General features: G+C 32.6%; 4 protein-coding genes across 18 annotated transcripts; all 4 read left to right on the top strand.

Annotated features, from left to right (window-relative positions):
* The first annotated feature begins 11,624 nt into the window (after positions 1-11,624).
* On the top strand, positions 11,625-19,419 carry LOC140879113 (glyoxysomal fatty acid beta-oxidation multifunctional protein MFP-a-like). Of its 11 annotated transcripts, none has more exons than XM_073282762.1 (20): positions 11,655-11,794; positions 11,896-12,363; positions 12,446-12,573; positions 12,700-12,771; positions 12,850-12,915; positions 12,991-13,044; positions 13,126-13,193; positions 13,722-13,803; positions 14,657-14,712; positions 14,786-15,088; positions 15,168-15,254; positions 15,871-16,045; positions 16,111-16,232; positions 16,543-16,703; positions 16,794-17,048; positions 17,365-17,486; positions 17,609-17,730; positions 18,406-18,554; positions 18,628-18,766; positions 19,020-19,419. In XM_073282762.1, the coding sequence occupies exons 4-20, from the start codon at positions 12,702-12,704 to the stop codon at positions 19,053-19,055; spliced, it is 2,067 nt and encodes a 688-aa protein (XP_073138863.1). In that variant the 5' UTR covers positions 11,655-11,794; positions 11,896-12,363; positions 12,446-12,573; positions 12,700-12,701; the 3' UTR covers positions 19,056-19,419. The 11 variants fall into 11 exon arrangements, with proteins under 11 accessions (XP_073138866.1, XP_073138867.1, XP_073138860.1 ...); XM_073282761.1 differs by having other exon boundaries at positions 12,435-12,573; XM_073282760.1 differs by having other exon boundaries at positions 11,679-11,794; positions 11,907-12,573.
* A 5,231-nt stretch (positions 19,420-24,650) lies between these two features.
* Positions 24,651-29,865, top strand: LOC140880114 (exocyst complex component SEC15B). 4 transcript variants are annotated; one of them, XM_073284235.1, is made up of 2 exons: positions 24,651-27,145; positions 29,697-29,865. In XM_073284235.1, the coding sequence occupies exon 1, from the start codon at positions 24,730-24,732 to the stop codon at positions 27,130-27,132; it is 2,403 nt and encodes an 800-aa protein (XP_073140336.1). In that variant the 5' UTR covers positions 24,651-24,729; the 3' UTR covers positions 27,133-27,145; positions 29,697-29,865. The 4 variants fall into 4 exon arrangements, with proteins under 4 accessions (XP_073140336.1, XP_073140335.1, XP_073140333.1 ...); XM_073284234.1 differs by having other exon boundaries at positions 29,466-29,865; XM_073284232.1 differs by having other exon boundaries at positions 29,460-29,865.
* Positions 29,866-45,895: 16,030 nt separating this feature from the next.
* LOC140885306 (uncharacterized protein At5g01610-like) lies at positions 45,896-46,576 on the top strand. Its single transcript, XM_073292271.1, has one exon. It carries the CDS (start codon positions 45,957-45,959, stop codon positions 46,440-46,442), a length of 486 nt encoding a protein of 161 aa, XP_073148372.1. The 5' UTR covers positions 45,896-45,956; the 3' UTR covers positions 46,443-46,576.
* A 2,018-nt stretch (positions 46,577-48,594) lies between these two features.
* LOC140884796 (uncharacterized protein At5g01610-like) lies at positions 48,595-50,005 on the top strand. 2 transcript variants are annotated; one of them, XM_073291654.1, is made up of 2 exons: positions 48,595-49,314; positions 49,665-50,005. In XM_073291654.1, exons 1-2 carry the CDS (start codon positions 48,831-48,833, stop codon positions 49,691-49,693), a joined length of 513 nt encoding a protein of 170 aa, XP_073147755.1. In that variant the 5' UTR covers positions 48,595-48,830; the 3' UTR covers positions 49,694-50,005. The 2 variants fall into 2 exon arrangements, with proteins under 2 accessions (XP_073147755.1, XP_073147756.1); XM_073291655.1 differs by having other exon boundaries at positions 49,651-49,679.
* The last annotated feature ends 11,195 nt before the right edge of the window (positions 50,006-61,200 follow it).

Here is a 61,200-nt window from a genome sequence, read left to right as displayed (position 1 = left end):
ATGTGGTTACCTTGATTTGTTGTCTAATATGATACAATAAATACTACAATAATTATATACTATAAATATATGTATCAATTTATAATAAATACATATATTTTATTTAGACGATAGCGTGGCTCTGTCGGTTGTTCCAAATAATATATTGTGATTTGAACTAACATTTACTTTTTCGCAACTAACATTTACTTTTTTTGCAACTAACATTTACTTTCTGCAACTAACATTTACTTTCTCCCATCTAACATAAAAAAAGTCATATATTTTATTTAGACGATAGCGTGGTTCTGTCGGTTGTTCTAAATGAAATATTTTGATTTGATCTAACATTTAATTTTATGTCAATTTATATTTATTCATTTATATATATATATTATGGGTACCATGTATTAAATATCGGTTAATCTGATATTTATATAATGAGAACTACATTATATGATATATTTGTTTAAATATTTAATTGTTCTTTTATGTTATATTAGTTTTTTTTATTTATTTTTGCTAAGCAATCTTAAATAAACCAACAATGAACTTTTGAAGTCTTGACAATTTTATAATTTGTGTACTTTAAATTTTATAATAATATTCCTGTCTATAATCTATAATTGTTAAATTTAAACTTAAAACATCCTCTCTGTGGATCAATCTCGTACTTACGAATATATTATTTGTAGACAACCTACATTTTGGTGAATTACAATTTAAGTAGTAGCACCAAGATGTTTTTCACACCTTTCTCCGTACAAAACTCTGATATCTCCTCTAATTTTTGCGTGTTTTTGATTAATTATAGGCTAGACTCCTTCTCATCCTTCTTTCCTTTTCAAAATATTTTTTTCCTTATCGCAGGCGCGCTCGAGCAGGTAAAAGTGGCCGCCCGAGCGCGCAAAATTCTGCCCACGGATTTCTTCTCGCACAACAGCAACGCAGAAGCACTATCCCACAGTGCAGAAGCGCTATCCTCTTTCTCCAAGGCGCAACAATGCTATTCTTCAAGCACAAAAGCGCAACTCTGTTTATCTTCATGGCGCAGAAGCACTCTCCTCCTCCTTTGATTCGCGCTCGAGCGAGTAGAATTGCATGCTCGAGCGCGACTAACTCTGCCCAAATCCAAAATTTCTCTCTTTGGTGCGTCGAGCAGGTAGATTTGCATGCTCGAGCGTGAAACTTTCTGTTTTTTTCTCTTTTTCTTCTCAATTTCTTCTCTTTTTTTCCTCAATTCTTCCTCTCTTCCTATATCAAACCAAAAACAATGATTAGGAACTATTAAATAAATTTAATCAATGCAAATTCTTCTAATCATACAAATTAACTCTAATAAATATAAGAAAATATCACCACATCAATAGCATCGGCTAAGACTAAATCTTTCATGTCGAATTTTGAGTTCAACTATTTTTGGTGGATTTAATCATCTTATCATCGCTTTCAATGATAAGAATGTCATCTACGTAAAGACATAAAATGACATAGTCACTTTTAGTGTTCTTAACATATACACATTTGTTACACTCATTGACTTTAAATCCAATTTCTAACATGGATTTATCAAATTTTTTGTGTCATTGTTTTGGTGCTTGCTTTAAGCCATATACAGACTTCACCAATTTACCAACCTTATTTTTTTGCCCGGGTGCAGAAAATCTCTCAGGTTGTTCCATGTAAATTTTTTATTCTAAATCTTCATTTATAAAGGCAGTATTTACATCTATTTGATGTACTTCAAGGTTTCTCAAGGCAACAATTGCAAGTATAACTCAGATTGAAGTTATTCTCGTTACTGAAGAATATGTGTCAAAGTAATCAAGCCCTTCACGTTAACGGTAATCCTTGATTAACAATCTGGCTTTATACTTATCTATTGTTCCATCTGATTTCATTTTTTGTATAAAATTCCATTTATAACCTAGTGGTTTGCTTCCGAGAGGAAGGTCCACTAGTTCCCATGTATGATTTTGCAAAATGGATTATATTTCTGAATTTATAACATTTTTCCATTGAGGTCCTTCAGATGAATTCACATCATTCTTGAATCTTTGAGGTTCACTTTCCATCATGAAAGTGATGAAATTCGGACCAAATGATTTCTCAGTCCTAGCTCTCTTGCTACGTCTAGGTTCAACCTCGTGAGTAACCTCTTGTTCCATTGTCTTGTGTGATCTTTTGGATGAACTTGGTTCTTTCTTAGATTTGCAAGGGAACACATGTTCAAAGAACGAGGTATTTCTCGATTTCATTATCGTATTCTTATGAATATCAGGTATTTGAGATTCATATACAAGAAAACGATTAGCGCTACTGTTGTGTGCATATCCAATGAAAATGCAATCAATAGTTTTAGGTCCAATCTTTATTTTTTTCGGAGTAAGTACGACTACTTTGGCAAGATACCCCCACACTCGCAAATATTGGTAGGAACTTGTTCTTTCTTTTTCATATAGACTTTTCTCTTGCTTTTTTCGGGGTACTTTATTTAATAGATAATTAACTGTTAGAACATCTTTCCCGCACATGTTCTGTGGTAAACCAGAACTCAATAACAATGCATTCATCATTTCTTTCAAAGTGCGATTTTTCCTCTCTGCAACGCCATTTTGCTGAGGAGGATAAGGTGCAGTTTTTTCATGTATGATACCATGTTGAGCACAAAACTCATCAAATGGTGATTCATACTGTAGCGACCCAATCCGGATCCACGACTAATCAAAACTAATTAAGCATGAAAATTACTTAAGCAAAACAAATTTAGAGTTTAACAACGAAAATTAATAAAATTCCAAATACAACACCGTCGGCGGAATACAACCGACACTAAACCATAAAATAATAATCATTATACAACCAAATTGAACGAGTATCAAGTCCTAAAAACTAAAGGAAACTCACTGGAACCCTGAACCCTGGTCTCCGCCCTGCCGTGAAATCCCGACGTTGCCCAATCTGAAACCTACCCCGTCGAATGGGTGTCTAGAAAATACAAAAGTACTGGACGTGAGCGATTACGCTCAATACGAAAGTATAGATATATAAACAAAAATGATGCATACAAATACTGGTTTGAAACAGTCTTCTCAGGGGTGCCAATCGAATATGCAGTATCATCGGGGAAGCCACTCCATAGGTTATATCCACATAATCGCCCTATCTCCGTAGCGTCAGTTTCCGTCATCGCGGCGTCTCATGGTGATAGACAAAACACAATAAATGTAGGACTACGCCTCTCTACCAATATGATTCATCTCCAACGAGATAAGAGTTCAACTCCCAGACTCTTCCTAGGTGGTTAAAACACCTAAAACTATTAGAGAAGTGGAGAGAAAGAAGTTGGAATGAGAAAAAAGTGAGGCCCTCGGCCCCATATTTATAGAGCTTGATCAGAAGCTTCGTTCCTTTGTTCAAAACTCGAACTGCCCGATCGGATGCTCCGATCGCCTGATCAGACATTCCGATCTTGTATGCGCGCCAAGTGTAATGGTTTCTCGACAGGTGTCCTTGCCAGTCCTTTGGAAGCTCCGATCACTCTTTGGAAGATCCGATCTCGCCACTCCAGACGTCACCCATGACATCATCAAGCTGACCTCATCTTGGACTGCTGGACTGTGGAGTTCGAATGCTCCGAATGCAGTTCGGACGTTCCGATCTTTCCTGGTTCCGAACACTAACTATGCTTCCGAACTTCATGCAGTTTGGATCTTCCGATCCGGGTTTCGATGGTCCGATCTACCCGATCACTTGGAACCCTCCGAACCATTTTCGAGTGTTCTGGTCCAATTTCAAACTCCTTAGATCCATATAAAAATCCTATAATCAAGTTTTACCCATTTTAATCTTGATTACCAAGTTAATTACTTATCTTAGAATGAGGCATTTCTCGATTCCATTATCGTATTCTTATCAATATCAAGTATTTGAGATTCATATACAAGGAAACGATAAGCGTTACTTTTGTGTGCAATTCCAATGAAAATGCAATAAATAGTTTTAGGTCCAATCTTTAACTTTTTTGGAGTAGGCACGACTACTTTGGCAAGACAACCCCACACTCGCAAATATTGGTAAGAAGGTGTTCTTCGTTTCCATAATTCATATGGACTCTTATCTTGCTTCTTTCGAGGTATCTTATTTAAAAGATAATTAGCTATCAGAACAGCTTCTTCCCCCCCCCCCCCCCCCCCACATGTTCTGTGGTAAACCAGAACTCAATAACAGTGCATTCATAATTTTTTTCAAAGTGCGATTTTTTCTCTCTGCAACGCCATTTTGCTGAGAAGAATAAGGTGCAGTTCTTTCGTGTCTGATATCATGTTGAGCACAAAACTCAGTAAATGGTGATTCATACTCACCTTTACGATCATTTCTTAGCACCTTAATTTTCTTGTTAAGTTGGTTCTCAACTTCACTTTTGTAGTGGACAAACTTTTCAATAGCTTCATCTTTACTTTAAAAAGATACACATAGCAATATTTTGTTCTGTCGGCAACAAAGTAATAAAACATTTGTTTTCACCATGTGTTTGTACTCATTTTATATCACATATATCAAAGTGAATTATATCAAGAGATTCACAATTTCTTTCAATTGTTTGAAGAGGTAATCTCATTAGTTTTGCCTCAACATTATTTTCACATTTGTGTTGTTCATTGATTTGGAACGTATGAATTCTTTTTAAGTTAATTAATCTACGAATAGTATCATAATTAACATGTCATAGTTTATCATGCCACAAATTGAAAGACTCATGCAAGTAAGTAGAAAACTTCATTTTATTAATAACGAGCTTAATAGCCAGTACATTAAACTTGAACAGACCATTGCTTACATAACCTTTACCAATAAACATTCCATTCTTTGAAGAAAAATAACTTTATCTAACTCGAAGACAATGCGGAAACAATTCTTGTTTAAAAGCGAACCCGACACCAGATTCTTTCGAACATTCGACACATACATCACATTGTTGAGAGTCAGCTCTTTCCCAGAAGTCATCTTCAAGATCAATTTCCCCTGTCCCTGATATCTAAGGTAGTAGAATTCCCCATGAATAGTTTTTCACCATGCTCTGATTCATCCAGAGTTGCAAACATTTCCTTGTCATAGCAAACATGACGGGTGGCACCAGTATCGATCCACCACTATCTTGGATTTTATCTAACCAGATTCACTTCAGAAATGACAGCATGAAAGTTCATGCTTGAAACCTCATGGGATATGTTCTCCACCATGTTCCCTCTCGGTTTTTCTTTGGATTCTTGCACTCAAAGGTATTATGACCAGTACCATCACAGTTATAGCATTTTCCGGAGAACTTTTTCTTCGAAATGTCTCCTTTCGGTCCCATTTTCATCCTTTTGTTGGAAAGATTGAAGTTTTTTTTTTCGAGCTTTGGTCATGCTCCACAACATTTGCTTTAGCAGCAATTGGAGAAAACAGTAATCTTTCTGAACTCTTGTGGTTTTCCTCGATACGAAGTCGAACAATGAGCTCTTCAACATTCATCTCCTTGCGCTTGTGTTTCAAGTAGTTTTTGAAATCCTTCCATGCTGACGGTAGCTTCTCAACTATGACAACCACTTGGAAGGATTCGCTCAACGTCATCCCCTCAGTGTGAATCTCGTGAAGAATCACTTGGAGCTCTTGAACTTGGCTGATAACATGTTTGGAATCTACCATCTTAAAATCCATAAAGCGGCCTACAAGAAACTTCTTGGCCCTCGCATCCTCGGTTTTGTACTTTTTGTCAAAGGATTCCCAAAGCTCTTTGGTTGTTTTCTTTTCGCAGTACACATTGTAGAGCAAATCGATTAATCCGTTCAATACGTAATTCGGCATAGGAAATCAAAATGATTCAATGCCTCCAAAGAACTAACGGATTCAATATCTTTCTTAGCCTCCTTGAGCTTAGGAGCGTCCTCCGAGAGAAATCTAGTCAAGTTCAATGTCATCAAGTAGAAGAACATTTTATGCTGCCACCTCTTGAAGTCCACACCAGTGAACTTCTATGGCTTTTCTCCATGACTATTAGGCATATGAATTGTAGCACCAGATGGGGCAAGATGAGGAACAATACGAGGTGGAACATTGACATGAGGGGCAACGAGAGTAATTTCATTTGAAGCAAAAGCCATTTCTGAAACAATTTACGAAATGAGAACAAAGGTTATGTTTTAAGATTGTTATCAAATATGTTAAACTCAAAAACGTGATATAACAAAACTAGTACAATAAGAGTAAAAAATAAAGCGGACAAGAAATAATAAAAAAACTGTAAAGCAAACCGAAGTCTGTAGCTAAGTATTATTTCCTTAAAACAGATTCGTCGCCTCCACAAGGTACTTGTGGGTCGACACGTACGAATGTCTGTTTCTCAGGATATAACGGTTGAACTAGTAGCAAACTATTCACAAATTCACTAATCTGCCGAACTCAAATCTTACATTCACTTTATCACCAAAACTCAACAGAGGCCAATTGAGAAGCTAACAATATTAAACAAGAGAATACTTGAGTGAGATTGAATATTTTTGTGTGTGTGTGAATTGAGGAAATGAACACACTATTTATAAGCTCTAAAAGACACACCAAGAGTCATGAAAGATTAATTGACTCAATTAATCTTGAAATTAACTCAAGAATGTGAATAACCAAAAGTCTCAAATTAACTCAAGAATGTGGAGAGCCAAAGGACACTCTCACATTCATGAACTATAATTTTCATTCAAAACTTTAATTTAAAACAAATTTCCAACATATATATATAATATATATAAGTAGACACGAACCTAATTTAAATCTAAAAAATTATACCCAATATTATGAAAATAATATCAATATTTTGTTTTCACGTTACTCAGAAAATAAATGTTCAACTAATTATAAAATTTTTACACAACTGCTTTTCAAAACAAAATTTAATTTATAATATAATATAATGTTTTTGTTTAAATTTAAAGAATATTCATATCATCAGTGATGATTTAAATTTTCTCTCATTATTAATAATGTTGGCACTCAGAAGAAGTCTTATTAATTTGTATATGAATTTGAGGGTATTTTAGTTACAAAACTCGTAAAAAAACCATGGAAATTCGTAATATTAGACGCATGATGTCACGTCCCATGACTCGAGCTCGTTGACATCCGACATTGTTCAATGCTTCACATTCAAATAACAAACCTTGTAATACAATAATTGCCCAAACAATTCTAGTTCATAATGAAAAATCAATGTTTTTACGAGGAAAAAATGTTACAATAGTGCGGAAACGTAGCTGAACATAAACTTTAATAAAACCTAGATTGTTTTTGACTGATATTGATTTAAACAAACTTATAAAGTCTCAAGCTAGGCTATTCAACATCCCCCAGAACATCTCTTGTTCGTCTTCCTCCAACTGATCTTTGCTCCTATCCGAAAGAGAGAAGTAAGGGGTTGAGTGTCTTGAAAAACACAAAGACAAATACGATATCATATTTCAAATAAGCATGTGCATGCTTGAACAATGTGTCAACATAAACAATAATTAACAATAATTGCTGTAAGTTCATCTCAATTTTCATGGTGCTTAACTCATCAATTTTCAATATGTTGCTCCTCTATGGGGCGAGACCAAAGTAACGTTTATTATTATCCCATCGTACAATGGTTACGTTCATGGTTCGGAATCATCCTTAACCATTTTTCAATCAAATCTTTACAACAAAAAAATATCTCAATCATGCTTTTAATATTCAATAAGTCATAGCATAGACTTTCAAAAGAACGTGCATTCGATCGATATTTTCACCAAAACAAAATAGTAGCGTATCAAGATTTTAAAACATAGCTAAGCCCACTTACTAAAATATAAGCGTGCTACTTTATATTAAAGAATATATGTACAATTGCCCACTTACAAAAGAAACTTGAGTGTGCATATTTATCCAAGAACATACATATCAAATAATCCCACTTACTTGTTTTGAAACTGAATTTCAAATTTTAAGTGATGGTTGGGAGCTTCTTAAGCGATCAACAAGCTGCTTCGATTGCCCAGAAAACTTCAACTCGAGCTGCTTGGATTTTCCTCTTCCTCCATGCCTAGTTAGTGGGTTTGAGGTCCTTGAATTTAGGGTAGTAGCTTGTGGGTTCATGGGCCCTGTAATCTTGGGTAGTGGTTTGGAGTCATGTAATTCATGGGTTAGCGGATTGGACTCATTCTATAACTGATTTGAGTGCTTGATTCTCACACATGAAGTATAAAAAATAATGGCATGAGTGCGTGAGTTTGAAATTTTAAAAAATAAGGAGTTTTTAGCTAATACTTTTTTCATGGAGATTTGAGCAAAACCGAGATATCACAGAAATAGCGTATGGAATTTTTCCTAAATTTTTATTTAATTTCATACATAAATTAAATCATATTTGAGGAAAATTTAGTAAAAATATTAATTATTTTGACCATGTGTTTGGTCCTAACGCATGTGTGCTACTTCCATATATATGAAAAAAGATAAAAACAAAAAAGTTAGGATGTCTATTTAGTACGTACCCCAAGGCCGGAAATAATACAATTCATTAGGACCGGCAAAATTCATAAAATTTCCGACCCTTCCCGATGTCAAATCCGTTCTCGTTTCGAATTTTTTTCGTTCCTAAATTTTCCCGAAAATCCCGACGGATCAATTTCGGGATCGGGATCGGTACAGGCAACTCTACCCGACATTCCCGATCCGACCCGAATACATTAATAATTTTTTTAATAATGTTTTTAATTAAAAAATAGATTTTTTTATAATTTTCTGTTTTAATATTAATGTTTTTTAATTTATCTACCATATAATTATTTTTTTATATATTTATATTTATCTTTTTTAATATTAACATTTAGTTATAAATTTTTATTTTGTTTTTTTATTATTATGAATAATTATATGTTTTTTTTTTGTAATAATCAAGTAGTTGTTTTAGTTTATTGTAATGTACTAAGAAGATGTTTTAGTTTTTAATGGTTATATACAAAGAAATTTTAATTTATTTGTAATGTACTAAGAAATTGTTTGAGTTTCTTCATATTTTCATAGAATTTTTTTTAAAAAAATATTGTTCGGGATTACCCTCTCCCGATCTGACTGGATCCCGAATGTTCGGGATCCCGAATATTCGGGTCTCGACACTTCTCGGGTGCGAGATCGAGAGAAAAAAATATTTCAATTCTTATCGAAACGGGAATCGGGTAAGGGGATTACGGAACGGGTCCCGACCCGATCTCACCCCTACAATTCATGTATGTCTTTCGAACTCTCACGTGTTTGCGTGTATTTGAATATTAACTCATAGGATGATAGTTGCAGTTATCTGAGTTCAGACCTTCTGAACTCTCACGTGTTTGTGTGTAGTTGACACCTCAAAATCTGCATTGCCTAACATAGATCAGATGTTTCGATACTAGTTCGGATCTTAAGAACCCTACATTTGATTCTGATCTTGATTCTGATAAGTTCAGTGCTTCCGAGCTACCATCGGATCTTCCTAACTCTTTGGAGGATCCGAAGACTGGAATGTTATTCTGAACTTGATTAAGCCATAAATTGTTATATTTAATAATCCTTAATGTTGGAGTTATTTGCATCAAATACCCCTGTGAAATATTGAAAATGCATTTTTCCCCTGTGAAATTTTAATACGCATCTTCAACCCTGAACTTTTACAAATTTAGCACACGTGTCCCTTTATATGAGCGATTTTGCACACGCGTTCCTCATGCGACTGGACAAACATTTTGATTTTTTTTGGCATCAAATACCCCTGTGAAATATTAAAATTTCATATTTGACGCATTGAGAGTATAATTTTTAAATATTTTCAATCCATACAATCCAATTATAAAATATTTATCAAACATTTACATTTTATGAATTTTTAATTTTAATTTAATTTTAATTTTAAATTTTTTATTATTAATTAATTTGTTTCTAAAAAAATATTATTACTTTATCTTGATATACTTATTTTATTAAACTTACTTCGTGCTTCCAATTTTTTTATTAAATATGCATTCATAAACAAGGATTTAAATACGTAAAAGTACCAAAATATTAAACTAATGAAAATGATAAGTTCAAGCATATTACTTTTTCGATTTAGGACTATATAGTATTGAACTAAAATCTAAATTTTTGAAAAGATGCATTCAACAATTTGCAATAAATAATAAATAAAATAAAATGATTATATAATGATAAAATTTGTTATTAATTCTATATTTAATTGAATAAAATAATATTTTTAATTAAATAACTATGAAAAATATTAGTTATTTTATCTTAAAATTAGTTATACAAAAAATATATTTTAATAGTAAATTTTATAATTATATAACCAATTTATTTTTATTATTTATTGCAAATTGTGCAATACATATTCTCAAAAATTTTAGATTTTGGTTCAAGCATATATAGTCTTAAATTGAAAAAATAATATGCATGAACTTATCATGTTTGTTCAATACTTTGGTACGTTTAGATATTTAAATCCTTGCTTATGAATGCATGTTTAATGAAAAAATTGGAAACAAAAAGTAATTTAATAAAATAATGATATCAAGATAAAATAATAATTTTTTTAGAAACAAATTAATTAATAATAATAAATTTAAAATAAAAAATTTTCATAAAATGTAAATGTTTGATAAATATTTTATAATTGGATATTATGGGTTGAATAGATTTAAAAATTATACTCTCAAGGAGTCAAATATGTAATTTTAATATTTCGCAGGGGTATTTGGTGCAAAAAAATCAAATATTGACTCAGTCGCATGAGGGGCGCGTGCGCAATAATTGCTTATATGAAGGGGCGCGTGTGCTAATTTTATATAAGGTCAGTGTTGAAAATGCCTATTAAAATTTCACAAAAGAGAAATGTACATTTTCAATATTTCACAGGGATATTTAATGCAAATAACTCTCCTAAATGTTGTTTAAATTTTAATCACCTTGAAAATGATAACTGGGTTACTAAAAAATTTTTTTACAAACAATTACACTTCATCAAAATTTTACTATAATCGTTTATTGGAAGGAAGTAAAGACAAGACTACTTTCAAAAAACAGAAAGGAAGTAAAGACAGTTAAGATTAAAAAATAACTAGCAACGGTACACACGCATTTACGTGTGTAAAATAATAATTATATTGTATATGAATTTTGATGCTTAACAGGTTAGGTTAATTAAAAAATATAAAAAAGAACTGAAATTGACAAAGAGTGTTATTGGAGATGTTGGGATAGTAAGTAAAAAACATGCCGAAAACAAACAATTGAAATGAAGTATATTTTGAATATATTGAAAAATAAATCATGACACCAAATTAGTTATTCTAACATGCCACTGTAAATAGTACAAGATAATGAGCCCGTTTGGATTTTGTAGAGATTTTTTAAAATAAGTGCTTTTAAAAGCTATAATTTTTGGCTTTTAAAAAAGCTCTAATTTTGATTTTAAAAAGTGCTTAAATAAGCACTTTTTTGGTCAACCAAATACTTTGTTAACTGAAAAGCACTTAAAAAAATATTTTTTGGCCTGACTTTTGAAACAAAAAAGTAACGTGTGTCTACTTGCTACGCCAAACGGGAATCTTTTGGACCCAAATTTATTCTATCTACCATTGGCATCTCTCACAAAGCACTGCCACTAGAAAGTAGAAACCATAGCGAAGCCGCGCGATGGTCGGGAAAACAGAGGTGGATGTCGGAGTCGATGGGGTGGCCGTTGTCGCGATCAACAACCCACCTCTCAATCTGCTCTCAGCTGCCGGTATATTTAAACCCGCCTTTTTTTTTTTGGTTTTGGTTTTGGTTTCGATTTCTTATTCTGTTCTCCGGTGGTGATGATGATCGATGATGGGAACTGGAAAGAACTTGTCAAGATTTTCTTAGTCTACTAGAATGATGCTTTGGTACTGTGTTCACCTTGTCGGAGCCTCAACGGAGATTGATATATGAATATGTCGAGTGTCAGCATCTATCAGTATTCACTTCTATATGCCGGGTGAAGTCAATGGAGTACTAGAAATAATACAGTGGGATGAAGCCTGCATTTCCTTGTTCTCTTGTAGACTTGTACCATCACAACTTCACAAGAGTATTCTCTAGGCACACATAGCCAAAATTATCTGATAGCATATTTTGCTTTATACTGGAGCTTTAATTCATGTAGATTTCATCTATTCCTTTTCCGTTTGCTCGAATTTGAATATGGCAAGTATTGTCTTCTTTTTACTCTGGTTTATCGATATGGCCTTGACGGAGGCTTTAGTTCGCACTTGCTTTGATTTGGATACGATGCAAAGGGGTGTACAAATCGTGTATTCGGTAAAACAAAAGGTAAGTCACACATAACATTTATCTAAGAATGGAGAGGATGGAAATGGATTATCCTTTTCTTTTGGTGCAAGGATGGTGCCAGAAACTTCATCAAATAGTTTTAAAAAATTTGGCATACAGCTCGAAGCTATGCTGTCCGAATAACTCATATTTATCTGAACAAATCCTACTAAACTGTTTGAAGAAGCGTAGTTCCAATCAGCTGGCCAGGTCCTATCCGCTATTTCATGTCTATAAGTTGCAAGAGGAAAATTTTAACGCTCTTTTGAGCTCATTGTATAGGGTTTTCTCCTGGATCAATTTCTATATTCTTGTAAGCGGTTTGCCGTTTTGTAGTGATGCTCGACTTGAAAAGGACTATTGAAGGAGCTCTATTAAGACACGACGTTAAAGCAATTGTAGTTACTGGTAAGATTGAAGATGACCTAGTTTTTCATGCTGGTAGATGATCTTATTGTGAGTTTAATTCCCTGGTTAGCTGAACAGGCTTGAAAGGAAAGTTCTCTGCTGGTTTTGACGTGACAGCTTTTGGTGGAATGCAAGGGAAAAAGAGTAAGAATGGATTATTGTCCCTTGAAATACCTTGAAGAGGTTTCGGTTGTTCTGAGAGGTGAAATTATGTAACAGCAAAAAAGGAGCTTGGATTTATGTCAATTGAAATTGTCACCGATACTTTGGAAGGTATTACATTACCAGCCGCAGCTCCTGTGGTTTTAAGGAGATTTATTGTTTTCATGTTTCGCCAGTAACTATTTATCATAGGTGCAAGAAAGCCTTTGGTAGCTGCTATTGAAGGTCCTGCTTTTGGTGGTGGACTGGAAATTGCTCTTGTATGTATGGTCTTTTTCATTTGCTTTCTTCTTTCTGTGATTATTATGTTTGGTACCATGAATTGTCTCTCTGTTGGGCAATAAAGTCCATGCAACTTATAAGTCATACCTCTACACCATCTCTTGATATTTCAGTTTTGATATTGAAGTTTCCGTTAAATACCAAAAGAAATTGAGATGGGAATTACACATTTTCTTAGACCACTTAAACCTACTTTCCTGTTTTGGAAATAGTTGAATAAGTTTTATCCAAATACTGGTACTAGAACAACATTTTAACTTGCCTTACATCTATGCTACTGTTACTTTCCTTTATCACACTCATTCAAGGTTAACTCTTCATAAACACATGGTAACTACACTGGTTTTGTTTTTTTTCCTAAATGTGATTTCTGAAGTAATGTACCAGCCTCAATAGTATATTGTATTTATAGATGCATCAATAAGTTCAGGAAACCTTTGGAGATGGAGGTATGATTTTTGGGCATAACACATATAAAATACTTATTTTTGTTTTGCCTTTTTCAGGCCTGTCATGCTCGCATATCAACTTCCACCGCACAATTGGGCCTTACTGAACTTCAGTATGGGATTCTTCCTGGACTTGGTGGTACTGATGTCCTTTCATGCGTGGAAAATGTTTCGGTTCCCTGATGATCTCCTACTGTGAAATATTTCAATGATCTCTTTTTCAAATTAAAATTTTGTATCTTCCTTTTAAGAAATTGTCGGACATATGGTGAGCTTGTTCCCATAGTATTCTTGTCCATCACTAACTTATTCCCATAAGCTATTTTTTTCCCTTTTTTCCTCTTCTATATTTAAACATAGACTGTACCATCATTATTTCTTCAAATAACAGGAGCGAGTAATATCAATTTAAAATTCCTTTTTGCCTCATTGGGTGGTTGATTGCCGAAAGTGATGAATCACGCAGAACATCTATTTCAATTCTATGTGATCCAATAATCATTTGTTGATTAGGTGGAGAGAAATTTTTTTGCTGAATGTTGACAGGAACTATTTTCTTTTGTCAGAATGATGTTTTATGCTGGTCGATTTTTCTCACGAAATATTCCATTTTCCATGACCACAAAATCGTTCATGCCTTTTTGTCTAGTTTAATTGCTAGAGCTATTTGAACAGGTTTCTTTTATATGATCTTTTAATATAGGATATTACGAGCCTTCGAATATGATTATAAAATGCATCCATAGATTGGATCTGCATGTTTTGGAATGTGGAGCGTAGATAACCTCGTCATATTTTTATGTTAAAATTATTGAAGAGCAAAAATGTGGTTTTTTTTCCAGACTACTATCATGATACTGCCTTCACTAGATTGGATCAAATATGTGTTTGCCGAAACTCAATGTGTTGATAGATAATAGGAATTTTTTTTTTTTGCCCTCCATATCATATGTTGTAGAAATTAGTTATAGAACTAATTTGATTTGCTCCAGGGACGCAGCGGCTTCCCAGGCTCGTGGGCCTTACCAAGGCTCTTGAAATGATTTTGGTACGAAGTTGGTACTTTTCATGTTTAAGTTTTTCCCCTTCCATATTTGGAACCTTCTTTTTTGTCTAACCAGATGTCAAAGCGAGTAAGTGGAGAGGAAGCTCGAATTTTGAACCTTGTGGATGCAATAGCTCCAGCAGATAAGCTGCTTGGAGTAGCTCGTCAATGGGCGTTGGATATATCAGAGTGTAGAAGACCATGGATCATTAGTCTTTATAAAATTGACAAACTAGAACCATTTGCTGAAGCTAGGGCGATACTGAAATCAGCTCGGTTTGAAGTCCAGAAACAAAATCCAAACCTAGTGCATCAATTGGTATGCATCGATGTTATTGAACATGGAATAGTTTCAGGCCCTCGTAATGCCCTGTGGAAGGTATTTCAGGTGTAACTTTTTTTATGCTATTAGATATTAAGATACACAAAGTTTATGATAATTTTCCTTCACGTGGCAGGAAGCAGAAGCTCTGCAAGAACTTCGACAATCTAGCACTTGCAAGAGCCTCATCCATGTATTTTTCGCCCAACGTTTAGTTTTTAAGGTTAGTCCTAAGCCTCGTATCTTACTTATATTAGCACTTGGAGTAAAAACGAATAATTGTTTGTGATGATCATGAATAGGATTCAAATAAATCGAATCAAGCCGAATGTTAAGAAAATATTAATACTTGAAATCGAACTCTAGCTCGAATTCGACTTGAATTAGAGCTCGAGTTTGGCTCGTAATATTCGAATATGTTTTGTGAGCTATTCAAACTATTGTTCAATAAGAAAGACTCAAAATATAATCATTTGACATATAATTACATTATATTAGTAAAATATTAAAGCTCGCGAACTATTGAACGAAATAATTTGGGTTCGAGTTTGGTTCGAAAAATATCAAACGCATTCATATTCAGTAATTTCGAAGATGGATCAATTAATTTTCGAGCTAATTTGAAAAGCTTGCGAAGCGGTCCAATTCTGTTGCACCCTCTAATCACCCAATGAGAAGTATTGTTGCTAATGTAGTGGCTGGCCTTGGCGTGCATCAGTTGGCCCTTCATTTTTTTGGGGGGGTCAAATCTCTTCCCTCTCTCTTTCTCTCTCCGTTTCATGCTATTTAAATGCCGATGTTCAAAAGGACTAATCCCTATAATAATATACTGGCATCAGATTCCTGGTGTTACTAAGAGCAAGTTGCTGCCAAGAAAATTTAATAAGGTTGCTCTTATTGGTGGGGGAGCAATGAGCTCTGAAGTGGCAAAATTGTTGGTACTTAGTAACTACCAAGTCATTCTGAAAGAGAAGGATGAAAAGAGTTTATTGTTGCAGATCGACAGAGTCAAGGGTGAGCATCCTTCACCAAGAAATGTGAAAATATATAATTCTGAAACTAATGTCATTTTGTGACAGGAAAACTGCAAAATCATGTCAAGAATGGAAAGGAAGATCAGTATAGGCCTGAAAAGGTTTTCAGTTTATTAAAGGGTGTTCTTGACTACGATGACTTCAAAGATGTTGAGTTAGTCATAGAGGTTGGTTTTAAAATTAACTAGATGCGTCCATTTTCTCTATTCTGATGTTTATTCTCATTCAAGTGCATGGACGCGTAGAACTGGTGCTAAAGCCCTTGGATCAGAGAAGCTGTTTAGGATTTTTTTTTTCCGGTTAACTCTCTCTTGAAAATTGGTCTCCTTAAAGTGTCTGCTTTGATATTTTTCCATGTGACATTATGCTCTCTCACTTAAGATTTGATCTCAAAAGCACGAGTTTCCTAATAATTCGAGTACTTGTGTGGGAATACTTGGGTCAAAGGATTGATTTCTTGCATCTAAAATTTGGCAGGCTGAAGCAGGAACTTTGTCCTTGCAGCAAGAGATTTTTGCAGATCTTGAGAAAATCTGCCCCCCGCATTGTATTTTTACCAGTAGCTTAACATTCAGTTTGAAATCGATTGGGGAAAAGACAAAATGTCATGATAGGATGGCCGGGATTCACTTTTTCTGGTAATTATAATGATTCATCGATACTTATTTTATTTTAACTGATCTGATGTACGCATTTGTTTGAAATTCTATCTCACAATTTGGTTGCAGCCCATCTCCTGACATGCCACTTATAGAAATTGTTCGTATGGATAGTACATCTCCACAAGTAATTGTTGATTTAATGGATCTTGGGAAGAAAATGAGGAAAACCCCAATCATAGTTGGGGATTTAGAAGGTCATTCAATCAACAGATTGCTTATCAAATATTTGCATGCAGCAATATTTCTAGCTGAAAGAGGAGTAGATCTATACCTGATTGATCAGGCTTTTACAAGCTTTGGGATGCTATTAGGCCCATTTAGGTATGCTGGAAATTCTAAATCTGATTTGAGTTTATGCAATAATATAAATTGACAGGGTTTGAGTTCACGAATAGTGAAACAGTACCATCTCCAAAATATTTGAGAAAATGGAATCAAATTTTGTACCTCCATTTTCGCATGAACGATGAATGCAAAGTCCGATGTTTTTATTTTTAAATACTGACAGAAAAAAATTTCTCTATCTTGCTATTCAAAGCATCAGACCATTTTGATTACAATTCTTATTGCGATTTTTCAGGTTTTTCTTCTTGTAGAATTATTTCATCCATCTATTTTGGTGTTGAAATTGATGCAGGATGATAGATATGCTTGGACTTCAAGTTTTTGAAGCGATTGGCAGGATATATGTTGAGAATCTCCCTGATAGTTCTTATCATATTAAACTGATTTCATTCTTGCGACAACATGATTATGAAGGTAACTTATCCATGTTTTCTGGCTTTTTGGGCTTTCATGTGTATGAATGTTTTGGTTATATATTTTTAAGGACACTTGTGGGCTTGCAATGAAATTATTATACTTTATGACATTTATTTCAGGTGAATCCAGTGGCAAGGGTTTCTACAAATATGACAACTGTGGCATGGCTACCCCAAATGCCAAGATAAAAAAATATCTACAAAAGTCTGGGAATACATCATATATGACCATAGAATCCAAGGTCCTTCTCTCCATCTCCTCACCAACCCCCAACCCCACAACCCCCCACCAAAAAAAAAAAGAAAAAGGAAAGGAGAGAAAAGAAAAGAAAAATGGTTTGAAGCAGACCAAGCTGAACACATGTAAAGTGTACTTTTCATTGCTTCAAGGGCAAAACGATCATATAAGTAATGTAAATCACTTCTATGAATAGCTTGGTCTGTCAAATAGGTCCAGGTTTGATGTAGATTTTTTTGTATACATGGAATTTTGTATTTTTGCCTGTTATGCAACAAATTCTACAAGAATTGATCATCTACACCTCCATGCTTCACATTTCTCTTTTGATTTTGATTTTGATTTTGATTTTGATTTTGATCCTGCATCATGTACCATGTCTGATCGACAAGTAAAACCTCCTTTTCATTAATTATGTATGAGGGAACTCAAGTTCGCACTTTACGATATGTCCATGCTTCTTTAATGCATTCATCTTGGAGCCTATTTCATTCATAATTTTTTTAAATGACCTTGTACAATCTACTGCACGATAGGTTATTTTTGGGGGATCTCTTATGATTGATGAATATTTTCTTTATGTTCTCTCCAGTTGATGGTTAAGAAATATTCCAAATATTTGATTTAATTTTGGATTTCTAGCCAAGCAACATCATGTACACTCTTATCCGTGGTACAGTTGACAAAATTGTCCAATGACGAGATGGTTGAGATGATCCTTTTTCCTGCTTTGAATGAGGCATGCCAACTCATTTCAAAGGGAATTGTAACTAGGCCATCTGATCTTGATGTTGCTTCTGTTTTGGGAATGGGATTCCCAGCATATAGGTTTGCATTTCCTTCCTCCTTTATCTGTTTCCTTAACTAATATAAGATACTGATTTTGTGTAAACCAAACCAGGGGAGGAATCATTTACTGGTCTGATACCTTTAGCTCTGCTTATATTCATTCGAATTTGGAAAATTGGTCGAAGGTACATGGAGAATTTTTCAAGCCCTGTGCCTACATAACAGAATGTGCAGCAAAGGGAGTATCGTTAGTGAGTTCGTCTATACTTTTTTTCTTTGAAACTTATTCTGAAAATGTGACTTTGCTTATTTTGGGGCATGTGGATATCTACGGCCACAACTGATTTTACGTTATTATGTATTAACGTGATAAAGTAGCTTTTGCTCTGAACCTTGCTTGAAGTTTAACTTCAAACGAACTATATCAGTTGGACTAAAACCTGGTTGAAGATAATAAAATTTTTGCATGTGTTTCTGAGAGTTTTACTTGTGTTAACAATGCAGGTAAATGAAACAAATCATGGTAAATCCAGATTGTGAAGCTGATGCACCTTAGGAATTCATTGTCCTGGATGCTTCCAGTTAAGAAGGTGGCAGCTTGGCTTATTGGTTATGGCAAATTTTCGGATGATGCGAGGAGCTGAACCTAAATTGGCTTTGGTTTAGAGGTTGTGTAAGCAAGATTGTACTAATCTATTTTCTACCAACAATTCCTCCTGTGTTCTTCATCCTTATTTTTCATGCATCTATTCTCCTCTCCGTCCCTCGCCTTTTTCTATGGTTTTGCCAGCTTCATGGCTGTCGATCGTAGTTGTGATTAGGATTGGTGGAAGATAAACTTTTGTAAAGTATATGTTTTTCTGTGTGCTTCTGTTATTGTCTTATCTAATATGATATTCCAACATTACATGTATATGCTCTTTCTGCTCGATCCACATCCTTACCATTAAGATGTGGTATCAATCTAATATTTTCTTTACTTTTTTTAAAGCTCACATTTTTTTTCTCAGTTACAGTTTTTTTTTTTTTTTTCCCGTTTTTTTCTTCAAAAAATTAAATTGTCGACCACATAAAAATGGATAAAAACGGATAAATGATGAAATCTGAAAAAGAAGACAAAGAGAAAAGAAGATAACGATGTTAGCAAGAAATATGCTTCAAACGAGGATCGAATCCGCAATGCTGGAGAATTTTTTTTCACGTCATCTCAGATTTTACCAACTCGCCTATGCCCCTGTGGGCAATTACAAACCTTAGAAAAATCTAAATATGGTGGAGGTTATAAAATGGGAGAGTCGTAGATTGTTAGGAATATTCTGTTTTTTTTATTTGCTTGAGTGTTAACTAGCTTGTGCTAGGGGCTAGCTTGGCTAGGGTACAGAGATTATCTCTGCCGTCTGGGTTATCTTCTTTATTATCACCTTGTTCATCTTTTATTATCATATAAAAAATGTGGTTGTAACAATAAATTTAGTCATTTGAGATATAATTAAATTAACTAAGATATGCGTTAAATTTAAGGGTAAAATGAGAAGAAATTTTGAGATGATTTGGCACACAAAAAATGCTTAATATTAAAGGTAGAACTGATGTGATGATATTTTTCTATATTTATTTGTGTTAATTTGTATGATTAAGAGAATTTGCATTGATTAAATTTATTTTATAGTTCCTAATCATTATTTGTGTTTTGATATTGGAAAATAGAAAAATGGAGCAAAAGAATTGAAGAGAAGAATCAAAGAAAGAAGATGAAAAAAAGTAGAGTTGTTGTTTAACAGCTTTAACGAACAACTCCTTTGAACAGCTCTACTATAGAGCCCTTTAGAAGCGCTATTGCACTTGGAGAGATTGAGGAAGCGATATTGCGCTTGTGAGAGACGCTAGTTTAAGCGCTAACGCGCTAATGAAAAGTGTTGTTGTGTATGCGGACGAAGTTTCGGGCAGAGAAGCTTTCGATCGATAACTTTTTACCGATCGAGCGGGAGAAGAGAAAGGAAAATGATGCGGACCAGAGGATGTCTCGCTCGATCTGCACATTTTTACCAATCGAGCGAGACGAGATTTTCGGGAAATTTTATCTGAAAAAGGAAATTAGTTTTTGGAGGATTCTAGTCTTTATTTAATATTTCCATATCGAAAAATACCTATCTTGTAACCAGATTTGGGGGGTTGAACACCAAGAACTCTTTGACGGCTAGGTTTTCTTCTTAATTTTTTTAGACTTTTTCTTTTCTTTTGGATCTTGCTTAGGAATTTCATGAATATGTTTGGCTAAGTTTAATTCTTGGTTAAGGAAGACAAGCCCTTGAATTTATTTATTTTGTGAGATTCGAATTTTCAGTGTTTGATTTTAATTGGATATCAAAAGTTGTTTGAGATTTATTTTATGCTTGTATGTGAGATTAGTGGCTTGATCACCCTATGATTTTATCATGCAATCTACCACTAAATTAGATATCAAATCCGTAATTGTTTGATCCCTCTAATTTGTGAAGCAACTATGAATAATAACTTCCGCTTGTGAATTTGTTAATTCGTAGGAACAACAATTGAATAGATTAAATACAACCACTTGTGTTTGTATTGTCTAGGTTCATCAATTTCACTAGTTTGTATGTTATCTTGAATATAAACCTTAATCGCTTGTATTTGAGTTAATTCATTGATAAGAGATAATTTAAAACGCTTGTGTCTAATTAACTAAAATTAAGGTGAGATAGAAATTAAATTTTCAATGATGAATATTCAATGAGAATTAATTATTTTTAGAGAATCGATGATCAAATGAATAATTTCAAGGGTGTAGTCGATCGATACCAAGACTCGTTAATTAATTGTTTTTTCATAATTTTAATTCTTGCATGCTAGTTAATAAAATTTCAGTTTAATTGCTTTTACTTTTTAATAGTTAATTTTAAAATCCAAAATCCTCTTTATTTAATTTCAGTATTTTTTAGAACACAAATAAATTCACTTTCCTCGTGGGAACGATCCCTACTCTCACTATTATATTTTAATTATCTGAGTTGAGTTGGATAATTTGAGCGCGATACGACTAAGCGCTACCAAAAACTATTATATAATAGTATATATATATATATATATATATATATATATATATATATATATATATATATATATATATATATATATATATATATATAATTTTCAGCTGCCCAACCATTCCTGCCCACCTCGTCCCCGATCATTTTAGTTGTTTTTTTTAATTTTTCGTATCACTAAAACACGGTACCGAGTTTTAGTTGTCGGAGACGAGTTGGGCAGTATTGGTTGGGTAGGTGAAAATTTCTAATATATATATATATATATATAGAGTTCTTTTATGGTGCCCAACTCTATATGCCCAACTCCATGCCCACCATGTACAATATGTGATAAGTCAACTCACATATTGTACATGGTGGACATGAAGTTGAGCATATGAGTTGGGCACCATAAAAGAACTCTATATATATATATATTAGAATTCTATCTATCTTGATCAACAACAAGATACTAAAATCTTTATATTCCTAGTTGTCCAAATATGATAGACTGCGGCAGAAAACAACATAAGACGAGCTAGCATATTTCCGAGAAATACCATGATAAGCTTTCTCGAACCATTTCAAAACAATAAAAGGGTGATCAAGAATTTTGAGAATTTTACATTTTTGGATTGATTTGTATTCCCTTGCTCAGCCTTCGGTTGCTGTCATATCGTTGTTTCTTTTATACAATGAAGAAGAAGATTTGTTATATTTAACTTGACTAGTTAAATATCTTTATTTTTCGAATGTTAAGGAATGTCATATTGACGTTTCTTTTATACAATGAAGGAGAATATTTGTTATATTCAACGTGACTAGTTAAATATTTTTTTTTTTCCGAATGTCAAGGAATGCAAAGCTCTCGCCTTACTCAAAGTTATTATCTGGATCATGGAATTGAATTTGTAAATGTGATCTTTGAGTTGGATCAAAAAATCGTTGTTGATGCTATAAGAAAATCTTTAGCCGACGACGATACTGAATTTGGATCTATTGTGCACCAATGCATTTATCTTTTGCGACGAGGAACCTCACTTTCGGTTAATTTTATTTATAGACAAGCAAATATAGCAGTTCATTCTCTTATTCAAGCTGCTCGTTTATATGTTAGTCTTTCTATTTATTTTGAGATTTTGTAACATTTAATTGAACATTTAGATGATATTTGTATTCTTTTATTCTTTGCATTAGTAATGAAATTTCTCAACCAAAAAAAAAAACTCAACCAATACTTTATTATATATTTAATCCCATGTTCAATGAATCAGAATAATTCAGCGGCTTCAACAAACAACTGGCTTTACGTTTGTTTTCGAAACAATCAAACAAATGTGTGTGTACATTTTTTTACTGACGTCTACTTTTCATATTCCCTGCCAAATGAAAACTACATCCCAACCACTGTTGAAAAGTTGAAAGAAAGAAAACATGGAGTGATTTGATCTTTGACAAGTCTGACTGGATTTTTGAACCCTCGAAATCATCGGACAAAAACAATATAGTGCAGATATTTGTACATATATAAAATGAAAAGTGCTTATCTAAAGTAAAACAATATTATCTTTCAATTATCATTAATGGTAAAAATGGTCCACCTTTATCTAGCATTTGAAAAAAAATTGATTCTTCAACGGCACGTTAATTGCTCCTGGTTGAAATTTGAAAACATCCATTCATTTCGCCAATCCTATAAGCTAACCATACTTGGTTAAAATAGAAGCTAATTTTTTTTAGGTTTGCTTTAGTTCGTGAGATGAGATAAATGAATCGTGTGTAACAAGAGTGATAAGAAAATGAAAGATAAAAATAAATAATTTAATGTGATAAATTATATAATATTTGATATGATTTTAAAATGGTGAATTAATTTTGTAAATTTTATTGTAATGATACTGATAGTTCATGACTTAGCTATCAAGGATATGAATTAATTGTATGTTATTCTCGCTATGATTTTAAAATGATGATGAACTAATTTTGTAAATTTTATTATAATGACCAAAATACATTTCGTTCACGACTTGACTATCAAGAATATGAATTGATTGTATATTTTTCTCCTTACGAGAATGCTTACATGGCTTTAATTTGTTGGTAATTAATATTACATTCATCCAAACAAACCTCCATGGACCTTTGAAGACCCTCGTCGGAGCTCTAGATACTTGTGATCTCAAATATGGTCCGACAAGCTTCCATAGGCTTTACAGTGAATCTCCGAGATTTTTTTAAAAATTTTAAAATCATTTCATGCATCGGTTTTTCACGTTAATTTTTTTTTATTTATCTATATATAATAATTTACTCGTGTTATTGATTATGTCCATCTAAAATTATTTTGTAAACAAGCTTCATTTTATTTTATTTAACATGAAAATATGACACCAAATTCACATTTGATATGCTTCATATTATAAAGTTGCCTCCGGTGGATGGTGTATTGAGTTGTTGGAATATATAATCTCTTGACAAATGGTCAAGAGTTATATGTTCTCTACAAAAATTAAGTATTGTTTGCAGACTATTGAATTGAGATTTTACCAAATATTAATTGAATAATGGATGTTGCAAGTTCTATTATCAGATCAAAAGAAGAAAAAGTACATAAATTCACATTTTTATTGAATGTTATTGAAATTTTACCATGGTTAATGATTTAAAAAATTAAATTTAAGAGCATAATGAATTGAAAACAAATTAATAACAATACTATGAAAGCCATTAATTAAATGAAAAAACCATTTTGGTTATTCAATTTATCTACATATTTGAAGGAAATACATCATAATTAAAAAAATAATACATTATAATTTAGTTATACAAGATAAAATAAAAGATTATCAAATGTTTGAACAAATCGATTATATATGCCATCTTTTATTTTTTTATCAGTCTCAAATATATTAGCTTAAACTATATTTAGTAATATTTTTTACGCTCTTTACTAATATATCTTATTAGTTATATTTTGAAAATTATATAATTATTTTTTTAATACATCAAATTAAATAAAAATAAAATAAAAAATTTGTATATAATTTACATTTCCGATTTATAACAACGCCTTCCTAAATCCTCCTCCTCCGCCGTCCCCTTTGGCTTTGCTTGCGGTTACTGTCAGAAAAGAAACACCCAAATAAGAAAATCAAGGAGACGAGACGATGAGCTCCACCAAAACTCGCCGGAAAATCGTGCCCGCGGCGGCTGAGAATGGTGACACCGCCGACAAGCAAGACCAGCTCCTCCTTTCCGCCTCCATCTGCAACGGCGAAGACCTCGGCCCTTTCGTCAGAAAAGCCTTCGCCTCCGGCAAACCGGAAACACTACTCCACCTTCTCAAAAACTTCGCCAAGTCCAAAGAATCTGAGATCGAAGACGTGTGCCGCTCTCACTACCAAGACTTCATAATGGCAGTTGATGATCTCCGATCCCTCCTATCCGATGTCGATTCGCTCAAGTCCTCGCTTTCAGATTCCAACTCCAGGCTTCAGAATGTCGCTGTTCCCCTCCTCGACTCCCTCGATTCTTTTGTTGAGGCCAAAAACAAGTGCTCCAACATCTCCCTTGCGATAAATTCCCTCAGCACTTGCGTTAATGTCACGGAGCTTTGCTCGCGAGCTAATTTCCATCTCTCCAAAAATAACTTCTACATGGCGTTGAAATGCTTAGACTCCATAGAGAATAATTTTCAGGACAAAACGCCGTCGTCAACTCTGAAAAGAATGTTGGAGAAGCAGATCCCGGCGATTAGAGTTCACATAGAGAGGAAAGTCAGTAAGGAGTTTGGGGATTGGCTGGTGGAGATACGAGTAGTCAGCAGAAATTTAGGTCAACTCGCCATTGGACAAGCGTCCGCTGCGCGCCAGAGAGAAGAAGAGTTGAGGATTAAACAGCGTCAAGCTGAGGAACAAAGCCGACTTAGCTTAAGGGATTGCGTCTATGCGTTGGAAGAAGAAGACGGAGATGAAATTGATGGGATAGTTGATGGGAGTAATGGTGGTAATGGGATATCAGGGTTTGATTTGACGCCATTATACAGAGCTTATCACGTACATCAGACACTAGGTCTGGAAGATAAGTTCAGGCAGTATTATTTTGAGAATAGGAAGTTGCAGTTGACTTCTGATTTCCAGGTGTCTTCAATGACGCCTTTCCTCGAGTCTCATCAGACATTCTTTGCTCAAATCGCTGGTTTTTTCATTGTGGAGGATCGTGTTTTGAGGACAGGAGGAGGGTTGATAACGAAGATGGAGGTGGAGAACTTATGGGATACTGCTGTTAGCAAGATGTGCTCTGTGTTGGAGGATCAGTTTTCTAGAATGCAAACTGCTAATCATTTGTTGTTGATTAAGGATTATGTGAGTTTGCTGGGTGTCACATTACGGAGATTCGGGTATCCTATTGATGCCTTGCTTGATGTGTTGAGCAAGCATAGGGATAAGTATCACGAATTGTTGTTGTCTGATTGTCGTAAGCAGATTGCTGATGCGCTGTCCGCTGATAAGTTTGAGCAGATGTATATGAAGAAAGAGTATGAATACTCTATGAATGTGCTTTCATTTCAGCTACAAACTTCGAATATCATGCCTGCATTCCCTTATATTGCACCATTTTCGTCTATGGTTCCTGATTGCTGTAGAATAGTGCGTTCATTTGTAGAGGATTCTGTGAGTTTCATGTCATATGGTGGTCAGCTTGAATTTTATGATGTGGTTAAAAAGTACTTGGACAGGCTATTGACCGAGGTCTTGGATGCGGCTTTGTTGAAACTCATTAATGGTTCTATCAGTGCGGTTACCCAGGCTATGCAGATGGCAGCGAACATGGCTGTGTTTGAGCGAGCTTGTGATTTCTTATTTCGTCATGCAGCACTACTCTCTGGGATTCCTTTAAGGATAGCGGAGAGAGGTAGGAGGCAGTTTCCGCTGACCAAAGCCCGTGATGCGGCAGAAGACACCCTCTCTGGGTTGCTGAAACAAAAGGTTGATGGATTTATGTCTTTGATAGAAAATGTGAATTGGATGGCTGACGATCCTCCACAAGGAGAGAATGAGTACGTGAATGAAGTGATTATATTCTTGGAAACATTGGTCTCAACTGCTCAGCAGATTTTACCTGCTCAAGTTCTGAAGCGGGTTTTGGAAGATGTTCTTTCTCATATATCTGAGATGATAGTCGGGGCTTTACTTGGGGAATCTGTTAAAAAATTCAGCATCAATGCAATCATAGGCATTGATGTGGATATTAAGTTGTTGGAATCATTTGCAGAAAACCAAACTCCTCTTTTGTCTGAAGCAGATGCGAACCAGTTGAAATCAGCACTTATCGAGTCCCGGCAGATGGTCAATTTGCTGACGAGCAATCATCCTGAAAATTTTTTGAATCCTGTTATTAGGGAGAGAAATTACAATGCATTGGATTACCGGAAAGTCGTCTCCATTTCAGAGAAATTGAGGGATCAATCCGAGCGATTATTCAGTTCCTTTGGAACGAGAGGAGCCAAGCAAAATCCCAAAAAAAAATCTCTGGACATGTTGATAAAAAGGCTCAAGGAAGTGAACTAAAGTTACAAAAACTGTATGTTCCATTGTATTGTGTTAATTTTTTTTGCTTGCTTATAGTCTCTATTGTGCACAGTTTTTCCTAAAAATCCTTCATAGACATTCTTGTATGCTTTAATGCCATTTTGTGCATATGTATGTTTTATTCAATGCTTCAGAAATTTTTAGGTGAATATTCTTTGTATTGTCTTTCTTAACATTATTCTGAAGCTTCGATAGGGAATTTGAGATGGGCACTCTGAAAAAAGTTGGTCTCGTGTTGATTCTGGTGATCGAATAGATAACATTTCTGTTGGCTTAAAACATTAATATCTTGGTTAATGTATTTAAATCTCTGTTTATTCAATTTCCCTTCTATTATTCTTTACGTTCGCACCTCTTCCAAGCAGATGATAATGATCTCTTATCACCAAGGAGAATTCAGGGAGTACATATCATGTAATAATGTGGTTTAGAAAACAGCAATATTTGTTCTAAAAAAACCAATGTCAATAGAGTGATGGTATACTGTATACCACTTGAGTGAATACCTAGAAACCTTGTACGAGAAAGCTGAGTTACCTGCTACTAAAGTTAATCTTAGCATGATTTGACGTGTGAATAGTTATGTAAATTATGCATGAGGAAAATCATGGAGTTTATTTTATTTGACTGGTGTTAATGCTCTATGTGGCACTTTCCCTAGGAAGTAGGAAGATACTTTTAATCTTTAGGACCGACTGGGACTGCTGGACAAGTTGGATTACCATTTTTATGCTATCAGAGATTTTATTTGCCGCTTTCATCATCTCTGTTTTGATTCTTTAAATTGACCTAGAGAACACATCTTTTAACTAGAAGGGATGATAGTTTATTTTAAATTCTCTTCAAGTGTAAGGGTGATATATGAGGCCAAAGCTTCAAGATCAGAACTTCATGAGCATCAAAATTGGTGCTTCATCATGTTATGGACTAGAGTTTCATGGGCTTTCTTATGAGTTTTGATAGATTGGATTGAGGCCCAAGAGTTTCAAGCCCATAGAAGAATCTAGATGCGTGAATGAAGAGGAATAAAACGTGGGAGTTGTAGCTTTTTAGGGATATTCAGTTATCATTCTAGATTTTGTAACTAGCTTTTGCTAGGGAATTACTAGCAATTTTGCTAGGGTTTACAGAGATTGCTCTGGGTTATATATATTCTATATTGAATTTCTTCATTATAAATCGGGTTCATAACACATCATCCTGGAGTTCAGGCGGAATGGGAATATTGTTGAATTTTCCTTTTCTGTTTCTGGGTTATGGTTGGATTGTGTGATGGGAAAGAAGTGCAAAATAGCTGTGCGACGCTCGGTTTCGATTTAGAAATGTGTTTTTATTCTCATGAAATAAAAATGCATTTGTTTCTTCATTTCCAGGTCATTTCTGAGAATTGATGGGGAGAAGGGTTTTCCCCTTTCCCAGTGAGGCTGACATTATCTGGTTCAACTTTTTCCACATCCTTCAATTCAGATCCCTCTCTCTGTAAACAACATGCATTTTCTCCCCTTCAACCAGGATTCAGGAAGATACCTTCCCTTCCCATTCACCCACAGACAATACTTTACCTTTTTTATGCTTCATGTCTCTATGGTTCGAGAATTGTACAGGATTCTCTGCAAATCGGATAAAAGTTACCCCACCTCCTTCTCAATTCATCTTATATGTGTGACTTCTTATATATAGTATTATCCGGCCTCTTGTGAATAAGATGTTAAATGCGCCTTTTTCAGTTTTTTGCATGTTCCACTCTGAGTGATATGAATCTTAGTGGCAGTAGATGCATGTGCTGTGCTCTATGCACATACATTCTCAGGGTTAAAATAATCCCTAGATGCGTGGTAAATATGACAGGGTAATGGTAATAAAAGTAAGTCGTGAGGCTTGGGTTCTGTTCGAGGCAGTTTGCCACAGTGACTCTATTGAAACCTGTAAGCTCAGAATTAGCATGGTAAGGACGTTGTAAACTAAGAATAGCAGTACTGTAGAGGACAAATGTTAGACCCGGGCTGGTACCAACATAGCATCAAGCACGTGAAATACTTATATGCATTATTACTTGATACTTGTATATGTATATCCGAGCTACAAATCTGTTAACTCTTTTGTACAATGATTTGTTGCTTGATTTTAAGAACGTAACTGATATTCGGCTTTCTGCTTGCATCAATTATGGCATGGTGTAATGAATCTATACCTAACTTCCAGAACCTTGAATCCACGAGTCGCTAGTCTCTCAACGATTCATGTAATATGACTTTGGTACTTGTAGGGGATCATTCAGGTCTGTCTTGCTTTTGTTTTTGTTCCAGGAGTAGATGTGGTAAGCCGCCAATTGATTCCACAAGCTAATAGGGTAGAGTATTACACATCTCTCGAGTGACAACTCAGCTTGCGATGCAAATGCAGTGATGCTCGTATTAGACGTTGTACCTTGAACTATGATCTTGATCTTTGACGACCATGACATTTTAGCTTCATTTGCATACGTTCTAAATTAAGCATTGTTGTGTATCCATACACTTCTGTTGATGTTTGTATATGTACAGGTCTAATTTATTTTCAATTTGAGGAGCAGAACAGGACGAATAATATGAGAAATCGAGAACATAGGAATTGATTAGTTGAGGTTCATTGGTTAATATTTGGCACAAATTGTTTTAGTATGACCGTTTGTAAATATTTTGAAATGTTGTGATCTTTGTACCCTGATGAGTGATGGTGCTGTTGTGTTATTTCTGGTTAATACACTATTTAAGTTTCAGTTTCCAAAGAAATGTAACAGCAATCGATAGATTTGAAATTTATTATATATAATCATCACATAAAGTTAAAAATGTAATTAAATATTACGTTTTTAATGTTTTTTGAAAATAATTAATAATAACTTTATCGACAAACTATGAAATATATCTTTTTCAAATGAAGTAATTAAACTATCTTCAAATATTTATCTCTTATTTAATTATGGAATTTTTTATAATCTCCATGGCAGAAAAAAATATCTCAGAAAATAATATCTCGACCGATAAATCGAAAAGTTAAAAGTCACAAGTTTGTAAGCCAATAAATATAGGGAATATATCACATCTGTTCTTGTTTGAACATTTGTTTTTAGGCTTTAAAAATGGCAAAGCTTGTAAGTCAATGAAAATATGAAAGATAAATATGAACAACATTATTTTTGAAGTGTTAAAATATTTTTATAATTGTTCAAACACGTATTTATTTTTAAAATATTTTATAAAAATTTATTAAAAAATATTTTTATAAAAACGTTTTATAAATACATGTCCAAATGATGAAAACTTATTTGTTTTTAAATTTAAAAATTTAGTGCTTGGACCTCAATTTTTTTTAAAAAAAACATGGGCCACAAGTTTTCAGCCTAATTTGGAGATATTATAAATAATGAAACACTAAAACGGATGTTGTTTCTTGCTACAATGATGAATGATACTACACTGTAGCAATGCTATCTTAGTTATTATTAGTTTTTTCTTTGTTTTTATTTAAATATATTGTGCGTAATTAATAAAGCAAGCACTACTATTACTCTATTAGTTAACCACTGTTTTTGTGAAGCTATTTCTATAACTCCAACATTACACACTAAATTTTCATGGAAAATTTGAAAATAATGAAAACTAATTTAAAAATCGTAATTAAAAACGATCGAAATTTAAATTCATTATTTTTTTTATTTAAAAACTAAATATAATATAAATTATGATTTTATAATGAAAAAATATCATGAAGATTTATATAGAATTACGGTTATTATGTATATGCAATAAGGATCAGTTTGACTATAGAAGCTGAAAATTAAAAAAAAAACGTTTAAATACGTTAAGCTTTTTTAAGTGTTTTTTTTTTAAAAAAAAAGCAGAAGCGATTGTGAAGTTTGGATAATTTTTTTTAAAAAATGATTTTATTTAAAATTTTAAATATAGTTAAAATAGAAGCAAAAGCCTATCTGAAAATTCTTGCTTTAAAAAAAAAATACTTTAAAAAAGTGTTTTTTTTTAAAAAAAACGGCTTTTGTAATTAAACGCAACAATTTTGAGAAATTTTTTTTAAAAAAACTATCCTCCAAACTTCTCAAACCAAACGAGTTCTAAATATACTCCGATAATTATTTATATATTAAAGTTGAGTAGAAGATACTATACTAATTAACTTCTCATTAAATTGATAAAATATTATTTAATATTACAATAATAATATCATTATATCATTTTATAGATGATTTTTTAAATTTCCTAAAATATCATCAATAAAGTGATATAATGATATTATTATTGTAATATTAAATAAGATTTTATTTAATCAATGAGAAGTTAATTAGTATAATATCCTCTACTCAACTTCAAATATCTAACTAAAATATAATTATTTAACAAACTTATTTATATTTTATTTTTTTATCCAAATCCTATTTTATCTATCTTTTTAAATTTTTATATTAAAAAAATAATTAATTTAAAAATAACAAAAATATCGTTTTAGATCCTTATTTCAAATGATAAGAGTGTGTGCAAATACACTACTTATTATAATTGTAACGTATTTTCAGTTTAAGTATCAATAAATATCATTTACATTGATTATTCTATAAATTGTGACTTTTTATTTTATAAAAATTATTACGTCAATTGTTGGGGATCGGGTGTGTATAGAGAGGGGGAAGGGGGAGGGGTGAATACACACTTTTAAAATATTTTTCAATAAACACAAAAAAGTTGAGTGAATGTGATAAGTGCAATTTATGCACTTAATTTATATATGATTTGTCTTGACTTTTTTGATATATCGAGTGGATATTATGTGTATTAGTTGTTGTTTTTGTGAGTTGCAATGATTAGTGCAAAAGTAGCAAGAAGAAGCGGAATGATGCATTATAGAGTATCAACTTCAGAAAATTATTGGAAATTATTGAGGCATCAAAATCCAATCTCACCGTCCAGAATAAAGTTTAGGATGTTTTGAAGCTACTGTCAAAATTTCAGCTAAATCCGACGGTTAGATTATGAGATATGATTATTTTAAAAATTGTCGTGCGATGCAGATTTTCTAACCCGAGAGTCATGCGCGGGCGCGCGTCAGGGCAAATTTGAGCATCCGGGAGACAGAGAGGCATGCGCGGGTGCCCCTCTATTCAGGCGCGGGGGCGCCATCGCAAAAGTCAGTTTTTTGGGTTTTTCGGGAAGGAAACCTTTGGACTTTCGTGGGCTTTTATTTATTGGATTTGAAACATATATAAAAGGGATTCTTTTGCACACAATTGAAGGGGAAGCCGCCCCATAGAGAGAAACACATCAAGGATCGATCGAGAGAAGATTTTGGAGACTTTGGAAGAGAAAATTCTGCACAAGTTGGAAGAACATCAAAGAACAAAGACGAAGATAGATCGTCCGGACATGGAAGATCGAATATTTGGATTTGTTTTCTTTCTCTTGAATTTATATTATTGATTTGATGTCTAGTTTCATGAATATGAATTGATTTCAACTATTTTTGATTATGAACTAAACTTTTTAAGTCTAGAAGTTGATGTAGTCTGGTCAAGACATGTTTATGAATTGTTGATTTTATTGAATTGAGTTCTTCTAAATTAATTGTGATTCTAGTTTTGAAAGTCTTTTCAATTTACTGGCCATAAATTGATTTGCCATATTTATTTAGAATCCGGCACTCGGGAGAGGGGATTTTGAATAGGATCAATAGAATTCACACTATTAATTGTTTACATGACTCGGGAGAGCTTATAACTTTAATAGAGCCTAGAAAGAACATTGTTTTATACATATCATTACAAATAGATTTTTAATAGGGATATTGAAATCGATCTGTGATTGATACATTCTCATCCATATGCACTATGCCTTGATTGTCTAGACCCTAGTGATTAGAGAAACTTTGTGATATTGTGAGTGAATTGGATGATTTGATTCTTAACTTTGGTGATTTATACTTGAAACCGAGGTAGACTTCTACAAGCTTAGAAATGATTTAGGCAAAATTTTTATTGAATGATGAAAAGTTGCCAAAGCAACATAGAAATTTTTTTTAAAACAAACTCCATCCGGGCCTGGAAAGGGATTGAAATTCTAATCACCAATCCATGGCTAAGTTTGCGGACAAAATGGGGTTGATGCTCCATCCGAGCTATAGACGAGGGAATTGAAATCCGAATCCTATCTTTAGTTATAGCTAAGTTTGCGGGTAATTTATGTGGCTAAAATAAAATTGGGTGCAAAATCCAGCGATGTTATGAAAAATCTTTGATATAACTTGAAAAATCCTTTTGATCTTGGTGAGTAGAAGTTGAACATGGTGGAGACTGTTTTGAAACTAGAGAGCGGAGTTGATGATTCTATGAAACAAACTTGTTGCACTAGTGTATCGAAAGCGAGGAGGATAGACAAGATTGGTGAATCACACACACACGAGAACTCTTGAGAAAATTAGCGGACATGTGTATTGAATCTTGAAATGTAAAATCTTGGAGGTAGATTATATTACTCATTATTGTTTTGCTCGGGACTAGCAAAAGTCTATGTTTGGGGAATTTGATAAGTGCAATTTATGCACTTAATTTATATATGATTTGTCTTGACTTTTGTGATGTATCGAGTGAATATTATGTGTATTAGTTGTTATTTTTGTGAGTTGCAAGGATTGGTGCAAAAGTAGCAAGAAGAAGCGGAAGGATTCATTATAGAGTATCAACTTCAGAAAATTACTGGGAATTATTGAGGCATCAAAATCCAATCTTCACCGTCCAGAATAAATTTCAGGATGTTTAAAGCTACTGTCAAAATTTTAGCTCAATCCGACAGTTAGATTGTGAGATATGATTTTTTGAAAATTGTCGCGCGATGCAGATTTTCTAACCCGAGAGGCATGCGCGGGCGCGCCTAATTCACGCGCGGGCGTGCGTCAGGGCAAATTTGAGCATCCGGGAAACAGAGAGGCATGCGCGGGCTCCCCTCTATTCAGGCGCGGGCGCGCCATCGCAAAAGTCAGTTTTTTGGGTTTTTCGGGAAGGAAACCTTTGGACTTTCGTGGGCTTTTTATTTACTGGATTTGAAACACATATAAAAGGGATTCTTTTGCACACAATTGAAGGGGAAGCCGCCGCATAGAGAGAAACACATCAAGGATCGATCGAGAGAAGATTTTGGAGACTTTGGAAGAGAAAATTCTGCACAAGTTGGAAGAACATCAAAGAACAAAGACGAAGATAGATCGTCCGGATACGGAAGATCGAATATTTGGATTTGTTTTCTTTCTCTTGAATTTATATTATTGATTTGATGTCTAGTTTCATGAATATGAATTGGTTTCAACTATTTTTGATTATGAACTAAACTTTTTAAGTCTAGTGGTTGATGTAGCCTGGTCAAGACATGTTTATGAATTGTTGATTTTATTGAATTGAGTTCTTCTAAATTAATTGTGATTCTAGTTTTGAAAGTCTTTTCAATTTACTGGCCATAAATTGATTTGCCATATTTATTTAGAATCCGAGACTCGGGAGATGGGATTTCGAATAGGATCAATAGAATTCACACTATTAATTGTTTACATGACTCGGGAGAGCTTATAACTTTAATAGAGCCTATAAAGAACATTGTTTTACACATATCATTACAAGTAGATTTTTAATAGAGACATTGGAATCGATCTGTGATTGATACATTCTATTTGATACTCGGGAGAGGGAAATAGTATAATCTATGTGTTTTTGGTTATTAATTGAAATGAACTCATGAAAATAGATTAATTAGGAATGAATATTGTCGAGACCAGGTGAAATCAAAACCTCTAGACTATTTCTCTCTGATTGATAATCTCTTAAGGATTGTGTGTGTGTGCGTTTTACAAACTTTACTATTTATTTAATTGTTCAGAAAATTTCCAAAGTTTGATTTTTTAGATAAAATTAAGACTATTTTAATTACAAGTATTGAATATTTTCAAATTACTCCTTGTGGGATTGACACTCTCTCTTTCACTATATTAAAACTTGACACTCGTACGCTTGCGAGTATTTTTCACAACAGAATGTGAGTCCACTCAACCGATATTCTCAAATTTTAAAGATATTTGAGTAACTTAAATAAGTGCAAAAATAGCTTAAGTACTTCAGTGATACTAGACAAGCTTAAATCACGGATAATGTGAGTATTGATAAGGTGCAGAAATGTAAGTAGAGCAGCAGTTATAAAAGTTCGAAGACTGAATCCTTCTACGTTTCTCCTTCTTTCACGCGACAAGGAATTCATTAGAAGACTTCTTTGGTAACTACAACGTCTTGTAATCCACCCACTCCGATATTAGGACTTAGACACTGCCTAACTCGAAACTCCTAGATTTCAACAAAGATAGTGTTAGGATCAAAACTCGGACTGCTCTTAAACAACTTTCGTGAGCAGTTTGCTTAACAATCTTCTTATATGTGAGCAGCTGCTGTTAAACAACTAACTCTATTATTTCTCGTGTGTCAATGTTAATTGACCAACAAATATATGTACGGAAGGAGGCCAAGTAACAGATAGAACAATAATAAAGATGACTTGACAGAAAGTAAATAACACAGAGATGTTTGTGGATGTTCGGAGATAAAAATTCCTACGTCACCCCTTCTTCCACGAATGAAGAATCCACAAGAAAACTTTGGTTTATAACGTCCTGTATATAACCTACTCCAATACTAGGACTTATCCTTGCCTATATCGGAACTCCTAGAACTCTACAAAGTTAAGACACCTCGTCCTAACAATAAAAATTATAGTAGTGAATGAATCCGTAGACTCAAACAATAAATCAACTCCTCTTAAACAAATAAGCAATAAATAGTTGATTCCAGGCCTTTGATGATCCTCAGATATCAGATGTATAGATTCTGTAAGTGATCACTTTGAGAAGATTTTATATATATTTGATTAGTGCTCAAGCAGCTTATATCTTCATGTATCTTGCTGATTTTTTCTTGTAGATTATCTTTCGTGTGTATCTCTGTATAGCTTTTTGCTCTCTCTTCTTCTAAATATCTTCACCCTTATATATATATATATATATATATATATATGTGTGTGTGTTTTTGTAACGTTCTTCTTCATCATAAATGCATGTCTCCTTTGCCTCTAGATCTTCAATAAGTCTTTATGAGAACTTTTAATGATGTTGCACATTCTTCAATAGAAATATCTAGATCTTGCAACAGTATTTATATTTGAAATATATTTTTGAATATATTCCAATATCTGATTAAATCGTATCTTCACCAGTCTTGAATCTTGGTCCGGTTATGTGAACGGTCCTCTTCAACTGGTTTTGAACTGTAACGACTGACTGGACTACTTGTGTCTGGAATGAACTGCATGCATCTCAACTGGTTGTATTTCAACTGTTTGCATTTCGACTGCTTAAATCCTGACTGCTTGCGAAATATTTCTTTATGTTTTGTCCAATATCAAAACTTTATCCCAACAATTTCCCCTTTTTTGGTTTTGACTAAAATAAGCAGTTCTGTCTTAGAAATATTTTCTTTGAATATCAGAGGTTTTTCTTAATTATTCTTCAAGAAATTTCCCCTTAACATGATATGCAAGAACTTCAATTGTTTTTCTTGACAATCCACTTCTTTTTCATGTCTTTCGATATATTTATTATGTATCTTCGATATCTGCAAGTTCATTAAAAACATCAATAAATCTCTTCATATACTTTTAATCAGTATATAAATACACACAGTTTAGCAAGTTCATACTATTAAACTTATCATGGAAGATATTCTCAAGGAATGTGAAGCATTTATTGTTGAGAAAAATTTATCTCTTAGAGCAAAATTGAGAATGCTACAGGTTCACAAAGTCCGCCTTTTTCATCAGCTATAGCAGGAAGGCTGACTAGAATTGAAAAAAAATTCAAGTTGCGGCTTGAAGTTTCTAGATTTGAAGTCATTTTTACTACAAAGAGTGTTTTTCTCTTGACTCATATGAAAAAGCTTCAAACCTTAGGGAAATTTTTCCTCTCTTCTGATTTTCAAGATACATCTATAGGCAAACTGGCCACTAGGATATATTTTTAGAAATTTGCTGTAGAGTCGGAAATATATATTGTAAAGAATGTTCTTTGAATAATAAATAAGTTATTTCTTTATTTTGCTATCGTTTATTTAAATGCAAGTTATGACAATTATAATTGTTTCTTTTGGAAACCTCTTTTCAATAAATAAATTTCACGCTTTTCAATACAACTCATCGATCTCCTAAAATTCTCTTGAAAATAGTTGTCATCTATAACTCTTCATATTCTGCCATCAAATCTATAGATTGATTCAAATTTCATATATTCGAACATATCATCATCAAGTCATTTAGCTTGGTAGTCATGGAAACAATTATCAAGGAATACAAAGCCATTGTTAATGAAAAAGTAATGTCTCTCGAATCCAAAATTAACATGATGAAGACGCATAACGTTATGCCATATCCACCAGCCACAACAAGTCAACTGGCTAGGATAGGAGCAAAATATATGCAAAGGATTGGAGCTTCCAATCTTGAATACATCTTCTCTCCAGAAAGTGTTTTTCATTTGAAGCTTATAAAAGAGCTTCAAGTGCTCGATAAAATCACCAATTATCCCGATTATCAACAAACAACATCAGAGAAGCTGATCACCTCTATGTCATACTGGATGATGACTGTTGAATGAGAGATCTACTTTTGTAAAAATTAATTTTATGAATAAAATATCCTATTTTGCTTTCGTATGATTCTTATTTATTCTATCATAATATCAAAATTCAAACATATAATTGAATAATTATATGAGTAAGAAATCTTAGTCTTGTTTTTGGCGTGTCAAAGGTTGCTTTGAGAAGCATTTCATCCAGCAGTCTTTTTGAAGAAATTTAAAGATTTCCACTTTCTGCTTCAGTTCCCCCTAAAACTGATAATTATCTTTTTTTTTTCTGCAAACAATGTAACAAACTGGTCTATGGTATCCAATTTTACTTGGGTCATTGATGGATTAGTCCTTTGGGAATCCAAACTTGAATCAACCTAACAAGTCGATTATTTGTATCTCATAAAATTTGTGCTTTGTGTCGTTCATTTTTGTGAGATGAATAATATGCATCAATTTTAGAATGATGTTCATAAGAATAATGATGTGATCTCATATGAGATTTTTTGTTATGAAACTGTCTATATCTTCTTTGAACTGGTTTTTCACGAAATTTATATTTTCCAGTCATCTTATCTTGACTAGATTTTCAGTTCTGCTTCTCGCATGATTTTTGTTGATCATAACCAACTCCATACTTTCAAATATTGTTCCATTTCTCTACTGTTTCTTCTTTAGGTAAGAAAGTTCTAGGTTTTACAAAATGTGTATACTTTCCTTTACACATATTTAGTTTAGGTCTAGTATCAATTTCTGAATTGCTTGAATCTTCTTTAAAACCAAGACCAGTCCTATCATTTCCTGGTCTTTTCAGTTCATGAATCGTATTTAATGTAACTGAAGATTTGTTTCAAGTTTGGATCAGCTCAGATAATTCCAAATTTTCTGATCTTAACTGCTATTTCTCAACCTGTAGATCATTAATTTCAGCTCTAAGTTTAACAATTTCTGCCTCTTTGTTTGGTAATTCTATTTTATTTTCCATAAGTTCCTCAAATGCTAAGCATAATTTATGATAATCATTAGTCATTTCATGCAGTGCATTAGCTAACTTTTCCTGTGTAAAATCAGTGGAGTTCTGATTTTCATGAGCCATGAAGCAACTATTTATTTCTTAACTTGAACTTGATGAACAACATAATTCTTCAACATCTTTTGTAGAATAAATCTCGGACTCTTCGATCTTTTCAATGTTTACATGCTTAATAAATCTCTGCCACATATTCTTAGCTGTTGAACATGTTTCCATGGTTTTATTGAGCAATTATCCATGGTAGTGTTCCAGAAACTCTTAGCAATATCTCTAAAAGAATCCATAAAACATGTTCAAAAGCGACAAAGAAACTCTCTCTAATACCACTTGTTAAGATTGAAACTTGGACTGCTCTTAAACAACTTTCGTGAGCAGTTTGCTTAACAATCTTATTATATGTGAGCAGTTGCTGTTAAACAACTAACTCTATTATTTCTCGTGTGTCAATGTTAATTAGACAAAAAAATATATTTGCAGAAGGAGGCCAAGTAACAGATAAAATATTAATCAAGATGGCTTGACAGAAAGTAAATAACACAGAGATGTTTGTGGATATTCAGAGATAAAAACTCCTACGTCACCCCTTCTTCTACGAGGTAAGGATCCACTAGAAAACTTTGGTTTATACAACGTCTTGTATACAATTCACTTTAATACTAGGACTTATCCTTGCCTATATCGGAACTCATAGAACTCCACAAAGTTAAGACAACTCGTCCTAACAATCAAAATATAGTAGTGAATGAATCAGTAGACTCAAACAATAAATCAACTCCTCTTAAACAAATAAGAAATGGAGATTTGATTCCAGGCCCTTGATGATCCTCAGAGATCAGATGTATGGATTATGTAAGTGGGCACTTTGAGCATATTTTATAAATCTTTGATTAGTGCTCAAGCAGCTTATATTTTCGTGTATCTTGCTGTTTTTTTCTTTTAGATTATCCTTCGTGTATATCTCTGTATAGCTTGTTGCTCTCTCTCTTCTTCTTAATATATTCACCCATATATATATATATATATATATATATATATATATGCAGTTTCGCAACGTTCTTCTTCGTCATAAATGCATGTCTCCTTTGCCTCTAGATCTTCAATAAGTCTTTATGAGGACTTTTAACAATGTTGCATGTTCCTCAATAGAAATTTATAGATTGAAACAGTTTTTATATTTGAAATATATCTTTGAATATATTCCAATATCTGATTAAATCGTATCTTCAGCAGTCTTGAATCTTGGACTGGTTATGTGAACAGTCATCCTCAACTGGTATTGAACTGTAATGACTGACTGGATTGCTTGCAGTTGGGTTGCTTTTGTCTTGACTGAACTGCATGCATCTCGACTGGTTGTATTTCAACTTCTTTCATTTCGACTGCTTAAATCATGACTGCTTAAATCCTGACTGCTTGTGAAATATTTCTTCATGTGTTGTCAAATACCAAAACTTTATCCCAACAAATAGAATTCAAAGTTCCTATCAAACTCTTCAATAACACAACTTTGATTGAGTTCTCAAATTCAAACACTCAAATCCTTGTTCTCGAACTTTCTTTTTGCAGCAGTCAAGGGATTTGAAGAACCTTTGTATGATCCTTAACTATCTGATGGCTTTCTGATTTAGCGAGGGTTGGATTGAGCAAAATGAATAACTTCGAGTAAGAGTGCTCAATGAGATTGCTAAAGTTTCGTAGAGTGTTCTTCGTGTCTTCTTCTTCGAGAAATCTCAATATTTATAGTACCCAGACTTCCAACGTCTTTATTGTCCAATAAGCGCGGCTGTCATTTGACTGTTGTTGCTTTCCTGGGAAGTCCCAATATCTTAAATGCGTTGGTACTATTTCTGATGGCCTCTCTATTAAAGGTTGAGTCTTCGATAAATGCAAGTTGTGACTCTTTCTATATTTGAGAGGTAATGGTTGCAGTTAGTTTCTGAGCTAGAGTGTCTCAGCAATCATTTCGAGTAACTTTTCAACATTCCTTGTTGTTTGCTCATAAATACTTCAGGCGGCTCTTTAATGCTGTTGTATCTTGTTCAGGAAGTCTTTCCTTGTGACCGTTGAGAAATATTGCCTTGCATATGTGAGCGGTTGAGGAAAGCTTATAGGAGCTGGTTGAGTAGAAGTCTTAGCAAGTGACCGATCGAGAGATGTAACTAGTGCTGAACCGGTTGAGGCATGTTCATGCCTGTGGCTTGAAAGCAGTCGTAACTCCTGTCCTTCAAAGTAGGCGTTCGACTCCTGTGTCTTCATAGACTAGCGGTCGATACATGTATAAGTATTACAAGAAAAAGGCGACACAATCTATAACAATGATGTATTGTTTTGTTATTCGAGGGGGGGGGGGGGATTCTATCTAATTTCCTAAACATAAACTTCAAATTGCATTCAGTCTTTATTAGGTGAAAAATATGTTTGCACTTCCTAATCCACGAAAAAATGTTTCTACACTCCCTGTAGTGACCCAATCTAGATCACCTACTAACTTGCAGTCTTAAGCATGTAATTAACTTAATATAAAAGCACTTACTAAAACACAAAGTTTATTGCGAAAACTTAAAAACTTACTACAAAAGAAACCGATAGAATACAACCGGTACTAAAAAACAAAAATGTATTTTTCCAACACATATTTACAACATAAAACCAACTGTAGGTACAAAACTCCCAGCAGCTCTTGGGCCTGCATCTAATCGTGCCTCAATCCACTCGCTCCGTCCAGCCTGAGACCTGCCCCATGGAATGGGGTGCCCAAGATAACACTATGGACATGAGCGACTAATGTTCCGTACGTAAATATGTGTATACAAAACTAATATGATGCATGAAACATGAGATGACTGGGGTGACTGGTCAACTACCAAGTCCTGCTTAGACTAAACACTAATGATTATGTAGTACCATATGAGAAACCGACCTGAGGGTGACTCACACACTTGTCTAGACCACCGTATCATCAGTCTCCGCATATTGTGGTAACTCTCGGTGTCAGACTGTATAAACAGGTGTAGGGCTGAGCGACCCTATGAGAAAGGCTATCTCGAAAGAGATACGGCTCAACATGTATGTGCACATGCAGCATGAATGAAAAGCAGTAAAACATACATCATGACACATAAATACAACATATAAGCATGCATACTCAGCTGAAAATCTCAGTCACTACTTAAGTTGTAATATCCGAAAAATCCATAAATCTATTCATGATTTATTAAAAAAAATTAAAATGAATTTTAAGTTATTGTATTTTATTATTTATGATTTAAATTTTATTCTCAATTAAATGCTTTTATGTGTTGTATAAATTATTTAAAAGTTTATATTTCATGTGTTTTTTTTTTACGCAAAAGGAGAAACATATATTAATAAGTCAAGTCCGGTACAATATCTTTCGAAATAACAGTAGGAGAGGGAGCAAATCTACCTACTAGATCAGGCATAGAAGCAGTCTCTCTAGCTAAAGCATGGGCAGCCTGATTCGCTGATCATCTGGCAAAAACAAAAGTATAAGATGAAACAACTCGAGCGAGAAGTTTGCAGTCTTCTATGATGAGATTCAATGCTGAGCAATCCATAATAGAATTATTAAGAGCATCAATAATTGTTAACGCATCCGATTCCACGATGATTGATGGGAAATGAAGTTCCTTTATCCAACTAAGAGCTTCACGAATGGCTAGAGCTTCAGCCATAGTTTCATGTGTTAAAATATACATTTATGTATTGTGTTAAATGATTTTAATGATTTTATGCACTTTATTTATGAAGTGTAAAGTTACGATTTAAATTAATTGATGTTAAATATATACCTAATATTTTTTTTTATGTCTTGCTAAATAATTTAAATGTTTTCACAATTGAATTGATTTTGGACTGAAAAAATGAGACTAGCCTTAAAACGAGATCTGAGAAAATAATTCTATGAGTATTTTGAGTATAATATTGTTATGATTTTACTTTAATCACCGGGAGGAGAAAATCTCATTAGTCTAGTTTGAGGCGTGTTAGAAGACTGTTTGATGTATTCTTTCTAACCATTACCTCTCACTTTCATTCCCTACCCTACCTCAACTAATGTTTTGTCATTGTCCCCTCCCCAATCACACGGTTCATCCCCCATTCTCTTCCTCCATCTTCTTCCTCCTTTCTCATTCTCCATCCTCCATCTCGCCTCCCTTGAGCAGCTGTTGTATTATGCTCATAACTTCATCATCCAATGTCCAAACTTCAATCTGTTTGAAGGGTTATCTTTGTTACATCCATAGCTTTGATTTGAATTATGAATCGCTATTTTTTAGGGTCATTTCTGCCTAGATCAAAGCCTTCTTGTAAGATGTTTCTGCACATATTTTCTATTCCCTTTCTTCTTATATTTTGCCATTGATTCTTGGTGTCTTCTCACCATATAAAAGTTTTATTTTGACCTTAGGAACAATTGAACCAATTTCCGGATTTCATCTTCTTTCGGCTACCATTTGAGCATGTCTCTATTCCATTTGAGTAAGGTTATATCCTACCAAAGTCCAAGATAATTCCGTTCTTCAAATAACAAAGGCAAGTGCAAATATTTTAAAGTTTTGAAACCCATTCAAGAGTATAATTATTTGGATATGAAAATGTATGTTGATGTGCATGTTTTAATGGTTTTATGATTTTTAAGAAGCATGAAATTATGATTATGAAGTTATGAATTGTTGTAATCGTGAAACGTAGATCGTTCTTGACAAGTCTTGAATTATGGTTTGAGAAGTTTAATCTTTTGAAGGTTTGATGTGTACTTGACGTTTTGATGAAATTTTATTCAAGTTTTGTGAAAAGTATGAGTTTTTAGATTTTGAAAGAGTTGAGTTGGTGTTGATGTATTTTTGGATTTAGTTGTTTTGAAGCAAAGTTGTTCAAGTTTTAGTATTTCTTTTGATCCAACTCTTTGTAAAACTTGATGTTTTTGAAGTGTTCAACCAAGTTTTTAAGTGTGTAATTGAAGGATGAGTTTTGAATGAGTTTGGAGCAAAGTTTTTCTTTCATTTTCGCAGAAAAATATGCGCACGGACCCCGAAACGCCCTCCGTGCAAGGGTCCGTGTGCCTTCTGGTTTTGAAAATTAAATGTACAGACCTAGGCACGGAGGTGGCACAGGACTGGAGGGTGGTCCGTGTAGGGGTCCGGATATGGGCCCGTGTGTTGCTCTGGGTGATTTTAACAATTTTCTGCGCTAACACATTTTGGTAGAATGAGTATAACTTTTTATTGAAAAATCCAATTTGGGTGAAATCAGCGGCATTAATGGAAATCCAAGACAAAGATATAAAACTTTCATGTTTAAAACTTTTTCAAATTAGGATAAAAAGTAGAGTTTGAGCGTTTGCAATATGCTAGTCCAAAACAGGTCGCGCTCGAGCGGGAACTTTCTATCGCTCGAGCGAGTTGTGTTCTGTCTCAAAAGTTTAGTATGTATGTTTTTAAGTCCTAAATTCATGTTTATGATGTTTTAAGGTGTTTTAAGTATATTTAAGAGTTCCTATACAAAAATTTTCAAGTTTTACGTCAAGAACGAAAAGAACGACTTACATGGATCGATTACCGATTATGTCATTAAGGATAAATAATATATAACTTGTATAAATAGAAAAAAAATTAGAAAAATCCTAATATACCCTTATTTCTAATCATTTCTATTATATTTAAAGGGCAAAATTATGAATTTTTGTTTAATCATAATTCTAATCACAATCGTAATCAACACAGTAAATAAATTATTATTTATCCATAACACTCTACATCATATCTAATTAGTTTAATAATCACTTAATAAATTATATCTTCACAATCCTATTAACATAAGAAAACGCAGCCTTATTATATAAAAAATTACAGTGGTGAGTCTCAAGAAAATAATGCCATATCTATTTATAAAATGGATAAACGTGAGATGATATGAAGTTGATGGATGCCATTGAATGACACATCATCCAAAGATGTATGAATTAGATTTCGTGGATAGATATAAAAAGATATTATATATATGTTTATGTACAATTACTCCAATTTATAAGAATTCTCAAGTATACACCCGTGCTTATTTATCAGTGTTTTAAAAAACTCGAAAAAATACAGCTTAAAATTTCGCTTTAGATTAGACAAAAACGTGGAACAACTGGTCAACCTTTTGGTTAACCATATTAAGTGAAAAAAAAAACGTTGAAAAACATAATTTTTTTAAAAAAATATTTAAGTTACATTTTATTTTTAAAATTTTTAAAATATTAAATTTTATTTTAAGTAATAAATATTTAATAATAGAATTTTTAAACAAAAAAACCCTATATGCATCAAAATTAAATTTACTTTGTAGATTAACTTTCTTTGCGACTAATTAAGAGATAAAACTTGACACAAAAAATTTAATCAAATAACTTTTTATTTTAAGACTTATGTTTTTTATAACTTAAAAATTTATGCATTTTTTTTAAAAAAATTTAAGTTTTATTGTTATTTATTTTATTAACTAACCAAATATAGTTAAAATTAAAAATAAAAAAAATATTTTTTGACGCTTTAACATGCTCTAAATTTGCTCAAGTTTGCAAAACTTAAATCTTGACCGTGGATCGTCACACTTCCATATTTTTAAATCTTTTATGATGTGGGAATCCGCAGCCGCTATTTTTCGGTGCGCACTAGATAAATCCTCGGACTAACGCAATAGCCTGCAAACTACGTTAGTCAAGTAAACAACACTGAACAAATCTTGTGTGACAGGTTAGTACAAGAAAATATTGACAGAAGAAATCAAACTATTAACCTTTGGTCAAAAGCTTACCTACTTAAATACACTCGTAGAGCTATCTTTTTTAATCTTGGTACGCATTGAGCAGACACGTGCTTTGAGAGAGTTGAAAATTATGTTTAAAATTGAAATCTTTTGGGAAATCGGTATGTTATGTTATTATATTTTATATAGTAGAAATCAATCGATCGTAAATAAAAAAGTATTAAACGTTGGAACGGATGGTGCACCCAGCACTGCACGTTGCTCTTAAAATTGGCCCAAATCTACCACTACTGCATCAGCCATGTCTTCCCTCACGCGCCTCCTTGTATTCAGCTCACTCGCCATCTTCTCCGCCGCCAACTCTCTCACAGTCTACCAAGTTCTCGAAACCTACGGATTCCCCGTTGGTCTCCTGCCTATAGGCGTGACGGACTACGAGCTGGACTCCAGCACGGGGGAGTTCACAGTCTACCTGACCAAAACCTGCACCTTCACCATCGAAGGATACGAACTCAAGTACAAGACAAAAATCACCGGCACGGTTTCGAAGAATAAGATCAGCAATCTTTCCGGCATTCAAGTTAAGATACTGCTTTTCTGGATCAACATTGCGGAGGTGACGAAGAACGGGGATGACATCGATTTCTCCGTTGGCATCGCGTCCGCTGATTTCCCGGCCGACAACTTCGAAGAGAGCCCGCAATGTGGTTGTGGATTCGACTGTGTGAACGGAGACAATGGTGGTGGATTCGGCTTCAAGGGGCTTCTTCCTCTCCTGGAAGCATGACGAAACGACGCCGTTTACACGTTCCGAGAACCACCCATCTTCAAATTCAGAGGTAGGGAATATGAATAGCCCCCTTAAAAGTGCAGCTACTTTGTAATTTTAATTTTAATAAATTAAGATCCAAAAACGGATTTGTTTATGCTTAAATATCTCAAATGCAAAAAAAAAAAAAAAAAAAAAACCATTGGACGCAGCACATGGACACTAGCATAAACAGACCCCAAAACGTGTGTTTGTTTTTTTTTTTTTTTACTGCTGAAAACTATTGCATCATTGGTCATCTTCTTTATTTGTTTTTTTTTCGCTCAAATGCCTGCCACAATTAAAATATTTATTATTTCATTACAAAATGTTTAAATATCTTAAACAAAGGCGAGGATTGGCAAAACCATTCCCCTTTCCCTCCTCTAAAAATAAAATATCATTTGAGTGAATGCACGAGAAGTTCATTTTTTACTTAATAGTTAATTCTATAATGGTGAACCGAAATGCCCTTTGAAAGTTGAGCTGCTCTTGTTTGATGCAAGTGTATTGGATAACAATATTTTAAATTTTAGATGTAAGCAGAATTTAGTATTCAATGAGGTGAATTAATGAGTTTTGTGGATTTTAGAAGTTTAGTGGTATTTAATCATAACTTTTATATATTCTATAGAAATCTATTAGTATTCAAAATAGATTTTTTTAGAGTTTTAAAAGTCAAGTGGTATTCAACCTTGACTTTTAAAAACTCTACAAAAGTCTAGTGTTATTCAAAATGTCAATGGACTTTTAATAACTTCATGAAAATTATTGACATACAAACATTAATGCTTAAGTTACAACTATAATTTATAAAAATATGTCTTTGGTCTAACCCAAATATTTGAATGGATTTCTAAAATTAAAACCCATAATTTTTCTCTCTTTTTCACATCTCCTCACTTCTCTCTATCTCTCTCTCATATTCAAAATGCATATATATATTTATTTATTTTCATTTATTTTTTCGTTTTTTTCCTAAATTTTTTGGGATAGTTCAAAATAAAAAATATTATTCAAAAATTAGAAATTTTTGAACTATTTTGTGCTTTTTAATTTATGATTTATACCAATAATTATAATATTTAATTATAATAATATATGATTCAAAAAATTATAACATAATTTAATTCAAATATTTGAATATTCGGATAACAGACATGATAAAAATTAAAAATTGACAAATAAATTTTTATGATATAATTGATAAAATAATTTATAAGTTATCATATGTTTTTTTTTTAAAAAAAATAACTTTACACAACCGCAAATTTTTTAGTTTTTAATTTTGTTACATTAATATATATACATATACATTTGAAATAAATAAAATTCATTTTCATCAATTTCAAATAAATTTATTATTTATGTCAAATAATTATTATTTAAAAAAAAAAACGAAAAATAATAAGATATATTAAAGATACAAATTCATTAATTGTATGAAAAATTTACAAATCTCGATAAAAGTTTGTGAAAAATCTACAAAAAATCAATGAAAATCTGTTTGTAAATCCGTGATATTCTATAAAAGTCAATAAAAAATACAATTAGGGTCAAATAAGTGCGCAGGTCTTGTACAAGAAAGTCTCACGTACAAATGATTGATCAGATTTATTCTCTCGTAAAAATAATAATAATTTTAATATAAAAAATAATAGTTTTTAATAAATCAAAAATGAGATTTGTCTATTAAAATCTATAAAACCATGTCATAATAAATAAATCGATTAATCCTTATATTATTTGTCAGAGAAATAAACATGAATTAACTTTTAAACTATCATATTTAATCTATTATAGTGTACGATATAATGTTTTTATTTTTATATGCCTGGCTATTATTATGGCAATGTGCAACTCTTCAAACCAAAAAACAAACTTGTTTGATAAAATGATAGAGGTACAACAAATATGGTGTACAATGATATTTATAACAATAATATCGTGAGATTTTAATATTTTATCGCAAGATTTTGTATTTAATCGTAAGATTTTGATAAATTAAAATCTTATATTAAATTTTTTGTGTTGTAAAATTTGATGTACAAATTTCATTGTACTCGTAGCATCACTCTTTATAATTTACCAGAGACAAAACACAAAGTACACACACAACCTTATCAACCTGATGGCTTTGTTTTTCAGATCAACACCGATCCCCGAATTTGTCTCTAATTAAATTACCAGTACCTTTTTCTTTTATACGAGGATTCCGAATTTTGGGCATTCCTCAAATTCATCCATGATATCCTTATTTATGTTGTTAGATTAGATTAGATTGATACAATCCCCATTTTTTGCTGTAAATCTTCTTTCTCCTTCAACAAACGAGTGTTGGATCAAGGATATACAGAGAGAGAGAGAATGCCGTCAAAATACCAAAGACTTGGCTTTTCCATCCTCTCTCTCATCTTTTTCTCCGCCGTGGCTGCCACCTCCGCCGCTCCCACGGCCTACGAATTGCTCCAATCCTACGATTTTCCAGTGGGCATCCTCCCAAGAGGCATAACCCACTATGATCTCGATGCGTCGTCTGGCAGATTCGACGCTTATTTAAACGGATCTTGCAGTTTTTCGTTGGAGGGATCTTATCAATTGAAGTACAATCCTAGAATCAGTGGTAATATATACAAAGATAGGTTGACTAATTTATCTGGGGTCAGTGTCAAAGTGCTTTTTCTCTGGTTTAATATTGTGGAAGTCAGGAGGAATGGTGAAAATCTTGAGTTTTCTGTGGGGGTTGCATCTGCGGAGTTTCCCATCGACAATTTTTATGTTTGTCCACAATGTGGGTGTGGATTGAATTGTAAATCTTCGGAAGAGAAGTGGAGAAGGGGCAATCTTTGGAGTAATTCTCTTGTTTCTGAGATTTAGTTACTTTCATAGGTTTCATGGCACCTTTCATGTGTTTATTCATGATTCAATAAAAGTTTACTTCTTTTTCTTAATCATATCATATTTGTGGACCATTATCTCAATTATGAAACTGGCCGGAGTGAAGTTTAATCTATAATATGGTTTAGTGAATACTAGAGCAACCTGAGCATTTTGTGATTGGGATAGTGATTCTTTATGTGCATCTTGTGTAACTTCTTGATGAATCGAGTTGATTTTAGCAAAAAAAATCACCTCTTGCCTCATTTTGTGTTTTGATGTGTAATTATTTATTCGAATCCCTGACCAGAACATTTGATGTAGTTGAATTCATCAACCCTCCTCTGTCCTAATGGGTGTCCTATGCGCTATTCTTCGAAGCCGCATTCACTGGTTGTTGGATATAATTGTTGCTTTCTATAGAGTAACAGAATCACAATTTCATTCTGATAGCTGTCAAGGATTATATATTCAATTCGTATAGAGACTCAATTGAGTAAAATTGCTGACATGATGAGATGGGATTACTGAAAATGGATTGAACCTTGAAAGCGGTGGAGAGATGATGTGAAATCTCTACAGATTAAAAATCTGGGGCACAAGAGAAGATTAGATAATTGATTGTGGTTGAAGTTGTGATTAGGTAATCGATTCGTGGAACGCCTTGCAATGGTTATGCAATCACAGTGAGGACTTGTTTGTTAACTTGTTCTGCTCCTCAATCTGTCAAGTGAAAGCTATTATCACTTTCATTTCATTTTGTTGTGTTCTTGAATCCACCACCCTATATGCCATGTCCTAAATTTGCAATCTTAGAAGAGATGGGCCTTGTTTCCTTACCATTCAAGGGAATAGTGTTTTGAATTGTAATTCAAGGTTGGCTTTTTCTTTACTCTTTGTTTGCTGTGTCCCTACTGGGGAAAGGCAATGCCCCACGGGTGTGATACACTTGAATACCTTACGGATAATAGTCATTGGATAGCTTCAAAATGTATAAGCCCCATATGGAATAATGTGAGGCCGCAGCGATCCAACTATGAATGCTACGGTTTTGTACATGCCGCCCATAGGATACTACCATATGGGCGACGTGTTCCCATGATTGGTTCAAATAAGTAGGTCTCACGTGGGTCTCATTGATTTGGACCAATCAAAACCCGTTACGCTACCCACAGGGCATCGACATCGACATCTCCGAATGTGCTACATCCAGTGAAACTTGCCATTTTTATCAACAAGAAATTATGTGAGGACCCCGCTACACCCCTGGTTACAATCAATTACCACTTGCATGCCCCAAATCCAACTCAAACACAACGATTATGAAGATGGGTGCTCCACATGAATCCAGTTCAAATACAATTATTTGAGACGATATGAATCCAGTAATAGTTCATTATTCCGGATTTAAAGATTTAAAAAAAAATTGCAAAAAAATAAATTAACTTTTCTGTTAAATTTCAACTTTTTTTAAAATCTAGAATTTAAATTCTGTGGCGACGTAATTCAATAATATCCATCACTATATAAAATAAATTGCTAGATTTTTATTATTGAGATCCAATAATTCATTAATGATTGGTTGTCATTTACTCATTTTGTGTTGCAACTAACTAGCTGGCTTGGAATCTTATAATATAATTAATTATATATAAATGCAATTCATGAGTAGACAACAATACGAGGGTGTTTGACAGAGTTTAAAAGTTTTTTCAAACAGTTTATAAGCTGTTTTAGAGCTTTTAAATTCTCAAATTTTGTTTGGCAAAATTTTTTAAAAACAGCTTATAAGCTGCCAAATAAGCTGTTTGACAGCTTATAAACTGTTTTTTAAAAAGTAAAGGGAGGTATTTTTTTCAAAAAGATCTTATTTTAATATTCTATCTCTCTAAAATATAATTAAATATTTTCATTAATCTCCATTATATCCTCCACTTATTAAATATTAAATATTATTTTTTAAAAAAAATTACAAATCATATAAATTTTTCTAAAGTAAATTATTAAAACAATTTTATATTTTAATATAAGTTTATTCTAAAACTATTTTCGTATGTGTATAACTCGAAACATTATTTTTATAAAATTATATTTTTTTGGTAATTTTGACAATAAAAATATCTTATAATATCAAACATATCAACATCTTTAAGTTGTTTAAAATAATTTATTCAAACATTTTAACATCTTATTTTTAAAATAAGTTCTAACAGTTTATAAATTCATAAAACAGCTTTTAAACACTAGGAGCTTATCTTTTTAATATTCTTAGTCAAACACACTCATAATTGCTTTTTAAAAGGGGCAAAAAATAGAACAAAAGATCTTATTGTTATCCCTTGATCTTTGTCGAATTATTTCATTCGAATATAAATGTTAAAACTGAAGTTTGTATGACTTGGTTACAGATTACATCTGTCAAAATCGAATCAACTAAGAAAATCAAAATTTCATTAAATTAATATTTTTATTTTTATTTTTATTTATATTTAGATTATATATATATATATATATATATATATATATATATATATATATATATTGAGATGATATCTAGTTAATTACGAAATATTTTGAATTAATTTTAGTTGATTATTGTTATTTAATTAAAGGTTAATTACCTTGATCGTCCTTGTGATATATGACAATTACAAATAAACCCAAATGAATTTTAAAATAACAACCACCCCTTAACATTTTTACTAATCTTACATATTGCCCCATTCATTAAATAATGGGCAACTTGTAGATAACTCCCTAAATCAAACATAACTTTCAATTTACTCCCTATATTTGTCTTTCCGAAAATGCCCTTGTCATTATTTTAATCATTATTATTTCTTGAATTATCAAATGTGGAATTGGATTCAAAATCTGATTCACTTGATTCATCAAGATAATAAATATTTTCATCATCGGATGAAAATTCAATTGTTTCTACGGGATAGAATCCAATAGTATATATTTCTTCAAGAAGTTTAATTTTATTTTTCTTTTCGTTTCGTTTTGGACATTCATTCGCATAATGTCCTTCTTCGTTGCACAACCAACATGTGCAATTCTTTCCTTTACCCTTTGGGCAAGGTGGTTTTTTGTTATCAAACTTTTTATAAAATTTTCTTTTATAAGGTTTTTTGAAGAAATTCTTTTTAAATTTCTTTTTCTTATAGGGAATAAATTTCTTATTAAAAGATTTATAAGGTTTATTAAATTTATTCTGTTTCTGTCGTTTTAAATATTTGTGTGACATGTTTGTTTTGCAACCGTATTCTTTTACTGTGAATTCCATTTTGTCACAACAAAGTTTATTGTTTTGTTTGTAGGATTTAGAGATTCTTTTATTTAGTGTTACTTCATGACATTTCTTTGTTATTATGTTTTTGATGAATTTAATAGCTCCTCCTAAAGTTTTAGCATAAGGACTAGTTAAGAATTCATCTTTACTGTGTATAGGTATATTGGGTATCTTATTAAAGATACTTAGTTTATAATGTTCTTTTTTATCAGCATCTATTAATTGATAATAGTTTGTTTCATAATCACAAATAAATTCTTCTAAGTAACATAAATTGCATAATTTAATATCATCTAATATAAAGATTGCTCTATTTTGTTCTATATTCTTAGCTACCAAATTAGCATCATTATTAGAAACTCCTAAAAATTCTTGGTACAAGACATCAACAAATAGTTCGAAATATCGATGTCCTGTCATTCCTTGTGGTAGATTAGTAATTACTAGGTTTTCAGCCCAAGTTCTTACTGCTCCTACCAGTGTCATTTTTATCATCCCATGAGTTAAAACTTGAATATTCTCACTTTTGTCTAATAATGGTGTTAATTGAATTTGTACTGATAGTTCATTTGCCCAATGATCTATCTTTGATTTTCTTTCTTTGGCTGTTGAACATCCTAAATCTAAGATATTTTGTTTCACAAATCCTGATATTTTTGATTCTCTAAGAATATCTCTAACATCTTTATAAGATCCAGAGTATTGGTCTCTGTTATATTTAAATTCTTCATCATCTCTTCCACCACTACCTTCTACATTCGTTCGTAGATTTAATTGTGGTCTAGAATCATCTTCAGATTCTGATTCTAAAATATCCATATCTCTGTATTGTTCTGAGTCCTGATGTGAATGATATAATTCTTCTGTATTTACTCCTATTTGTTCAAAATCAGATGAGTCGGTTTCACTAAACATCTCCATACTTATGTTTGCCATAACTAAGGGGATTTCTATACCATGATTCAATTTTGAATGGTGGTTCTTCTTCCATTTTTCTTTTTCCTTTATCTATTGGAAGAACTTCCTTAAGATATTTTAATATTTCATTACTATGTCTTTCTTGTTCAATTATTAATCTAGTCGTTGCTAAATCAATATATTCTTTAAAATTCTTCTCTAATTCTTGTATTGATAGATTGATCTTATTAATATTATTTTCTAAATCTTCTAGATCTTTTTCTAATTTTATTAAGGACGTCATTGCGATGAGGTTGACTCATTAACAATAGTTTGTTTAATTTTAAGAATATTTTGATTCATTGTTCCAATCTTATCAAGAATATCTTCATCATTTCTAGCAAATGATAATGATCTTCTTGGTACAGATTTTTTTGTGATTTGGAGGTCATCTGAACTCCATCTTTTATAGGGATTTATTTCTTCAATAAATGCTTTTCGAGGGTGTTCAATTCTTGTAATATTTTCAAACATTCTTTCAACAGAAATAGTTGGTTTTGTTGAAATTATTCCTGTTTGAGAATTATTACTTATTGCTAAACCGACAACATAGTTTATATTGATCGGATGGTTTCCTGTTAACATAAGATTATTTCTATAAAAGTAATAATCTAATTTTAAAACGTCATTTATGTTTTTATCAAAAAGAGATATATTGTATTGTGGATAAATACAAAATTTCATCTTTTTGTAACATAAATTTCCTTCAATTTTTCCAAGGATAGAATCCTCAAAATTACGTATTCTTTTGTCACAAACTGTTATTTCAATTGGTGTATCTATTCCTTCTCGGTAGTGAGCTGATATTATTATTTAAATTCCTCCGATATGAACATATTTCAGTTCAGATCGTTCTTTTTCACTGGCTTTTGCCATGATGGTATTAATATCTTGAGTTGTTAATAACTTCAGAGTATTAGACCTTGATTCGTTATTTATTTTACAAGATCGTTCTTTTGTACGAATGAAATAATAAATTAAATTTTTCCTGGGATTAATAAAATTTGAAATCTTACTTAGTATTCCTGGTTGGTCTATTAGATTTGTTTTTGAATTAAAAAACTCTGTTTTCTGTATTTCAGCAAACTTGCTTTGATTGAATATAATATTCAAATTATACTCTTGGTTTTCTTCAGATTCTTCAGATTCATCGACCATGTTGTTTTGATTTGGAATTGTTACTTCTGTCATTTTAACAGATGATAGAACTTCTTAATTTTCTTAAGGCTATTAAAAGCCTTTTTGTCGAATCTATCTGTTCTAATAAATTCTGAAAATCTTCGAAACTATCAATTGAAGATTGACAATTTTTAAGATGTTTCAAATTGTTTTCACAATTTTCTATATCAAAATTTATATTTTGAGAATATAAATTAAAGATATTCATTTTTGTATTTTCATACATTTTCCATTTAGTAAAAATTGTTACTTTTATTATTTTGTTTTTGTTGATCGAATTTCGATAACAAAGTTTGTTCTTATTCATAACATATTGTTATGTCTTCAATTTCATCGTTTTCAGAAATTTGAATTATCATTTTCCAGTTGCTTGAAAAATGTTTTTTTTTTATGATTTTTGAAATAAAAGGTTTGGAGATCTTTTATTTTATTCCATAATTGATCTATTTGACGTAAATCTTTTAGTAAGATTATTTTATCAAATAAATTTTTAATCTAAATATCTAAAGTTAATCCAGACATTAATAATTTGCTTTATTTAAGCTCTGATACCAGGTTGCGGAATTTTTTAAATTCTTATGAATTTTCTTATTCATGGATTTACAGATCTGATTCATGGATTTTCAGATCTGATTCATTTATAATAGATAAATGTTTTCATATTAGTTTGGTTCCATTCATGGATTATTAATACAAATTTTAGTTTATAAATTGATTCAAATATGGTTAAATCAAAAGTATTTAAACGATATTCACGAAATGTATCATATTCATGATCATCTTCTATTTCGAACCAGTTTTTTTATTATTAATCTTCCATTTTTTATAAAGGATGATGACATGATTAATGTATTTTGACTATTTCTTTGAATTAAGGGCTGCAGGAGGTTTAGGAAGGTTACCTTGTTTGAATGAATCTTGGTTTTGAGCAGAGGCCAAATCCTTGCTTTCCCTTAACGATCACTTGATCAACTGGTACTTGCTCTATGGATCTCTAGGTTTGCTCTTAACCATGAATATTCAATGATTGGTTTCCAACCTTATCCTCCTTACGCCCTGCTTGTTTAGTTATTAGCCATAAGGCTTATTTTGTTTCTGATTTTATGTTTCTTAGTTTCTGATAGTTTTCATACGTCTTGTATGAACCAGATTGTAAGAAACTTTAAGAAGAGAGAGATACTCAAACTTCACTTACTTCTTTACAGCAAAAAACATCTCTTTTTATAGGCGTGGAGAAACGCATACATAATTAAAAATAAAAGAAAAGAGGGGGACCACCCGACACTACATAATGGAAACAACTCATTTTACATCTGAGTGGATGCCTTTAACATGTGGTGTGGTCCACGATTTCATTTGTTTTTACATTGTGTCACTCTCTGAATCACTGGTGCATTCGGACCATTTCTTTATTGGTTTGTCTTCTTTGACAGCTGGTTTGTCCTCTTTGACATCTGCTTCTTCTGTCTGAATGGGTTGGAAATGTCCACATTTGTGAGTGGATATCATTGTTCTTAGTCTTTGACATAACATTTGTTGGGTTTCTCGGGTCATGTCAACTCTTGCTTCATAGATTGGAGCTTCGAATTGAGCTAACATGGCTTGTTCTTTCTTTTGTATTGTCTCCTTGTGTCCAGTGGTTAATAAAATTTTACTGGTTGCAAAATTTATTTTAACCTTTGAGTTTCCATCAATCTTTCCTGTCTTTGAAATCATATCAATCAATGTCTTTATTCTTATCTCAGGAAGTGTTGAGATATCCATTACTGGTTTCTCTTCATTTGATCCTTCGAATAAGAAATTGTCTTTTTGTTTTCGACATTGAATATATACCATTGGTTGATAGAATTTGTTATCATCCCAATCTGGAAGGGTTGAGTGAATACTCAATGTTAATACCGGATCGTCCTTAAAGACTGCTTTCTTGAACTGGATGATACTATTTCTCAACTGATATGGAAATAGTTCTATTTCTTGATTGTTGGGACTGACTTCCAATCCACTTAATAATCCATTTGAAAAGAATCTTGCGACTTCATGCGCTGGAGCACCTTGCAGTGTTCTTGCTCTTGATATGCTCTGTGTGTCACAAGTTTGTAGCCAAGATTCTGCAGATGGTTTTGCTATTCTCAAATAGTTTAGTGTTTCAAAGAATTCAGTCTTGAGTTTTTTTGAAAAATTTGTTTTCTCAAAAATTGGTTTTTGTGGTCGCAGATTGACCATCTTTATTTCTTTCTTTTCAAGGGCACTTTTAAATGTCCTTTCTTCTTTTTTTATTTTTCTCAGTGCTGGCTGTGTCCACCGGTTCTTTTTTTTTTTTTTCTTTTTCTTTGTCAGTGTTGGCTGTGACCACTGACTGTTTCTCTTTTATCTCCATTATTTTGTCAAATGGAGTTGCCATTTTGATTGGTGTTCTTGGTGAGGATGATGATGATGAAGTTATCATCTTTTCTTCTGTCCTTTGAATTTTTCTACTCAAATTCCTTTCTTTTAGTTGAAGAATTTGAATTTCTTCCTGCAATTCAATCAATTGTTCTTTTATTGACTTAGTTGCTCCATCTTGATTATACTCTGCACAAGAAAACATATTTATATATATAATGGTTATAAAATAACTCTTTTCGTGAGTAATTCGGATAGTTTTATTATGCGTATCATTGCATTTATAAATTCTTTTGCAAGAATTGAATCAATCTTAAATTGATTATTTTACTCAAAGAGTAATTTATGTTTCTGAATATAAATCTCATTTCATCAATTTATATTCCCCATGCTTTCTGAGGCATGTTCGGATGACTGAAAGTCATAAAATAATTCATGTTTCTGAATATAAATCTCATTTCATCAATTTATATTCCCCATGCTTTCTGAGGCATGTTCGGATGACTCACAGTCATTTTCTGGATCACTTAGGATCTCCTTTATTATTCCGTTACTACGGATAGTATAGTTTGTATGAAGTTCTCTGGTTAATGCGTCGGGTAATGAATTATCCGTTCCTTTGACATGTTGGATCTCGAACTGATAATGGTTCAATTCCAATTGCCATCTAATTAGCCTTGCTGCATTTCTCCCTGCATTTCTTGATATTTTCCTTGTTTTGAAATATGTTAAATTCATATTATCTGTTCTTACTAAAAACGGTTTAGAAATAAGATAAATTTCATAAGTTCTAATTGTGAATATTAAAGCTAATAATTCTTTTTCATTCGAATGATAATTTAATTGTGCACCTTGAAAAGTTCCTGATGTATAGTTGCATAATTCTTCATTATTTCTAGTAGCTGTTTTAGTAAGTTCTTCTAAATTTCTTTCTCCAGTATAAGCTTTAAACATGCTCCCCTGTATTCATCTGAAGCGTCTGTTTCAATTATTATTATATCTTTATTTGAAGGAAAATATAATTCAGGAAGATTACTAATTATTTTCTTTTTAATAGTGTCTATGTAATTAGTATCTTCTTTTGACCATTTTCACTTATAGTTCTGTTTAAGTTTTACCGGAAGAGGTTTTCTGATTTCTGCAAGTTTCTTAATGTAATTTCCAGAATAAGTTAATAATCCTAAAAATCTTTTTAATTGATCTTTATCCTTGATTTCACTAGGAAAATCATGAATTTTCTTAAGTATATGTGGATGTAAATAATGTTTTCCATCTTCTATTTGTAATTCTAAATAATTTATTTTTGTTTTGAATAATTATGCTTTCTTTTCAGAAAGTATAATTCCATCTTTATGACAAATATCTAAAACTGTCATGAGATCTTTATAATGTTGATCTAGTGTTTTTGAATAAATTAATATGTCATCTATATAAACGCAACAAAAATCTATATATGATTTAAAAGATTCATCCATATATCTTTGAAAGATATCTGGTGCTTGTTTAAGTCCGAAAGGTAATACAGTCCATTGATACTGTCCTTTTGGACAACTGAATGCTGTAAGTAATTGTGTTTGTGGTTCTAGTTGAATTTGCCAGAATCCTGATTTACAATCTAAACTGAAAAAATATTTCATTTCTCCTATATAAGATAGTAAATCATTCTTATTTGGGATATAATATCCATCCATAATTGTTGCTTTATTCATCTTTCGATAATCAATTACTATTCTTTTCTTATCAGTATCTTTCTTACTGACATAAAAGGCTGGTGAAGAGTGTGGACTTTTACTAGGAATGATTATCTTAAGTTTTAATAATTCTTGAACTTCTTTTTCAAATATTTTTGCATCATCCATGTTACATCTTCTTGGTGCTTCACGGATTGTGATATTAGGGTATTTGAGTTTTATTGAAGCAATGAATTATTTTCTTTTCTTAATTTTGTCCTGAGGATTTTCAGAACATATATCATGAAATTTCCTCATGATTTCTTTTTCAGGATTAATCGTTAAAATATTTTCTATTTTTAGTTCTATTGGATTTGTATTTTGTTTATGAAAATTCTTTGTAAATCCTTCATTTCCTACGCGAAATGCTGTTCGTATTTTGGGAATGTAAATCATTGATGATCCTTTGTTTAAAGTTATGTGATCTTCAAATTGTGTAAAGGGAAGATATTCTCTTAAAAAGTTATTTCCTATTATAATGTCTATTCCTGATTCTATTTGATATATAATGGGTATTACAAATTTTGTTTCTTCTATTTCTATTTTTAATTTTTCTGCTACTGTATTAAGCATGATTATTGATCCATCTCCTATTCGAACTTTTAATCCTTTATCATATTTCTTCCAATAATGATTTGGAAGTATATGCTTGCTTCCTAAACACATACTTGCTCCTGTATCAACATAAGCATATATATGATATGGTTTATGTTCTTTGATTTTAATTTGAATTTTTATATATATACTATTTGGATTAGTTTTGTTTTTATTATCCATTCTCTCATTTTTTTTTTATTTTTTTATTTTTTTTTATTTTTTTTAAGAGATAAGGGTAAAATTGGTATTTAGAAACAAAAGTTTCTCTCTCCAGGGAGTTGAAAGTAAGTTTTATTTATGTAGGGATTTATAAATAAGTTATAAAGTGTTTTAGGGAGTGATTGACAATTAACCCTTAAATAATTTAATAAAGAATTATTTTATTGGTCAAAGATTAACATTCCAAATTTACCATTTTATAATATTAACTTAAATTATTACTGAAAGAGTGGGTGCCCGATTAGCCAACTTGTGGCTAAGGGCTTTTATCACTCTATGTAAAACAATCTTTTGTTTAATATAATTTACACTTTTATAATGACATTGACTTTATCTTTCTTCATAATGTTATATTATGATATACTATTGTTGTTTTGATAAAGACCTTGAATATACTATAGTGTATGTAAGATGTGGTAGCACATGGGGATGGCTATCATGAAACACATCTTATAGTCACTGTATATTCTAAACTGTTCCTAGTCAATTGAGCCGTCCGCAAATAAGGATAAGGATCGCTCGAGATTGAGACTAGCATTTGCGATGCCGAGTACCACGTTTCATTGGTATGGAACATAGAGATGTTCAAAGCATGCAAATGGATATTCATATGATGAATGATCGAACTACCCTATTCGGACTTTCCAAGTGGTTATCACTTATCGAGTGGATAAAGTCCGCGGTTTTGGTTGTACACCATTAGTCCTTATTACTTGAAACATCATTGAGACTCTATATGCTAGTACTGTACTTTGACTCGTTTACCGACTCTATTGGGGTCATCAGGTGTCGGGATTGGGTACAGTTACGACACATATAGGAGTCGATGCTTTGTTGTCAAGGATTCACCACATACTTGCGAGTGTGGATATCCTATACGATCTGAGGAGATATTAGTGTGACGAATCTCTGGCCAGAGTACATGATGTGTTTTAGGTTACTTGGTATTCCTAGTAACACATGCGATGTCACTAATAGATCTCCAAGATGTTATGCATAGTTATCGAATCTCGAACGACTCTTGATGCACCAATGGTTGTTGATTCGATCGAGATATTTGGTTGAAGGGACCGTACTGTATGCTAACCAAAATCTACTGGTTCTTGCAGGCACTATCAGTAATACCTAGGAAATCATGGGGCGATGTTGCTAGGCGCTCTTACCATGATTCGATGGGTAAGTCGAAAATTGTTGTTCCGACTCACAAGGAGTTGTGAGCCCACGGCTAGCTGTATTCCTGAACCATTGAGGGTTACACAAGTAATGGATTACTAAAACCCCATAGAGATAGTTAAATTTAAAGAGTTAAATTTAATGAAAGAGAAGTTGGACTTCTTAACTAAAGGGAGTGGGATTTTCTAAAATGACATAGGGATGAGCATTTTTGAAAATCACTGAATTCGGATTCAGAAAAATTATCTTGACTCTAAAAGATGCAGAAATGGTTTCTGTGCACATTGGTGAAATCAGTTTATCAATCGCAGTCACGATGAATTTTATA

This window comes from Henckelia pumila, chromosome 2, assembly GCF_033568475.1.
Source record: "Henckelia pumila isolate YLH828 chromosome 2, ASM3356847v2, whole genome shotgun sequence".
In the NCBI taxonomy this organism is placed as follows: domain Eukaryota; kingdom Viridiplantae; phylum Streptophyta; class Magnoliopsida; order Lamiales; family Gesneriaceae; genus Henckelia; species Henckelia pumila.
Note: the sequence above shows the minus strand (reverse complement) of the source record. Positions and strands in the feature narration are given on the sequence as shown.

Bases quoted from the DNA above. Each gene is read 5' to 3' on its own strand.
- LOC140879113 (XM_073282758.1), top strand. From the start codon at position 11,704: ATGGTCGGGAAAACAGAGGTGGATGTCGGAGTCGATGGGGTGGCCGTT. The intron at 11,795-12,699 runs GTATATTTAAAC...GCCGTTTTGTAG, and splicing joins CAATCTGCTCTCAGCTGCCG to TGATGCTCGACTTGAAAAGG. The intron at 15,255-15,870 runs GTTAGTCCTAAG...TACTGGCATCAG, and splicing joins CCCAACGTTTAGTTTTTAAG to ATTCCTGGTGTTACTAAGAG.
- LOC140880114 (XM_073284235.1), top strand. From the start codon at position 24,730: ATGAGCTCCACCAAAACTCGCCGGAAAATCGTGCCCGCGGCGGCTGAG.
- LOC140885306 (XM_073292271.1), top strand. From the start codon at position 45,957: ATGTCTTCCCTCACGCGCCTCCTTGTATTCAGCTCACTCGCCATCTTC.
- LOC140884796 (XM_073291654.1), top strand. From the start codon at position 48,831: ATGCCGTCAAAATACCAAAGACTTGGCTTTTCCATCCTCTCTCTCATC. The intron at 49,315-49,664 runs GTAATTCTCTTG...CATTTGATGTAG, and splicing joins GAGAAGGGGCAATCTTTGGA to TTGAATTCATCAACCCTCCT.